The sequence below is a fragment of the Rutidosis leptorrhynchoides genome, chromosome 11, assembly GCF_046630445.1.
Source record: "Rutidosis leptorrhynchoides isolate AG116_Rl617_1_P2 chromosome 11, CSIRO_AGI_Rlap_v1, whole genome shotgun sequence".
Lineage (NCBI taxonomy): Eukaryota > Viridiplantae > Streptophyta > Magnoliopsida > Asterales > Asteraceae > Rutidosis > Rutidosis leptorrhynchoides.
In genome coordinates this window covers 319400394-319472482 of record NC_092343.1, presented here as the reverse complement: position 1 = coordinate 319472482, position 72089 = coordinate 319400394, and positions in this window count along the sequence as shown.

The window sequence follows — 72089 nt, the reverse complement described above, 5'->3', positions numbered from 1 at the left end:
CGCGCTTCTTGTTTAGACTCTTTACTCTTTATTATTATGTTATGTTCAGTATGATTGCCATATGTAGTTAGATGTTGCCATGCTAGTTAGGACGATTGCATGGCCGATTATCTGTGATCTTATGTGTGCACTGTTACTTGGACACCAACCGAGGCGGCAAGGTTGGGAACCCGCCGAGGCGGCAAGGTAGAGTTTGTGTGAGGTCGACCGTGGTAGCCTGGTCAGGTCATGATGTTACTGACTGTTCAATATAACATAGAAGGACGCATGTGTTGCGTCTGGACGGTTATACAGTGAATTCAGTAAAGCGGACTATCGGTTGACTGTAGCCTGATCAGCTAAGTCGTGTGCTCGTACAAGCCACTGATCCTCATATTGTCAGTTGTTGTTATATACTAGTTCAGAACGTTAGCATATCTGTTACCCTTACATGTTCTGTTGCTTATACTTGATCTGTTAGATAGTATCCATTCACTTAGCAGTTATGCTAATTCTCCCACATTTTCACCCTTGCAGGTTTAGGTACTGCTGATTAGAAGGGTGATGCGGATGGGTTGAAGACATGTTTGGCTATTAGCTGAACTCTGATGTTTTCTCTTTTTGTACTGTTTTCATGTCACGACCCGGAAAATTTCGACTAATTTTAAACCAAACTCTCGATACGATATTGTATTTTGACACGATAAGCAAAGTCTAAAGATTCAATATATTGAATAATTGGAAAATAGTAATAAATAGTAATATATTAAATCTAGATACAAGATAGAATATGATTATCATTACTTTCAATATTATTAGCAATAGTAATATTAATATTAAAATCAAATTATTAACAACATTCTTTTCAATATACAACATATAAAAATGAAATAGATATATATAAAATTGTCATAGTATGATTTTCAATATTAATATTATTATTATTTATTATTAATATTAGTATTATATTACTATAATTAGTATTATTATTTTTATTAATATTGTTGTTATAAATTCTGTAGTTATTATCATCATATTCATTAATAATATTCTTATGATTACTAGTATATTAATATAAATTGTTGTTATTATTATTATTAGAAAAGACACCACTTCATATCTTATTCTTTTGATATCGACACAAACATCTCACCATTTCATCAAAACTTTATAGTAATTACAATTCTTTGAACTTGGCAACGAAACTTATATTTCGAGTATTAATTTGGTCGTCTCCTTCAAACCACCCAATCGTCACTACCACAACAAACTACCATCACAACCATCCTACAACCAACCTTCAACCATGTTTACGATTTCTATCAAACCACCATCTATTTATGTTTCTTCCTATTCGACACCATGGTGATAATAATGACACAAGATGATAATGATCATAAAATAGGTACCATGATGATGAGAAAACTAGGATAGGGACGTGTATATATTTTCTTGGATCCTACAACTCCACTTGCAAACAAACCAAGATATCTTTTATAGATTGCAAACATTTCAAAAGGTGAATTGGACTTTGCCTTTTTATGTGCCAGCTGTTATAATGGCATTTTAATAATCAATCAAGTTGACAATGTAACACTTCATAGCCGATCAATAATGGGTCACAAAAGTTGACGTTCATTATATTTTTGGTAAATTACCTTATGAATATGATCATATGGAATGGATGGCGATATATGGATGATGTAATATACTGTACGAAAATTTATCCCTGCTTTTAATTTGGCAGACAATCGAAAACCCACTTCAAACCCACTTTAAAACCGCCATTTTCCAAACCATTAAACCCTTAACAAACTAAACCACAATCCAACTGCTGTACTTTATATTTTTTTTTTTTGTTGTTCCCATCATGAATTGCAGCTGTTACTGCATCTGTGTTGCTGCTCCTGTCCTAGTACAAGCCAAGAATCCACAAGACCCATTTAAACCATCACCATCGAATCACCATCATTACCAATACTCACTTCCTGAAATTTTCTTTCTGTTTTAACTCGAACACCCTTTAGTTAAACTGATAAGCTGCTGTTATACTTCCTACTATTGTTGAATCAAACCATATGCTCACACATCAATAATAAATGAGACCCACCCAATAAAACTACTAGCCACCACCTTTTCTTTTCTTATCTTCCTTTCTGTTCGAACTCGTCACCTTTATTACTGCTCCTGCCATAATTTCTTTTCTGTTTTGAAAAGACAAATAAATATTATGAACTAACTTGATCTATATATTTTGATGACCCATATGGTACTCATTAGAACTATGGTCATCATGTATATGGTCACATGTATTACGAGTATATCTATATATATAAAAAGAGATAAAAAGAGAAGCATCCACTAGTGGAGTTATTATATTCTAAATTTATTTGCTGAATTCCTATACTACCCAATCAGTCACGAAGGAAATAAAGGAGATGATGGATGCTTGGACGAGGCTGTTTATCTTCTGATTGGACTGGTATGCCTGATTGGGCCGTATGATTACTTATGAAATTAAAGAAGATACATGTGATTCGATGATGATTTTCATAATTGATATGATGATGCATGTGTTTCTGTTACTAGACAAACCTCACACTCACAAATTCATTGAAAGACTAATTAATCATGTTAGTGGGCCGTGTTCCCGTCTCTTTTATTGGGCCGAAATCAGTTAAATTTGCTGTTGGGCCATTTTTGTAGCTGGGCCGATGATACATAATAAATCGAATTGGATTATGAGGAGGAAACGGGTTTGTAAATCAAGAAGAAAAAGGAACATAAATATATCGAGTATATATTTTAAGTTGCGTATAAAATCAGAAAAGTAATAGCAGCACACATAGTTAAGGTGTTGTGTTGGTTAGCGAGAGGTCTCAAGTTCGAGCCCGGGCAAATTCTTTTTAGAAACTCACTTTTTAAGGTAGTATTACTTAAAGTTATTGTTACTATTATTACTAAGCCAATTATTATTATTGTTAATATCATTTATATTAGTAACATTATTATTATTAGTATCATTTTTAATAAAAACTCTCATTTATATTAAAAGTATCATTTTTATTATTATTATTATCATTATTAGAGAAATCATCATTTTCATCAAAATTATTGTTTTTACTATCATTATTATTGTTTTGACATTAATATTATAATATTATCAATAATATTATCATAATAACTATTATTATTATTGTTGTAAAATAAGACAACTATTATTATTATCAATATTATTTTATCAAATAACAATTAGTTATATAAAACTATATTTACTACATTTAATATAACTATATTAATACTTTTTAATAAATATTAATAAATATAATTAATAAGGTTATTAACGAAAAACATAATTAAAATAACAATTAAATCTCTAATAATATATAAACTTGTTCGATTACGATTATATGTATTAATAAATATACGAATGATATAGGTTTGTGAATCCGAGGTCAACCCTATACTTGTTCAGTGTCGTCCTATGTATTTTTACTACAAACTACAGTATGGTGAGTTTCATTTGCTCCTTTTTTAATTACTTTTGCAATATATATATATTTTGGGCTGAGAATACATGCGCTGCTTCTATAAATGTTTACGAAATAGACACAAGTACTTAAAAATATATTCTACGTTGAGTTGTACCACTGGCATACTTCCCTGTAGCTTGGTAACTACTATTTACATGTGGTATTGTAAACGCGAATCCTGTTGATAGATCTATCGGGCCTGACAACCCCAACCGGACTGGACGACCAGTATTCAACGGTTGCACAGTACTTCGTTTTGTAGGCTACACTTGGTACAGTGTAGTGAGATTTCATAATAAAGGGAATATGCGACGTTGATTAATAGTTAAGTATGGTTACCAAGTGCTCAACAACTTAGAATGCTTTACATACGCTTGCGAGTGTATTATGTTTATAAATATGAAATCTTGTAGTCTATTAAGATATTGATATGATTGTTATGATAAACCTATGAACTCACCAACCTTTTGGTTGACACTTTAAGCATGTTTATTCTCAGGTACAAATTAAGTCTTCCGCTGTGCATTTGCTCATTTTAAGGACATTACTTGGAGTCGATCATCGCAATGGGACCAAATGTTGATGACTTCGTCCAGGTGGATAAGGACGGGTCGTCACAGGTGGTATCAGAGCGTTGGTCCTAGCGAATCAGGCCTTGCATTAGTGTGTCTAACTGATAGTTGTTAGGATGCATTAGCAAGTCTGGACTTCGACCTTAGCTGCATATTATAAGTATTGTTTATCATTTCTAGTGGAAAATTACATGCTTATCATTCCTAAGTCTAGATACGACTTCGTGCACTTATTTGATAGATAGTGTACAGATAAATTCATATCTTAGCGTATCTGTTACTGTAGACTTTATCTGACACGTTTCCTTAATTTCCTCCGCAATTTACGGGATCTTCTGTAATATATACATGTATTCTATGTAATTAGAATATCAACCGATATCCAAAAATCATCTCATATCGAAAAATCCTTTATCTAACCGTACAAGACGGAACTCGCAACTAGTTCAAATTCCTTAGATTCCCACAGCTATTTCGATATGGACTTCGACTCAAGCTCCGAAGACAAGTGTAACCGGAATGGATCAACCAGTTAGTCATTACCAATTCTGGATGAATTGGGGATGGGTTCGTAGCCTACTTAATCATTGGAGGCATGAAGAAGGTGATCCCTTCCACCAACTGAATTCACCTCTGGGTGAAGAACCTGAAGCTCTTACCGGCGAACCTGTCCGAAACACCATTTTCTCTCTCATTTCCCGAGTATCTCGTCACGATCATATACTATACCAAATTCTAGATCTTATTTATCCACTCGTCCGAACCGACAGTCACCCAGGTATAATAGAAGAAGTCAACGAGCTTCGCGCTCGAGTAGTGGCTTTAGAGAATATGGTGCGAAGGTTACAAATACCAGCAGCAGCACCAGCAGCATAACAAGTACCACCATCACCAACATCAATATCTGCATCCCACATCTCAATATCAAAATCTTTACCACCAACATCAACGCCAACAGTACCCTTATTACTCCCAATCACAACCGCGTCGTAAACCTCAACATCACAATCTGTATCTCGGATATCAACATCACACGCCTTAATATCACCATCTCTACTTCGAGAATGATCTTCGTTCTACATATCGTTCTACATCGATTATCTTCACTTTACGTATCGTTCTACCTCATTTATCGTCGCTCGACATGGTGATTATGTAATTTCTAAAGTATTAGAGATTATGTAATCTAGTATTAACGATAAATCAAATGAGTTTAATATCTTATTGACTCATTAAATCCATGATTACATCTGAAAAAAAATATATATGTAAGTATATTTTCATAAAGATTGTAATTAAAAATTCTTTCGTACAAACTGTTAATGATGAAAATATTTTAACGGGTAGGTAGTACCCGAGGAATATTTAGATTTCACATTAATAAGTTACACTGTACATTTTTCGAATCTGATTCAACGGTCATTTACTATCCTACTTACAACTACCGATATACGTATCCGTTCACCATAGAACAACCATTTCCATTCAAATTACATATTTGGATTTTGACCTATCAGAATCCAACAAGTGGCATAACGAAGAAAACATTGGACAAAATAAAATTTGTTAGAAACAAACGAATTAACTAATTGAAATATTGTTAAGAATCCACGCTAACTGTTCCTAGCTAACTGTTCCTAGCTAACTGGTTACATTTAATTATCGCAATTTACATTCTCGCAATTTACATTCTCGCAATTTTATTTATCGTCATTTAATTTCTGTATTTATTTTACGCACTTTAAATAACGGGACACGTATACAAGGTTTCGACATATCATATTAACCCATCTAGATATTTATCTTGGAACAACCATAGACACTCTATATGCAAATGATGGAGTTAGCTATACAGGGTTGAGGTTGATTCCAAAATATATATATAGTTTGAGTTGTGATCAATACTGAGACCGGTACACGGGTCACGATACGTATTAATTAATTCGAGTATTATATATTAAACTATATATGAATTATTGAACTGCTAACTGTGGACTATCAACTGTGGATTACAAACATTGGACAATTAAAATGAATTAAAATATTGATTATAACATATGAAACTAAACAATTCTTCAAGTTTGCTACTTGATTTCATCTTAAACCTCATTCGAATCTTGATGATTCCAATCCATGTTCAAATCTTTCATGATTCTTGAAAACACCTCGATCGAGAATATGAACCAGCCGCACTTCATCTACGGAAGAAAAGATTGATGCATATAGTTATGCACCTGAAAAACCCTCGGAAACTGAGTAAACGTTTAACACGTAGCTGTGCTAATTCTTTTAGTGTTATTATTACCTAAAATAATTTGGGTAATCTCTTTCAAATTAGGAAATTTTGTCACAGCTCCAGCAGAGCAATTTCGACCTTTCATTCGAATAAGTCTTATTATAACTTTGATATATACGATTGGCTTTCCTCATCATTACCGGAGAACCTTTTATATTCCACCATATTACCATCAGCGTTTAATCATCTAAAAACACAATTCTCCTGAAACCACCTCGGTTTAATAACCGATGACCCAGATCCGTTAACTTTGAAAATGCCGACGAAGCAGCATGTTGTAGATGGTCTTAATGGCCAAGAGTTGATGATAAAGAAAGAAGTGTTAGGAACGCTCGATAGAAAATTTGGTACTGAAAAACAGATTGAGCTAACCATGAAGGAGACCAAGGACAAATACAAGGACCAAGTCTTATATTTAAAGAATTCAGGTAATTCTGGATCCGATGAAACCTTCAACGAATATCTTGCTCCGTACTCATGATTAAAATCTTGCGAAAAATCTTTTTCCATCAACCTTCAAACTTAGAAATTTCAAAATATCATCATAAATATCTTCGATATATTCATAAATATTTCTCTTCGAAAGTATATACCTCTTCGTGCTATCTGTATTCCATTATATTGGAAACTTCTGTAAAGTCTAAGTATAAATTATGAATGAATTGTGGAGAAGTGTTGGGAACTGAAGCATGAGTTAGTATAATATAATGCGCTTGGCCAACGTGATTATATTACAGTAGGTCATGCTGGAAGTTCTAATGGAACGTGATGATTCACAGACTTTACTCTCATCATGTGCCATGTTACACGACTCTTTCATTCTACTTAATCTCTAAGCATATCACGGAAATATTTCCTTGATATTTCTGTTCTTCCGTAATTCCAACAAATTGCTAATAAATTGGGCAATTACATTTTCTTTCTGATTAGGAGATTTCCTTAAATACCTTGAATTCCAGAAATCCACCGTGACTACGTCAAACAGTTAAATCTCTATCTCAATCTTTTGTGACAGCTTCATTCGTACACTTCACATAACTGAATCGTTTTATCTATATTAATCAATAATGATAAAACTCTAATTATCAACTCATATTCGTCATGAAAACATTTTTATTGTTAGCCATGACGACCTCACTCAAATTTCGGGACGAAATTTATTTAACGGGTAGGTACTGTCACGACCCGGAAAATTTCGACTAATTTTAAACCAAACTCTCGATACGATATTGTATTTTGACACGATAAGCAAAGTCTAAAGATTCAATATATTGAATAATTGGAAAATAGTAATAAATAGTAATATATTAAATCTAGATACAAGATAGAATATGATTATCATTACTTTCAATATTATTAGCAATAGTAATATTAATATTAAAATCAGTATTATTAACAACATTCTTTTCAATATACAACATATAAAAATGAAATAGATATATATAAAATTGTCATAGTATGATTTTCAATATTAATATTATTATTATTTATTATTAATATTAGTATTATATTACTATAATTAGTATTATTATTTTTATTAATATTGTTGTTATAAATTCTGTAGTTATTATCATCATATTCATTAATAATATTCTTATGATTACTAGTATATTAATATAAATTGTTGTTATTATTATTATTAGAAAAGACACCACTTCATATCTTATTCTTTTGATATCGACACAAACATCTCACCATTTCATCAAAACTTTATAGTAATTACAATTCTTTGAACTTGGCAACGAAACTTATATTTCGAGTATTAATTTGGTCGTCTCCTTCAAACCACCCAATCGTCACTACCACAACAAACTACCATCACAACCATCCTACAACCAACCTTCAACCATGTTTACGATTTCTATCAAACCACCATCTATTTATGTTTCTTCCTATTCGACACCATGGTGATAATAATGACACAAGATGATAATGATCATAAAATAGGTACCATGATGATGAGAAAACTAGGATAGGGACGTATATATATTTTCTTGGATCCTACAACTCCACTTGCAAACAAACCAAGATATCTTTTATAGATTGCAAACATTTCAAAAGGTGAATTGGACTTTGCCTTTTTATGTGCCAGCTGTTATAATGGCATTTTAATAATCAATCAAGTTGACAATGTAACACTTCATAGCCGATCAATAATGGGTCACAAAAGTTGACGTTCATTATCTTTTTGGTAAATTACCTTATGAATATGATCATATGGAATGGATGGCGATATATGGATGATGTAATATACTGTACGAAAATTTATCCCTGCTTTTAATTTGGCAGACAATCGAAAACCCACTTCAAACCCACTTTAAAACCGCCATTTTCCAAACCATTAAACCCTTAACAAACTAAACCACAATCCAACTGCTGTACTTTATATTTTTTTTTTTCGTTGTTCCCATCATGAATTGCAGCTGTTACTGCATCTGTGTTGCTGCTCCTGTCCTAGTACAAGCCAAGAATCCACAAGACCCATTTAAACCATCACCATCGAATCACCATCATTACCAATACTCACTTCCTGAAATTTTCTTTCTGTTTTAACTCGAACACCCTTTAGTTAAACTGATAAGCTACTGTTATACTTCCTACTATTGTTGAATCAAACCATATGCTCACACATCAATAATAAATGAGACCCACCCAATAAAACTACTAGCCACCACCTTTTCTTTTCTTATCTTCCTTTCTGTTCGAACTCGTCACCTTTATTACTGCTCCTGCCATAATTTCTTTTCTGTTTTGAAAAGACAAATAAATATTATGAACTAACTTGATCTGTATATTTTGATGACCCATATGGTACTCATTAGAACTATGGTCATCATGTATATGGTCACATGTATTACGAGTATATCTATATATATAAAAAGAGATAAAAGAGAAGCATCCACTAGTGGAGTTATTATATTCTAAATTTATTTGCTGAATTCCTATACTACCCAATCAGTCACGAAGGAAATAAAGGAGATGATGGATGCTTGGACGAGGCCGTTTATCTTCTGATTGGACTGGTATGCCTGATTGGGCCGTATGATTACTTATGAAATTGAAGAAGATACATGTGATTCGATGATGATTATCATAATTGATATGATGATGCATGTGTTTCTGTTACTAGACAAACCTCACACTCACAAATTCATTGAACGACTAATTAATCATGTTAGTGGGCCGTGTTCCCGTCTCTTTTATTGGGCCGAAATCAGTTAAATTTGCTGTTGGGCCATTTTTGTAGCTGGGCCGATGATACATAATAAATCGAATTGGATTATGAGGAGGAAACGGGTTTGTAAGTCAAGAAGAAAAAGGAACATAAATATATCGAGTATATATTTTAAGTTGCGTATAAAATCAGAAAAGTAATAGCAGCACACATAGTTAAGGTGTTGTGTTGGTTAGCGAGAGGTCTCAAGTTCGAGCCCGGGCAAATTCTTTTTAGAAACTCACTTTTTAAGGTAGTATTACTTAAAGTTATTGTTACTATTATTACTAAGCCAATTATTATTATTGTTAATATCATTTATATTAGTAACATTATTATTATTAGTATCATTTTTAATAAAAACTCTCATTTATATTAAAAGTATCATTTTTATTATTATTATTATCATTATTAGAGAAATCATCATTTTCATCAAAATTATTGTTTTTACTATCATTATTATTGTTTTGACATTAATATTATAATATTATCAATAATATTATCATAATAACTATTATTATTATTGTTGTAAAATAAGACAACTATTATTATTATCAATAGTATTTTATCAAATAACAATTAGTTATATAAAACTATATTTACTACATTTAATATAACTATATTAATACTTTTTAATAAATATTAATAAATATAATTAATAAGGTTATTAACGAAAAACATAATTAAAATAACAATTAAATCTCTAATAATATATAAACTTGTTCGATTACGATTATATGTATTAATAAATATACGAATGATATAGGTTTGTGAATCCGAGGTCAACCCTATACTTGTTCAGTGTCGTCCTATGTATTTTTACTACAAAATACAGTATGGTGAGTTTCATTTGCTCCCTTTTTAATTACTTTTGCAATATATATATTTTTTGGGCTGAGAATACATGCGCTGCTTCTATAAATGTTTACGAAATAGACACAAGTACTTAAAAATATATTCTACGTTGAGTTGTACCACTGGCATACTTCCCTGTAGCTTGGTAACTACTATTTACATGTGATATTGTAAACGCGAATCCTGTTGATAGATCTATCGGGCCTGACAACCCCAACCGGACTGGACGACCAGTATTCAACGGTTGCACAGTACTTCGTTTTGTAGGCTACACTTGGTACAGTGTAGTGAGATTTCATAATAAAGGGAATATGCGACGTTGATTAATAGTTAAGTATGGTTACCAAGTGCTCAACAACTTAGAATGCTTTACATACGCTTGCGAGTGTATTATGTTTATAAATATGAAATCTTGTGGTCTATTAAGATATTGATATGATTGTTATGATAAACCTATGAACTCACCAACCTTTTGGTTGACACTTTAAGCATGTTTATTCTCAGGTACAAATTAAGTCTTCCGCTGTGCATTTGCTCATTTTAAGGACATTACTTGGAGTCGATCATCGCAATGGGACCAAATGTTGATGACTTCGTCCAGGTGGATAAGGACGGGTCGTCACATTTCACGTAACACCGTTGTTGTTTAACATTGTAATGAATGTGGATTATAAACAATGTTTTGTAAACCGTAACTAATGTTAATTTGGTAATTACTTAATTACCTCCGCTGTGTTTTTAAAAAAATATATATATTTGTTGCATCTTCTGTAGTCAAACATAGCTCTATAAGAATCATGCTAGCTTTAACAACTCATTTTAATATGGAGTTGGAACAATTAGATGTTAAAACTTCTTTCTTACATGAAGATTCAGATGAAACCATCTATATGAGTCAACCTAAAGGTTTTTAGCTTAATGATGGTCAGAATGAGAAAGTATGTTTACTAAAGCGGTCACTCTATGGGCTGAAGCAGTCTCCTAGACAATGGTACAAGAGATTTGATTTATGTATGATAATCCAAGGGTTTTCTAGAAGTTAATATGACAATTGTGTGTACTTTAAGAAAGTCAACAATGGCCAACATATCTATTTACTGTTGTATATAAGTGATATGTTGATAGCCTGTCAAGATAAAGCTGAAACTGGAAGTATTAAGGTGATGTTAAAGTCTGAATTTTACATGATGGAATTGGGAGAAGCAAAGAAAATTCTTGGAATTGAAATTGAAAGAAAGATGGTAAATGGTACATTGAAATTGTCACAAAAGGGTTATATGAAAAAGATTCTTGAAAAGTTCAAGTTCAAGATTGTCAAAGAGTGACTGTGCAGTTAGGAATAATGATATGAGCTATATGAGTAGGGTTTCATATGCTGAAGTTTTGGGTAGTTTGATGTATCTAATGGTATGTACCAGGCCAGGCATAGCTTATGGTGTAATTGTTGTGAGCAAATACTTGGCAAGTCCTAGAAGAGCTCATTGGAGTGCAGCAAGATGGCTAATGAGGTACATTAAAGGTACTTCTGATGTTGGTTTGATTTATACTAAGTCAACAGAAAATGACTTGAGTATAGAAGGGTTTGTAGACTCTGATCATGCTGGTGACAGAGAAGTGTAGATCCCTAAGTGGTTATGTGTTTAAAGTTTTTGAATGTACTATTAGCTGGAAGGCATCTATGCAGAATATAGGGGCACTATCTTCAACTGAGGAAAAATATGTGGCCTTGACAGAAGCAGTCAAAGAAGCAATTTGTAAAAAGGGATTTACAGCAGAATTGGGTATGAATAACCCATGTGCAATAGTGAGTTGTGATAGTTAAAGTGTTATGCATTTATCAAAGAACCCTAAGTATCATGAAAGAACAAAACATATTGATGTGAGACTTCTCTTCGTTAGAGATGTTATAGAATCAGAAGTATTATCAGTGATAAATGTGCACACTGATGAAAATCCAGCAGATATGTTAACCAAATCTTTACATGGTCCTAAGTGTAACCTTTGTTTAAAGCTTTTATATGTTGGTTCAGAATTAGTAAATGGAGATGGAGATTGTTGAAGGTTCAGGGTTTAATTTGTAATTCTGTTAAAGTTCAAGTACAGGGGATGTTTCTGTCATTTCCTCGAAAAGAAGAACATGTTGTAATCTGTTATATGTCGGTGTGCTTTCTAACAGAATTGGGATGTATGGATGCTAATAGGGATTTGTATTTCATTAGTCAAGTAGTTTCTTTAATTCCTTTTTTCCTTACTTACAATTACCATATTAACTATTAAACAAAACTTATGAATAGTGTCAGGGGTATTTTCATTTTTTCACATTGTTTTTCCTTTTTTTCAAGTAACACCACAAAAGCCACATACACTTTGTTCAAAAATTAAAATTGGCCCTCAAAACAGGGGGTTAAAGCGTCAAATCAAAATTTTCATAAAATATCTTAAATAAACTCCACTCAAACATTCAACATGTCATATCTTCTCGCTCGCAACGAGTTAAATTTTTCCGATACCATCCTTAAACTCGAAATAATTTTATGAACACAATGTCACTAACTATACGCAAAACGGACACTTTTAAAAAAACGCTAAATATTTAGGGTACTTGTCATATATGTTGATTTTTCACTCGCAGGCTCCGTAACTAAACACAATAAAATACATTAAAAATCGAACCTCCGGCGCGAAGCGAGGGTTCGAAAACTAGTTGTAATCAATTACTCTGTACACCTGTTTTATGGTTTCAAATAAAGTTTGAGTAAATTTCAATTCATTTCAATTTTGCTGTTGATCTTATCAATTGCTTTAACAAATCTCTGTATCCATACAACACTGAGAGATATGACTTTCTCTACTCTTTGAGTGTTTCACTCTAGATGGAGATATGATTTCTCTTTATTCTAGGATAAGGAAAAGATTGTCTACATCTTACCTTCCTCATACCTCACTCATGTGGGATTGAGTTTTGTTGAGGTTGTTGTTGTGAATCGTACATCATCAAATAATGGCTTAAAGTATTGAACAATATATTCATTAAATGCATAGTTAGTGAAAATTCGGCGTGACAAAATTTATGGCATGGTGGTAAAACTGGATACCAAGAATCGTTAGGCTCTGTTGTTTGTTTGTTTTTTTTTTTCGCTACTTGTGCGTTTGTCTTTTGTTGCAGTCGTGTCTGTCTTTTTATAGTTTGTTGTTGTCGGTTTTTTGTCGTTAGTCTATATGGTTTGTTGATTGAGTTCTTTGGTTGTGGACGTGAATGTTATGTGCTTTATTCCGGTTTTGGCATGTAGGTAGTCAACAACTAGGTTTTCTTCGTGTTTCTGGTTTCAAGTTTAACTGTATTTCGGCTTTTTCATTTTTCAATAAACCTAAATTTGTTTTTATAGTATTCATTATTTTTTGAAAAAAAAACCATATTAGTAGTATGTGTCTAGAATTTTTACTGTACAAATCATTATCTATTTCCTAAAAATACAGGCTAGCCCTAATTATAAGGTAGGTCCGAGACACATTGGCAGTAACAAGGAACATAGATAAGTAGTTCCAACTCATATTCGATTACATAAAGAGCTATGGATGAGCAAGACTCATTGATGAGTCACTAAACCATAATGAAAAGTGTTTATAATAAGTGATTCGATTCTTCTTGTTTTGAGTTTATTATACTTTCTTTAACTTGTTCGGTGATGAAAAATATTTATATTCAGATAAACGCTATTTTTTTAAGAACGACAATTTTAACGTCGAATTCTCTCATCTGTCACTCACACTCGTTAGGAAGAAACTTCTCGCATCCATCGCGCAAAGCTTATCCAAAATGCTTTAGGTTAACTGTTTGACCCGCACAGAGTGAAGGATACCAGATGCGCAACTTTGGAAAAAAAACTCCTCTGGAATTTGAACCTGCACATATTTTTTCAAGGATACACGCCCAGAACCAACTCAGGTTTTTTACTACTCAACCAATAGCTCGTTGATCAGATATACGCTATTTAATGTGTTATTTTTTATTGTTCGTTTTCATTTTCAATCTTAAAATATTGCTAATGAGGTTTAAATTCGATATCGATAAGGATATCAAGACGTAAGAGATGGTTATAATAATGGATAATGAGTGTACAACATTAATAGTGATGATGACATGTTGTGGAACTAAACATTAGATAAGAACTCCTTTTCATTAAATTAACACAAAAACCGAACCCGACAACCAACTACGAGGTCTTTATCTCTTTAAAAGAATTCATATCTTTTTTAAATGATCAATTAATATCCATTATCCTGTAAGCATATTCTTTTTGAATAATTAGAACTCTCATTGTCTTGCCTTTTCTTATTCTATTTAACAAGATAAGGTCAATAATAATATAATAACACTACTCCGTATTATAATATGATTGATTGCCACATATTCCATTATTACAACTAATTTTATGATTTTTTAGAACAAATTACAAATCAATAAAACGTCCATGTCTTTCATAAGTCTCCGCGCCTCCTCTAATCAAATAAAATTGTAATAATAGTCTAGTCAAAGACTGAAGTATGTTGTACTTCAGCTGGACTCTGTTTTCTTTGACAACATATGAAAAGATTTTATTTTTCTTATCAGAGGGAGGGCCGCTATTTGTGGTTGTGAAAGGCTTGCCCTTAGCTTGTGATGAACTCGCCCTCCGGCAAACCAATGACATCACTTTTGCCGTGAGCTTGTACTGATTTATTCGTGATGTTGCTCGTGATGCAATGAAATTTTTGAAGAGGCGTGTGAAGTTATTATAACAACAATACTTAATCCTACATAAGCGAGATATGGGGGAGGTGAGATGTAGGCAATCCTTCCTCTACCCTAGAGTAGAAGAGAAGTCGTTTCTCTAACCACAAGTCGAGAAAAGACTCTCCACCCACAGGAAAAGAAAGTCATTCCTCTCTCTCCTCCGGGATAGAGAGATTGCTTCCGTTGGGACCTCCGGCCACAATAAATAAATAAAGAGTAAATAGAAAAAATAAATAAAGGATAATAAAGACAAGCAAAAACAGAAAAAGAAAAAACGAGAATGGGACCCATGAAAATGGTAGAATCAAATTTCCATGGGTCATATAGTCTGCATTGAATTCAATTTATGCTCTAAGCGGCTGCGAAGTCGCCAATAAATCGACGCTTAATGTTGTCTCAATTAATAGACACAATTATTATATATTGCACGTTTAGCTTTAATACATATAATTTGTATTAACTAGTTGATATAGTGGGTTAATGTGATGGTGAGGAAGATTGTGATGGTTGATCACGATTGTGTTCTTATAAGAAAATGAGAATGAAATATTGACGCGATATTATTGTGGCAGTCTGTTTTATGAGGAAGTGTATTATGGATATATAAGTGACCTTAGTAAGGCTAGAAATTTGGATTATATAATTTATCATCTTTGTATTATTATCCTCCTTATCATTTAATTGCTAAGACCACCCCTATGGTTAGTTATCCGTCCATTACTCGCCTATTACCCGTACATAATCATAGGCACCACTTAGTTACCCGCGTTAGTTACCCGCTTTCACCATAGATTTAACGGAAGAGTTATAGGAATTGCGGGTCCCAGTGATTTTTATTGTTGTACTTGATGCTTTATTGCTTGTACGTTGTATATTAAGAGGAGTATTGTTTTAGCCATGATAGGGAGTGTTTAGTTATGAGTTAGTTATAGGATATTGATGTTGATGTAGCGCTAATGTAGAAGGTTAAGAGGATGAATAGTTTAGTTACGATAGGGAGTGGCCTAATTATGACAATGATGGTATTTGTTTAAATGTTAATGGTGATGAGTTCTGTAACATCCCGCGTTTTTCCGTTAAATTTAATTTTAACACCGTCTTTTTTTTTAAAACATAATATTTCGTATTTAAATTAATAGTTTCCGTGAGTAACGTTCATTATATTCCCGCTATTTAATTTTGACATCACCCGTTTACTCGAGCGTTTTAAAAATATTCGTTTGGCTTATTCCCGCACCCGCTCTGAAACTTGAGGGACTAGTTCCGCCACTTGACCAAAGAGGTGGCTAGTAGTTGACTAGTCAACCACTCACCACCTCCACCCACTCATTCATCCATTTCTTTTTTTCTTTCTTTCTTTGTTTCTCTCAAGAACACAAACATAAATCATTATCTAAATCCGGATCGGGAAGCAAACTTCAAAACAAATTACATATTCGTGATCCTCTCATCATCCTCTTCGATTTGGTACCAATTTCATCCATTTTGGGTAACTTTCTAAAATCACTATTTTTTCTTTAAATTCGTGTTTTTGACTTGAAATTGTGTTAGTTAGTGTCTATGGCTCGTGTATAATATGAATATATGTTTTGTTTGCTCGATTCGTTGATTTAGAGTAACTAGTATGAACTTTGAAATGGGTGTGCTTAATCTTTGATTTTGGATGATTAAATGTTGTTTAATTGTTAAAGTGCATGTTTTAATTGTGTTACTAGTATCATTAGCCACATTTTGATGTGTAGGTTGATTAAGAAAACTTCAAAAACCCGATTAAGGATTTTGTGATGTTGACTAGGGTTTGATAGACTTTGAAATGAACTTTTGATGCGTTGAATGCTTGTTAATGTTGTTAGTAAGTGTTTAGATGCAATGTATGCTTAATTACCTTCGAAACGGCATATCGTATGTGTAAATTGGATTCCCGAATCATAAAATACGTTTTACGAACTTGAAACTTTGAAAATAAACCTTTCTTGATCAATTGACGAGTTTTCGGTTATTGTAAATGATGTTTTTGCTTGATGAAAAGTAGTTAGTTGTATTCCTTGTCAAAATACCTTTCCAACGATATAAGATACTTGTTTTGGATGTTTACGGTTTAGGATTTATGGGTATTTGAAGTTGGATTCGTGCATAAGTTGAAAACTGCAGAAAATAGCTGAACAGCATGGTGCGCGCCGCGCATTTACCCGCGCGCCGCGCAGAATCAGAGATCCCAGATGTTTGCCTTCTTGGTTGAGTTCTGACCAGAAATTGCACTTGGGTGCGCGCCGCGCAAAAGCCCCAGGCCACTCTCTTTTGTTTTTAAATGTCACAAAAATGTTTCCGCTTAACTAAAACTCCGTTTAACATGAAACTTGACTATTAGGCTCTTATATGACTTCTCGTCTTGGGAAAATTGTCGGATACCCGACCCGACCCCGTTGACTTTGACTTTGACCAAGTTTGACTTTTAGTCAAACTTAACCAAACTTTTATACAATCATTCTAACATGCTTTTATACTTGTTTCTTGTATGAAACTTGACAACGTGATTCACATGCTATATTTAATCGAGTCGTAACGAGCCATAGGACTAATTGAACACATTTCACCCGACCTTGTGTCGTAACCGGTTAATTGATACAACTTACTTGTTTAGGTCAAGGCTAAGCAACTTTCATGCACACGTTTACTTGTTGAAGTACCTTTATACTCGTGCACTCGAGGTGAGATCATAGTCCCACCTTTTCAACAACTTTTATTCTTTTAAATCGTGGGCTGAGAAACATATACATTACATACTTATATACATTTCACATGTATATATACTTTTCATACTTTTATACTTTGAACACAAATACGAATACAAAGATACAGACGAGTTAGAACAAAAGTCCTCAATCCAATTATCATTAGTTCCACTTGCAGGGTGTAAGTGTAAGCGAGTGATTATGTTGTGTGGCCATACGGGTTTAACGAACCCTCATTCAGACGGTTCGCTACCGTTAGTGGATGAAATATAATTTCAACGTGCATAGTGTATGTTCTAACACTATATTCAAAATTCAGAGGGAAGATTCAGTTAAGCTTTGGTAATTGGGTGCTCGCAATACAAACTACATTCTTCGGAATAAATACGATTTGGATAATCATCTATACAAACTATTGTGGTTCAAAATATACTTTTACAAATACATTTATGATCTCACCAACGTTTTTCGTTGACAGTTTTCTACATGTTTTCTCAGGTTCATACTTGACTACTTGATACATGCTTCCGCACTCTTTGATTACTTGATTGGAGTCAACCATGCATGCATACGCTAGGGATAGCACTTTTGGATTCAAACTTTTGTTTACATACTTACGCTATTTATAGCAACTGTGTTTTTAAACTAATTATGTCGCAAGTTATTTCATTCATACTTTATAACTTTGTACCTTTCAAATGAACGCGACATAATTTTGGTCAAACGAGTCTCATATAGGGACTACGACCACGCAACGGGACCTAAGTTAACGACGCCGTCAATAACGGTTTTGGTCGGGTCGTTACAAGTGGTATCAGAGCGTTGGTTGTAGGGAACTAGGATGTGCATTAGTGTGTCTAACAGAGTCGTTAGGACGCATTAGTGAGTCTAGACTACAACCGGATAGTTAGCATTTGCATTCTGACATACATTTGCTATAAATAGCACTTACTTGACTACTTGTGCATTATACTTGAATCATTCTTAGGAAAACTTTTAATGGTACCCAACCTTCATTATACGAACTCGTATCCTGCCACTTTAGTTCGGGAACTCTGACTCCTTGGTTGTTATTTCCCCCGTCTCATCTTACTATCCATGAATATTGTAAAGTCACTGTCACTACTCTAGATGAGTATCGTCATCACCATTTATCGCTACGGTTGCGTATTACTTGTTATCATGACTCGTTACTCTTTTCATACCTAAATACAATATTGTCTGACTCGAACCACATTGACGTGAACAATCAACTATACACTTCCCTCGGGGAACGCATCTTCAGAGTTGCACAAATTCTTTCGATTTAATACGAGTCACGTTTGAGACATCGTTACATTTTGTCCATTTTAGGTCTTCACGATGACAAGAACTTGAATCTATGGAGTGATGTGGGAATGGAGGTATGAGTTAGCGTAATATAACGACACTCGATCAACGTGGTTATATTACGGTAAGACATACCAAAGTTCTAGTGACGCGTGATGGTGGTTAGACTCGATCAACCTAAACACCACCATGTGCCATGTACATGACTTCATCTTTTCAGGTTTGGACATCCGAAAACTCCGAGAATATTTATAACAACCATACCGGGGACACACCTTCAATTATTGTCAAATTATATTTATGCTTCCGAATGAATTACCGATTCCATTCGACTTCAACCGTATGTCACACGGGTATACTAGCTCGTCCTCGCGCAGTCTTATTGACTAACTACAATTTACTCGTTATGCTCACATCGGGGCGGAAACTTCTCTTGCATCACCCTCGTACTTCCGGTTCAGGAGGTCCTTATTCTAAATTCTCAATGGAGAGCGACTCTTCACGTCATACAAGTATTCGCCGTGAGGGTGGATAGTCCTAACAATCGTTTTCAAAACCCGATAAGAACTTGCCCCGACGAACGTTTTTGGAAACCGATAAATCTTCCGCGACGCGAATTTTCTTGAGAAACTTGTCCTAGCTAACGTTTTCAATTCCTAGCAAACTTGTTCAATATGCCTTAGGGAAATGTACCCCGTTTCGGATCGAGATCCTCGTTTCACTTCTAGATTTTGGAGTGCCTTACAAAAAGCCTCGGGACCGCGTTTAGACATGAGTACCGCGTACCTTCCACAACCCGACGGACCGAACAAACATGCGATTTAAACCTTGGAAACCATAAAACAAGTTTGTATTACCAACTTCAAATTTACTTGAGAAAAGTATTTTCCTTTAACCGAATCCTCGTACTACAATGATTTTCATTCGAGTTTTAACGTCACTCCTTTTGAAACCACATGTGACCGGAAACGTCATTCTCCTCTGTCGAACCAAGTAAACGATGATCAATTCACCGGGGCCGAGGTTATTCATAAGCAACCGAGAAAATTTATTCATATTCAGGTAAAACCCTACGCGACTCGTAATCACCAAGAGCTACGCCGATGTTAGACGTAAGCATTTCAAATTCCACGTGGGAAACCGCGTCACGTTAAGAGTCGCACCTTGGAAAGGTGCAATCCGTTTCGGAAAAACGTAGGAAGCTAAATCCGCGATATTTTGATCCTTTAAATTCTTGGGGTGTTTTGGACCCGTCGCTAGCCGTTTAGACTTTTCCGACTCATTTTGGGTCTCCGTTTATCCTACATTCGATGTATCAACTCAAAGACGTGTTTTGCGAAACGAGAACTTGTTATCTCCTTTGATGAACTCACTACCGACGATAATCCTCACTTCCTAGGAGGACCGGTTGAAACCATAAATCGTGAAGCCAAACCTTAAAACAACATATGATGCCGACCGTCAAAATTCGTTGAAATACCCTAGGACGTACTTCTCCCTCACTCGTAGAATTGGCAACGCAAGATCTCGAGGAAGATTCAACAACTACTACTTTCAACTAAATTTCGGGACGAAATTTCTTTTGAGGCGTGGATAATGTAACATCCCGCGTTTTTCCGTTAAATTTAATTTTAACACCGTCTTTTTTTTTTAAAACATAATATTTCGTATTTAAATTAATAGTTTCCGTGAGTAACGTTCATTATATTCCCGCTATTTAATTTTGACATCACCCGTTTACTCGAGCATTTTAAAAATATTCGTTTGGCTTATTCCCGCACCCGCTCTGAAACTTGAGGGACTAGTTCCGCCACTTGACCAAAGAGGTGGCTAGTAGTTGACTAGTCAACCACTCACCACCTCCACCCACTCATTCATCCATTTCTTTTTTTCTTTCTTTCTTTTTTTCTCTCAAGAACACAAACATAAATCATCATCTAAATCCGGATCGGGAAGCAAACTTCAAAACAAATTACATATTCGTGATCCTCTCATCATCCTCTTCGATTTGGTACCAATTTCATCCATTTTGGGTAACTTTCTAAAATCACTAATTTTTCTTTAAATTCGTGTTTTTGACTTGAAATTGTGTTAGTTAGTGTCTATGGCTCGTGTATAATATGAATATATGTTTTGTTTGCTCGATTCGTTGATTTAGAGTAACTAGTATGAACTTTGAAATTGGTGTGCTTAATCTTTGATTTTGGATGATTAAATGTTGTTTAATTGTTAAAGTGCATGTTTTAATTGTGTTACTAGTATCATTAGCCACATTTTGATGTGTAGGTTGATTAAGAAAACTTCAAAAACCCGATTAAGGATTTTGTGATGTTGACTAGGGTTTGATAGACTTTGAAATGAACTTTTGATGCGTTGAATGCTTGTTAATGTTGTTAGTAAGTGTTTAGATGCAATGTATGCTTAATTACCTTCGAAACGGCATATCGTATGTGTAAATTGGATTCCCGAATCATAAAATACGTTTTACGAACTTGAAACTTTGAAAATAAACCTTTCTTGATCAATTGACGAGTTTTCGGTTATTGTAAATGATGTTTTTGTTTGATGAAAAGTGGTTAGTTGTATTCCTTGTCAAAATACCTTTCCAACGATATAAGATACTTGTTTTGGATGTTTACGGTTTAGGATTTATGGGTATTTGAAGTTGGATTCGTGCATAAGTTGAAAACTGCAGAAAATAGCTGAACAGCATGGTGCGCGCCGCGCATTTACCCGCGCGCCGCGCAGAATCAGAGATCCCAGATGTTTGCCTTCTTGGTTGAGTTCTGACCAGAAATTGCACTTGGGTGCGCGCCGCGCAAAAGCCCCAGGCCACTCTCTTTTGTTTTTAAATGTCACAAAAATGTTTCCGCTTAACTAAAACTCCGTTTAACATGAAACTTGACTATTAGGCTCTTATATGACTTCTCGTCTTGGGAAAATTGTCGGATACCCGACCCGACCCCATTGACTTTGACTTTGACCAAGTTTGACTTTTAGTCAAACTTAACCAAACTTTTATACAATCATTCTAACATGCTTTTATACTTGTTTCTTGTATGAAACTTGACAACGTGATTCACATGCTATATTTAATCGAGTCGTAACGAGCCATAGGACTAATTGAACACATTTCACCCGACCTTGTGTCGTAACCGGTTAATTGATACAACTTACTTGTTTAGGTCAAGGCTAAGCAACTTTCATGCACACGTTTACTTGTTGAAGTACCTTTATACTCGTGCACTCGAGGTGAGATCATAGTCCCACCTTTTCAACAACTTTTATTCTTTTAAATCGTGGGCTGAGAAACATATACATTACATACTTATATACATTTCACATGTATATATACTTTTCATACTTTTATACTTTGAACACAAATACGAATACAAAGATACAGACGAGTTAGAACAAAAGTCCTCAATCCAATTATCATTAGTTCCACTTGCAGGGTGTAAGTGTAAGCGAGTGATTATGTTGTGTGGCCATACGGCTTTAACGAACCCTCATTCAGACGGTTCGCTACCGTTAGTGGATGAAATATAATTTCAACGTGCATAGTGTATGTTCTAACACTATATTCAAAATTCAGAGGGAAGATTCAGTTAAGCTTTGGTAATTGGGTGCTCGCAATACAAACTACATTCTTCGGAATAAATACGATTTGGATAATCATCTATACAAACTATTGTGGTTCAAAATATACTTTTACAAATACATTTATGATCTCACCAACGTTTTTCGTTGACAGTTTTCTACATGTTTTCTCAGGTTCATACTTGGCTACTTGATACATGCTTCCGCACTCTTTGATTACTTGATTGGAGTCAACCATGCATGCATAAGCTAGGGATAGCACTTTTGGATTCAAACTTTTGTTTACATACTTACGCTATTTATAGCAACTGTGTTTTTAAACTAATTATGTCGCAAGTTATTTCATTCATACTTTATAACTTTGTACCTTTCAAATGAACGCGACATAATTTTGGTCAAACGAGTCTCATATAGGGACTACGACCACGCAACGGGACCTAAGTTAACGACGCCGTCAATAACGGTTTTGGTCGGGTCGTTACAAGTTCGATGACATAGGAGTGTGTGGTGTACATTGCACTTGATAATATTTTTAATTGGTAATTGTTTAATACAATTATATTATAAAATATTTCTTAATATCATAACAATGGACACGTGTTAGGTCGTCTAATTGCACACATTGATTTATTATCGTGTTATGTATTTATGTTAACCTTGCGGTGATGAACTTTAGAAGGGCACTACGTAGATCGAACATGTCTACTCGTTTTGCTAAAGTGAAAGAGTAGCATATGAATTCGGTACATAAGAACACGAAATTACCATAACTATTGAGAATTTTAGAGATTATATGGATGTGATCGAACATGTAGATGATTCTCCGAAGTTGTAGGGGACCGGTTGGGCAGGGGCAGAGTTACTAGGTTGTATCGGTGTCGAGTGAACCGTGGGCTAGGCAGGAGCTAGATGAGCCAGGTTAGGTTGGAAAATGGGTTGGACCGCGAAGTTTGTGATAGAAAACCGTGTGTACTTTTAACAATTCAGATTAACGCAGCGGATAGTTAAAATAATAATCTTTTATTATTTCATAAAAACATTTACAAGATTAAATATTCATATATTTAATGAAACATGCACACGATTAATTTATCCCAATGAGATCCAGTTACACCATAATAATTGTCATGAATATAAAAACAAAAGAGAAGTTAACGATATACCTTACTTGAAGAAACTTATGAACGGAGAGAAACTTACGATCAAAAGTATGACCGTCTCTTTGGATAGTCCACACTACACATCAAACGACTGTCAATGGATGCTAGTCCAGACCCAAGTAACGTATTAATATAATCGAATTATATTAATACAACCAATAATACACCTTGTTTCTTTTGAATATATATTACTCCGTATATGGTTTTCAATTTGCAAAAAGGGAATCAAGTAAATTTGAGATTGCTTTAGTTTTTCTCTTTCTTTCTTTTCAGTAACAAATTGAGTTTCTTTTTCTCTTATAGACTTGATCAAAAGTCTAAGAAAGTAGACTATTTTACATGTGACCAATAAAGAAATAAATGCAACAATAATTTAGTAGAATATATACTATTTTCATGTGACCAAGAAAGAATAAAAGCAACAATAATTTACTTGTTTTCTTTTGTGACTCACAGACATCAATCAAGATCATACATATCTTATATATATTTCTATTCTTTTGTAAATGGGAGTATATATGTTTGGTTTTGTTCACTTTAAGAAACCTTAACTTATTACGTTACTGGAGTAATATATATATATATATATATATATATATATATATATATATATATATATATATATATATATATACACTATATGGGAGTAATATATATATATATATATATATATATATATATATATATATATATATATATATATATATATATATATATATATATATATATATATATATATATATATATATATATATATATATATATATATATATATTTCATTTGACGTCTAGGTATATATGTGTGTGACCCCGAAGGCTGAAATGAATTTAGCCATATAGTTGTATGTTGTACCTTGCACATTAATCCTACAGACTCTCATTTGTGCATGGTACAACCCTCGGTAACTATACAAACAGTGGATAGCGTCTAACAACGCGCCACTGTCCCTAAATTCACTTGAAGGTAGTTTCTCGGAACTGCTCTTGGTAAGTGTTAAATGTCATGTGTCCCTTTATTTCAGATACTTTAGTTAAACTTGAGATATGGATCATCGGTCATTCTCATTTGTTTAACAATTTTATTTCTCGATCTTAGAACTGAATTAGATCACCAAATTAATTAAGTATCATCTTAATTACATCTGGGTGCGGCCACACAAATATCTTATTCATTCATCGAGGAGCTCAAAAGTATCTAACTCCAAACATTTTGGAGGAACAAATCCTATATTGCATACACGTGTCTGTCACGAGCTTTACATTATACTCAATAATGACCTTTATTACAACCTTATTCAGGATATCATTTAACCATATCAAAATACAATATTTCACACATCGAAACCGGCGTGCATCTCAAGTCTAAGGACATAAATACATAATCACTAAAAGATTCACTACTGACAACGATCCATGTAGTGATATCTCGGTTGGGTCATTCCAATATTCATCGTCAATGAATACATATGAATTTTGGTCTCTACAAGTTAACTATTTATCATCAATAAATATAACCAAAACTTCATATTAATCTTAATTCATGTTATTCCCATAACATGATCGATTATGGAGATTTTGAATAATCAACAATTATTCATGGATTAAAACATGCTAATATAAAACACAGTGATATAAATGAAAATGATCATACCAACTATATATCAATCCATTAAGATAAAACTGCTTAATGTTCCAAAAATATCCAAATACTAAATTACAAATTAAAAAGATCGGCAGCATAACGAAGTCCAATACAACTAGCATGATCATCATGCTTGTTATGTGTCATGGGCTTCGTGAACGGGTCAGCCACATTATCATCTGTATGAACCTTAAGAATACTAATATCATTCCTCTCAACGACTTCTTGAATGTAGTCAAACTTTCGAAGAATTTGTCTGCTACCTTTACGTACACGTGATTCTTTCGCAAGTATAATAGCACTTGAATTATCACGGTACATTTCCATAGGGGATTCAATGCTGGGAACTACTCCGAGTTCAGCAATAAACTTCCTAATCCAGACAGCTTCTTGAGCAGCTTCTGAGGCAGCAATGTATTCTGCTTCCGTTGTAGACTGTGCAACTGTGCTTTGCTTTGAGCTTCTCCAATCAACTATCCCGCCATTCATGACAAAGACATACCCTGACTGGGATCGAGAATCATCTCGATCAGTTTGGAAACTAGCATCTGTATAACATCTAATACTAAACTCTTCTTCCAAACCACCGTAAACCAAGAACATATCTTTAGTTCTCCACAAATATTTAAGAATACTCTTAACAGCAATCCAATGTTCTTCACCTGGATTCTGTTGATAACGACTCGTCAAACTCAAAGCTAACGAGACATCAGGTCTAGTACATAACATGGCATACATAATGGATCCTATAGCTGAAGCATACGGAACATATTTTATTCGTCTTATCTCATCAGGTGTGATAGGGCTTTGAGACTTGCTCAAGGTTATGCCCTTTTTCATGGGCAATTCTTCGCGCTTGGAGTTTTGCATATTAAATCTTCGCAAGATTTTGTCAATGTATGTACTTTGACTTAAACCAATAAGCCTTTTGGATCTATTTCAATAGATCCTGATTCCTAAAATATACTTAGCTTCTCCAAGATCTTTCATGACAAAACATTTTCCAAGCCAAGATTTGACATCTTGCAAAGTTGGAATGTCATTTCCAATAAGTAGTATGTCATCAACATACAAGATCAAGAAAATAACTTTGCTCCCACTAGCTCTAATGTAAACACAGAGCTCATCTTGGTTTTGAGAAAAACTAAACTCTTTGATTTTCTGATCAAACTTAAGATTCCAGCTCCTGGATGCTTGCTTTAATCCATAAATGGATTTTAGAAGCTTGCATACTTTAGTAGGATGCTCAGGATTCAAAAACCCTTCCGGCTGAACCATATATACGTCCTCGCTTAGGTCACCATTTAGGAAAGTGGTTTTGACATCCATTTGCCATATTTCATAATCATGAAAAGCAGCTATCGCAATAAGTATCCTAATTGATTTAATGCTCGCGACTGGTGAAAAATTTTCCTCATAATCAATTCTTTGAGTTTGAGTATAACCTTTTGCCACCAACCGAGCCTTAAAAGTGTTTACATTACCGTCCATGTCAGCCTTCTTTTTGAAGACCCATTTACTCCCCACTGTCTTGCAATTGGGTGGAAGATCAATCAAGTCCCATACTTGATTATCTTTCATGGACTGCATCTCTGTCTTCATAGCATCTCGCCATTTGTCAGATTCTAAATCTGATATAGCTTCACCGTAGCTAGAGGTTCATCATAATCCCCTAGATGAGATTCATCTGAATTAATCAGAAGATTTAACCTCTCAGGTTGATGAGGAGTTCTACTAGATCTACGAATTACAGGTGCAACACGTTCTGGCTCACCAACAGTATGTTCAGCTTCAACGTTCGGTTGGCTAGTGCCTTTAGAAGGTATGTTACTTTGTGATTCTTGAATTTCTTCAAGATCTACTTTACTCCCACTGACTTCTTGTAAGAGAAGATCTCTTTCAAAGAATTCAGCAAACTGAGCAGTAAACACTTTGTTTTCAGCTTGGTAGTAAAAGTAGTAACCCATTGTTTCTTTTGGGTATCCCACAAAGTGACATTTGATACCTCTGGGTTCTAACTTGTTTGAAGTGTCACGTTTCACATACGCTTCACAACCCCAGACTTTCAAATAAGACAACTTAGGACTCTTTTCATGTCATAACTCATATGGTGTCTTTTCTACCTTCTTGGTTGGAACCATATTGAGTATGCGTGCAGCAGACTCTAATTTATAACCCTAAAAAGACATTGGTAGAGTAGTTAGACTCATCATAGATCGAACCATATCAAGTAAAGTTCAATTCCTCCATTCCGACACACCATTGTGCTGTGGTGTATAAGGTGGAGTGAATTGTGAGACAATCTCACGATTCTTCAGGTGGTCTAAAAACTCTTGACTCATATATTTCCCTCCCCTATCAGAGCGAAGGGCTTTAATGGTCTTTCCAAGTTGATTCTCTACTTCATTTTGAAAGATTTTGAATGTTTCAAAAATTTCATGTGTATGTTTCAGCAAGTAAACATAACCATATCTACTATAATCATCAGCAAATGTAACGAAGTATGATTCACCATTTCTAGACATAGTTCTAAAAGGGCCACATACATCAGTATGTATTAGTCCTAAAAGATCTTTAGCTCTTTCACCTAAACCGGAGAAAGGAGCTGAAATGTCCCGTTCATATTGATTATAAACGTTCCATATTAATTGATTTCGTCGCGAGGTTTTGACCTCTATATGAGACGTTTTTCAAAGACTGCATTCATTTTTAAAACAACTATAACCTTTATTTTATCTATAAAGGTTTAAAAAGCATTACGTAGATTATAAAATAATGATAATCTAAAATATACCGTTTACACACGACCATTACATAATGGTTTACAATAAGAATATATTACATCAAAAATAAATTTCTTGAATGCAGTTTTTACATAATATCATACAAGCATGGACTCCAAATCTTGTCCTTATTTTAGTATGCAACAGCGGAAGCTCTTAATAATCACCTGAGAATAAACATGCTTAAAACGTCAACAAAAATGTTGGTGAGTTCTAGGTTTAACCTATATATTATCAAATCATAATAATATACCACAAGATTTCATATTTCAATATACATCCCATACATAGAGATAAAAATCATTCATATGGTGAACACCTGGTAACCGACATTAACAAGATGCATATAAGAATATCCCCTATCATTCCGGGAAATCCTTCGGACATGATAAAAATGAATTCGAAGTACTAAAGCATTCGGTACTTTGGATGAGGTTCGTTAGGCCCAATAGATCTATCTTTAGGATTCGCGTCAATTAGTAGAGAGGTTTACTAATTCTTAGGCTACCAAGCAAAAAGGGGCATATTCGGCTTCGATCATTCACTCATATTATGTAGTTTTATTTACTTTTGTCTATTTCGTAAAACATTTATAAAACTGCATGTATTCTCATCTCAAAATATTAGATTTTAAAAGTGGGACTATAACTCACTTTCACAGATTTTTACTTCGTCTGGAAGTAAGACTTGGCCACTGGTCAATTCACGAACCTATAACAAATATGTACATATATATCAAAGTATGTTCAAAATATATTTACAACATTTTTAATATGTTTTAATGTTTTAAGTTTATTAAGTCAGCTGTCCTCGTTAGTAACCTACAACTAGTTGTCCATAATTAGATGTACAGAAATAAATCGATATATATTATCTTGAATCAATCCACGACCCAGTGTATACACGTCTCATGCTAGATCACAACTTCAAGTATATATATTTTTGGAATCAACCTCAACCATGCATAGCTAACTCCAACATTACTGCATATAGAGTGTCTATAGTTGTTCCAAATAATATGTATACATGGGTCAATATGATATGTCAAAACATTTGCATACGTGTCTATGGTATCCCAAGATTACATAATATATTAGAATACATGTATAATACAATATAAGTTAGCTAGGATATGATTTGTATAGAATTGTTACAATAATTCCCGTAGCTACAACAATCAAAAAATATCCAATCTTGTTTTAACCATAACTTCTTCGTTTTAAATCCATTTTGAGTGAATCAAATTGCTATGGTTTCATATTGAACTCTATTTTATGAATATAAACAGAAAAAAGTATAGGTTTATAGTCGGAAATATAAGTTACAAGTCATTTTTTTAAGAGGTAGTCATTTCAGTCGAAAGAACGACGTCTTGATGACCATTTTGAAAAATATACTTCCACTTTGAGTTTAACCATGATTTTTGGATATAGTTTCATGTTCATAAGAAAAATCATTTTCTCAGAAGAACAACTTTTAAATCAAAGTTTATCATAGTTTTTAATTATCAAACCCACAACAGCTCGCGGTGTTACTACGACGGCGTATGTCCGGTTTTATGGTGTTTTTCGTGATTTCAGGTTTTAAATCATTAAGTTAGCATATCATATAGATATAGAACATGTGTTTAGTTGATTTTAAAAGTCAAGTTATAAGGATTAACTTTTGTTTGCGAACAAGTTTAGAATTAACTAAACTATGTTCTAGTGATTTCAAGTTTAAACCTTCGAATAAGATAGCTTTATATGTATGAATCGAATGATGTTATGAACATAATTACTACCTCAAGTTTTGTGGATAAACCTACTAGAAATGAGAAAAATAGATCTAGCTTCAAAGGATCCTTGGATGGCTTGAAAGTTCTTGAAGCAGAATCATGATACGAAAACAAGTTCAAGTAAGATTTCCACTCGAAATAAGATTGTTATAGTTATAGAAATTGAATCAAAGTTTGAATATGAGTATTACCTTGTATTAGAAAGATATCTTACTATAAATAAGAATGATTTCTTGGGGTTGGATGATCACTTTACAAGATTGGAAGTAAGCTAGCAAACTTGGAAGTATTCTTGATTTTATGAAACTAGAACTTATAGAATTTATGAAGAACACTTAGAACTTGAAGATATAACTTGAGAGATCAATTAGATGAAGAAAATTGAAGATTGAAAGTGTTTGTAGGTGTTTTTGGTCGTTGGCATATGGATTAGATATAAAGGATGTGTAATTTTGTTTACATGTAAATAAGTCATGAATGATTACTAATATTTTTGTAATTTTATGAGATATTTCATGCTAGTTGCCAAATGATGATTCCCATATGTGTTAGGTGACTCACATGAGCTGCTAAGAGCTGATCATTGGAGTGTATATACCAATAGTACATACATTTAAAAGCTGTGTATTGTACGAGTACGAATACGGGTGCATACGAGTAGAATTGGTGATGAAACTGAACGAGGATGTAATTGTAAGCATTTTTGTTAAGTAGAAGTATTTTGATAAGTGTTTTGAAGTCTTTCAAAAGTGTATGAATACATATTAAAACACTTCATGTATATATATTTTAACTGAGTCGTTAAGTCATCGTTAGTCGTTACATGTAAATGTTGATTTGAAACCTTTAAGTTAACGATCATGTTAAATGTTGTTAACCCAATGTTTATTATATCTAATGAGATGTTAAATTATTACATTATATGATATTATGATATATTAATATATCTTAGTATGATATATATACAGTTAAATGTTGTTACAACGATAATCGTTACATATATGTCTCGTTTCGAAATCATTAAGTTAGTAGTCTTGTTTTTACATATGTAGTTCATTGTTAATACACTTAATGACATGTTTACTTATCATTTATCATGATTAAACATAGTGTATCAATATCTTAATATGATTCATATGTATTTAGTAAGACGTTATAACGATAATCGTTATATATACCGTTTCGAGTTTCTTAATTCAATAAACCCAATTTTATGTATATAACTCATTGTTAAAATACCTAATGAGATACTTACTTATCATAATATCATGTTAACTATATATATAATCATATATATGTCATCATATAGTTTTTATAAGTTTTAACGTTCGTGAATCACCGGTCAACTTGGGTGGTCAATTGTCTATATGAAACCTATTTCAATTAATCAAGTCTTAACAAGTTTGATTGCTTAACATGTTGAAAACACTTAATCATGTAAATAACAATTTCATTTAATATATATAAACATGAAAAAGTTCGGGTCACTACAGGAGCCTTTGTCATCTTTCCACATAAACATGACTCGCATACATCAAATGACTCAGAGCCAGTTGATTCTAAAAGCCCATCAGATTGGAGTTTTGAAATATGTTGTTTGTTTATATGACTAAGATGACAATGCCATAGATAGGTATTATTCAAGTCATTCTTGACTCGTTTGGCAGTACAGGTATATACAGAATTATTATTTGAAATTACACCATGCATATCAATTTCAAAAATACCATCACGTGGAATAGCATTAAAATAAAATACCTTATTTTTAGAAACTGAAATACCAAGGTGCGTAAAAGTAAGTTCAAAACCAACATCTTTCAAAAGAGAAACTGAAATTACATTGCTCCTAATACTAGGAGCATAATGACATTGTTCCAATAAAACAATAAGACCACTAGGTAGAGTAAGCTCGTAGGTGCCAATAGCTTCAACAGTAGCTCGAGCCCCATTGCCCATTCTTAAGTCTAGTGTGTCTTTCTTCAGTCTCTTACTTCTTCTCATTCCCTGCATATTGTTACAGATGTGAGTACCACAACCAGTATCAAAAATCCAGGAATCACTAGAAAAAGTATATAACTGTATATGAAATATACCTGATTTGCTGGTCTGGCCAGCTTCGCCTTTTCTCAAATCAGATAGGTAGGAAGGACAATTCCTCCTCCAGTGGCTAACTTTTCCACAGTGGAAATATTCGGCGTCTTTCGCTGGGTTTTCTTTCTTGGGAGGTGGTGGAATTTTCTTCTTAGCAATTGACTTGCCTTTTCCTTTTCTCCAAGTTTTTGGCTTATTCTTTTTCACCTTACCATCCCTAATCATCAAGACACCTGGATTGGAAACCTTATATGGAATATCTTTTTCAGCAGTTTTGAGCATCGAGTGCACCTCTGCGAGAGATTTCTCCCAACCTTGCATATTATAATTCATCACAAATTGGTGATACGATTTTGGCAGTGAAACCAAAACTGTGTTCACAGCCAAGTTAGGCGGCAAGGTAGTTCCAAGTTTTTCCAATCGGTCAATGTAGCATTTCATTTTTAAGACATGAGAGCTCACTGATTGACCCTCCTCCATTTTGCATATTTGAAGAAGCTTATAAGTTTCATATAACTCTTGACTAGCCTGTTTCTGAAACATATTTTTCAGCTCAGTCATCATATCATATGCTGTACGATCTTCCATTTCCTTTTGGAGGTCAAAAGTCATACTAGCAAGCATGATTAAAGCTATCTTCTCTTGCTCATCAAACAACTTCTGATAAGCATTCTTTTGAGCAGCAGTAGCTGTCTCAGGAGGAGCTTTAGGTAAGGGTTCTTCAATTTTGTTCAACTTCCCTTCATATTTGAGAACAATTCTCATGTTGCGGTACCAATCCAGGAAGTTTGAACCATTGAGTTTCTCCTTCTCCAACAAAGAACGGAGGGTGTTTTGGTTTACGTTTTGATTGTTTGACATCTACAAAAGAACAAGGTTCAATTTTAGTATTTTTGATATAATACTTTATAAAATTAATTACCCAAGTTTTAATATATTTAAAAACAATTAATTTACGAAAGCCTAAGATCCATATAGAGGTTCCATAACTACATCTGTTGATCAGCTAGCAGTTATAGAGTATACTGGTAGGTAGTGAGTACCAATTGCATCACAGGTGCAACTCTTAGATCTTTATGGGACCTTGAGATATGTGTAGTCTAACAAACCACTATTATCTATTGGCATATTTGTCCCATCCTTGCCTCGAACTCAGGTCTCACTTTGAATACGATTAAGTCGTCCAATTTGGAAACAGTGGAAATTCAGCCTAGTCTCACTCGTAACTGAAAATCCACCTCGTGGGTATAATTCAATTAGGTCTCACCGTAATCAAAAAATAACAAGGAGTGTTTGCAAGCTTGATGTGGAAAACGTGATATATGAATTAATTTATGAAATAATATGGAAAAAATACCAATTAAAGATTGTTACACACTAACGGGCAGTGTACCCGATCGTGTAGTAGTATAAATAATGGTTTAGTTCCATGTATCGTTCCAAGGACAGTTGTATTAGTCAAACTAGAATTAGAAACTATATTATGATTAACTAAGTAAATGAAACTTAAAGGTACAAGATATTATGTTTTTGTGGCTATTTAACGATTTAGCCAAATCAGAGAAGATTAAAAGTAAAAACAATATTTTTGGTCTTTTAAGTTTATATAATGAAAACAAGTGCAAAGAAAACAAATAAGATAGTTTGATTAAGATCAAAGATACGAAATGTTCATCTAGATATTTTACCCTCGGTATTGGATGTAAATTATATTGTTAAGACCCGATTGAATGACTATGTGTGTAAGTTACCTAATAGATTTACCAAGAGTTCTCTTTAGTAAACACGCAAACTCGATTACAAGATCAAGGGTTCCCTTTTCTCTATAGTTCTCGTGTTTGTAACCAAATAACTATGATATATATGCTAATCACCCAAATCGACTGGCCAAGAGTTCTCTTTAGCAAGTACTCAAACTAGAATTACTAAGTGGAAGATTCCCTATCACCTAGACCTTTTTGTTTGTGACTAGTTGATTAGCTAGATCAAAGACTTGAATACCAATTGTCTTTTGCGTTCGCTCTACACAATTCATTCCTATATCGCCTAATCATTTTGATCTAATTTACCCTTTTGGTCCGGTTTAGTAAACAATCAATCTAAGACAAATTGATTGTAAATCAATATGATACATCAACAAGAGTTCTCTTTATCAACAACATATCAATTAACTAGATACAAATGATTTGACATTAATAAGCATGGTTCTTTGATTCAAGCTCTAATCTAATCACACATAATACATTCAATCCATAAGATTACATCCAATACCTTAGTTATTAATCTAGACAAACATTATAGAGTTTAGCCAACAATCATATTAACAAACAAAATAGCAATCAACTGATAAGTAGAATTCATTGTGAGAACAAGAAATCAACCTAGTAAAGAATGAATCTTGAATGGAGAAAGTGTTGAATCTTGAATCTTGGATGTTAAGCCTCTTCAAAGAGGTTGGAATTCTCCAATTTTGCTCCTAAAATCGTCTCAGAACTCCTCTAGTTCGTAACTGTTCGTATCTGATCATATCTTCCTCTTTTTAAAGTGGTGAAAGTTGGTCAAAAAGCAAAAGTAGGCTGAAACCTACTTCTGGACGGTGTCCAGTTGTAAAGGCCTGGACGGCGTCCAGATTTCTGGACGGTGTCCAGTTGTGAAGGGCTGGAGGTGTAATGACCCGGACTTTTTCGATCAATTTATACTTATAAGATTAATATTTACATAAATTAAACCTTACCAACATGATAAGCAATCCAAATTGTTGAGACTTATGTTTTTGAAAAGAGTTTTACACAACGTTTGACCGTCTAGTTGACCGATGATATCACGAACTATATAACATATGATAATTATACGTTTGTGTATATATATGTATATATACATATTTAACATGATCTATGGATGTTTTAATACCTCATTTTGTATTAATAACAATAAGTTATAAGTATATTTTGAAACTACTAACTTAAGTTTTCAAAACGATAACCATACGTAACGTTATTTGACATAAATACTTATGACCTATAATGTTTATACATATATCGTATAAGTAATGTATTTAATCACTTTTTAAGGATTTAAATACATAAAACAATATATGTATATTCACAAAAGATAGCTATATTTGAATCCTCGTTCCGTTTTCACAAGATTTCTATACGTATATCTAGAGTATATGTACCTGTATCATACCTAGCTTTTATACGTATTTACTATTGGTATATACACATCAAATCACCACCAACCAGCCCTTGTTCATGCCCTTAAGGCTAGGTAATTAGAATTTGGAGGATAGCTTGACTAATTGCATAAAATTACAACTTGGAAATTTGTTTTGTCTCCCCCCCTTTATCACGTTTTATAGCCATCACCATATCAAATTTTTGATCACCATTTTCACTTCTAAATCACTCTCTAACTCTCTTACTTGAAAGCCCTAAGAAACTCTCATCAATTCAGCAAGTTACCATGAAGATCTAGCTTCAAAAACATCACTTAATCACCATAAGAAAACCCTTACAAAAACACTTCAAGAATCCTTCCAAGAACACAAATTTACTTCCAATCTTTCATCCAACCCCATCACTCTTTTGGTTCTAGATTTTTACTCCTCTTTTAGAGCAATCTTGTCCAAGTAACTTGAGGTAGTAACTTTGTTCATAACCTTATTCGATTCATATATATATAGCTATCTTATTTTATGGTATAAAAGTTTAACAACAAGAACATAGTTTGAATGTTTTCAAAATTGTTTGCAAACTAAATAGATCCTTCTAACTTAACTTTTAAAATACTTCAAGACCAGTATTATATCATAAATATATGCTAACTTAACAAGGTAAAACTTGGTTTTTCAAAGAACACCTTAAAAACTGAATTTACGACGTCGGAGTGCAACCGGGGGCTGTTATGGGTTGGATAATTAAAAACTATCTTGAACTTTGAATTGGAGGTTTGTATTCTGGAAAAAAATGATATTTCTTATGAATATGTTAATACATAAAAATTTCATGATTTAACTCAAAGTATAAGTATTTTTAGAAAAATAATCATTTAAGGTTGTTTACATGATGGAAAATGATTAACTTCATAAGTTTCACCAAAGTTTGACCTATGACCTGTGATTTCGAATACAAACTAAGGTATTTATAGTTCATATTCTTAAAGAAGGACTCGATCCAAGGAAGTGGCAAGTTGAACCAACGAAAACGGAGTTGTAACGAAGAAACTATGACCAAAACGAGATCGGATATCCAAAACTAGTTTAGCCACGAAAATAATTGGAGAAAAATTAAATAAATCACATCTTTCTAAAATAACATGATATTTTATATATATGTACTCATAATTTAATTTTATATATTTCAGGATCACCCGTAAACAATACGAGAAGATTAATCATAAGATCCCATGATTGTACGCAACACATCATTTGACAACACCGGTACTTTATGTACGCAACACATCATTTGACAACACCGGTACCGTGGGTCAAGATTAATCCCGACCAATACGAATACGATGGGGTTTCATTTATTTCGATGGGGGTTTTATTTATTTATTAAACACCTAAATATGAACCATTAAAATTAAATTGCTAACTACGGACTAAGAAGACATTAAAAGTATTATAAGTATATATACGTGACCATTGTTTAAAATGAAAATATATTGATATATTATATATGGATAGGTTCGTGATATCAACCGGAGACCAAGTCAAAATATATATATCTTCAAGGCGAAAGTGAGTATATAGTCCCACTTTTAAACTCTAAGTATTTCGGGATGAGAATACATGTATTTTATGTTTTACGTTATGGACACAAGTAACTGAAAAATATATTCTACGTTGAGTTGTACCACTGGCATACTTCCCTGTAGCTTGGTAACTATTATTTACAGCGGTATTGTAAACGCGAATCCTGTTGATAGATCTATCGGGCCTGACAACCCCAACCGGACTGGACGACCAGTATTCAACGGTTGCACAGTACTTCGTTTCGTGACTACACTTGGTACAGTGTAGTAAGATTTCATAATAAAGGGAATATGCGACGTGATTAAATGTTAAGTATGGTTACCAAGTGCTCAACCACTTAGAATATTTTTATTAAAATGTTTATATATGAAATCTTGTGGTCTATATATATATATATATATATATTGCTGCCGGCATTAAACCTATATCTCACCAACTTTATGTTGACGTTTTAAACATGTCTATTCTCAGGTGATAACTAAAATCTTCCGCTGCAACATGTTGAATTTAAACAAGATCTTGAGTATGCATATTTGTGTCAAAAATAAAACTGCATATCGGAGGATTTGTAATGTAAAATATGCTAGAAATCGTATTGTTATCATCACATGTAAAGTTTGTAAGTCTAAGATTATCGCTAAACGATAATCATCTTTTTATTGTCTAAAGCTTGTATTAAAATAAGAGTTATGGTTTGTAATGTAAAATAAATGCAGTTGTTCTTTTAAAAATGTCGCATATAGAGGTCAATACCTCGCAATGAAATCATACGTTATCTAACTCGTTCTTATGGTTAAGGACGGGTTATGACATGTGGTATCAGAGCGGTGGTCTTAGCGAACCAGGTTTGCATTAGTGTGTCTAACTGATAAGTCGTTAGGATACATTAGTAAGTCTCGACTTTGACCGGGTCTGATTTAAAAACCATTGCTTATCATTGTTGGTTAAAATTTATATGTAAATATTATGTAGTACTAATGGGTTAGTTGTTGTGTGATAGATGTCGGGCTCAAAACTTGTTATCACATTCAGCGACTCTGAACCAGAATCTTCAGATGGTGTTCCAGTCATTAACCTATCCGATGACGAAAATAATATCTTTGGGGAAGACTCACAAATTCCGGATGAACCGACTATAGAGAACCCGGAAAGTGAACCCGAGGAGGAAAGTGAACCCGAGGAGGAAAGTGAACCCGAGGAAGAAATACAGGAAATTACAAAAGACAAGTTCGAACTAGGAAAGAAACGAAAGGCTAATGAATTAGAAAATTCAATTCCCGAGTTTAGTGAGGATGATGTGGCACCAACTCCACTAGACACTACCACCCCTATTCCCGCTATTCCTATTCGTTCTATCCCGGCATCCAGTTCTTCAGCCCCACAGCCAAAATATAGGGAGACACCGCCAAAATATAGGCAGACAGCCAGGATAAGCGTTAAGCGATTCTTTGAACCTAAACGTCCTAGAAAATAGACCAAACGATGCACTGCCGTATTAAACCATGGGATCATATAATGTTTTGTATAATATTATTAGTGTGGTTTGCTTAATGTTCGATGTAAGATAAGCATATGTAAAATAGTGAAGTATGAAATGCAATAATTTTTCATGGTTAAGTATTATTTAGATGGTAGTAATTGGTTCTGTACTAAGCTATTAAGTATGGACATTAAAGGGTAGGTACTACCCTAGATATAATTATAAAATGCTAATAAGAAGAAAAGGCTTTTATAATAATACCTGGTTCATATTATTAATAAGCTATAATGTACTGTAAATATACACTACATCTATAATATTCCATGTGAATAATTATTTTCTTTTCATTCTTATAGAAGAATATGGCACGATTGAATCGAATGACAGAACAAGAAGTCGAGGAATTCATTAACCAGCGAGTGAACGACAGAATGTTATGGGTCGAGGCTGCAAGAGCTGCTGCAGTTAACCCAAATCCTCGTGTAGGATGCACCTACAAAACTTTTCAAGCTTGCAAGCCCTCATCATTCAGTGGAACAGAAAGACCGATCGGTTTAACCCGGTGGATAGAAAAGATGGAGACTGTGTTTAAAATCAGTGGTTGTGTTGAAAAGGACATGACCAAGTATGCATCGTGCACTTTACAAGATAGTGCACTCACGTGGTGGAAAAATTTTGTGAAGGCTGTAGGAGGAGATGTAGCTTATGATACTCCATGGGAAGAATTCAAAACAATGTTAATCAACGAATATTGTCCAAGGAACGAGGTTAGGAAGTTGGAAGATGAATTACGAAGTCTGAAGGTTATTGGTACTGAAATCACCAACTACAATCAGCGATTCATGGAATTAGTTTTGCTATGTCCTGAATTGGTTCCAACCGAAGAACGGAAGATTGAAATGTACAAAGATGGTTTGTCCAAAAAGGTCAAGGCAAATGTTACAGCATCGAAACCTAAGACAATTCATGAAGCTATAACCATGGCAAATGAGCTAATGGATCAGGTCATCATGGATAAGAAAGTATCCAATACTGATGTGAAGGTATCAGGTAACAAAAGAAAGTGGAATGGAAATTATGATCGAGGTAACCAACAATAATCTTTTAAGAAACAAGAAATCACGCAAGGTGCGGGTAGTGGTTTAAGCTTTGGTTACAAAGGACAAAATCCTTTATGTAACCGATGCCACAAACATCACTCTGGCTACTGTAATGTGGTATGCAACAAATGTAATCGAAAGGGTCATCTTGCTGAAGATTGTAGGGCCCTCGTTACAAATACAAATGGTACCAAGACTCCTGCCACCAATGCAAATAGAACTGCTTTGGCTACCATTACTTGTTATGGGTGTGGAAAACAAGGTCACTATAAGAGCCAGTGTCCGAATCCAGAGAAGAATAATGGATTTGCACGTGGAAGAGCATTTGTTATTAATGCTAGAGAGGCGTGTGAAGACCCGGAGCTTGTTACGGGTACGTTTATTATTAATAACTTATCCGCATCTATTATATTTGATACTGGTGCCGATAGAAGTTACGTGAGTAGAGGCTTTTACGCTAAATTGAATTGTTCATCATTACCTCTAGATGCTAAGTACATGATTGAGTTAGCTAATGGTAAACTAATTAAAGCCGATAAAATTTGCCGTGATTGTAAAATAAATTTAGCCGGAGAAACATTTAAAATTGACTTAATACCCGTAGAATTAGAAAGTTTTGATGTAATAGTCGGCATGGACTGGATGTCCAAAGTAGGAATTGAAGTTGTGTGTGCCAAGAAGGCAATTCGCATTCCTTGTAAGGATAAAATGCCGGTGATGATTTATGGAGAGAAGGGTAATTCAAAGCTAAAACTCATTAGTTGTTTGAAAGCCAAGAAGTGTTTAGAAAAGGGATGTTATGCTATTCTTGCACATGTTAATAAAGTCGAAAAGAAAGAAAAAGAGAAGTGCATCAACGATGTGCCTGTGGCAAGAGATTTTCCTGAAGTTTTTTCGGAAGAGTTGCCGGGATTACCTCCATTTAGATCTGTAGAATTTCAAATAGATTTAGTACCAGGAGCTGCACCAGTTGCCCGTGCTCCATATAGACTTGCACTGTCCGAGTTAAAAGAACTTCAGAGTCAGTTAAAAGAATTACTGGATCGTGGATTCATACGACCAAGTACTTCACCGTGGGGAGCTCCGATTCTATTTGTTAAAAAGAAAGATGGATCTTTTAGGATGTGTATAGATTATCGTGAATTAAATAAGTTAACTATCAAAAATCGGTATCCATTATCGAGAATTGACGACTTATTTGATCAACTCCAAGGATCATGTATGTACTCGAAAATTGACCTAAGATCGGGCTATCATCAATTATGTGTCAAAGAAGAGGACATTCCGAAAACTGCTTTTCGGACACGTTATGGTCATTACGAATTTTTGGTCATGCCGTTTGGGTTGACAAATGCGCCAGCTGTATTCATGGACCTCATGAATCGAGTTTGTAGTCCGTATTTAGATAAGTTTGTTATTGTTTTCATTGATGATATTCTTATCTATTTCAAGAGTGAGCAAGAGCATGAGCAGCATTTAAGGTTGATATTAGAGTTGTTGAGAAAAGAACAGCTATATGCTAAATTTTCTAAGTGTGCTTTCTGGTCGAAAGAAGTGCAATTTCTTGGTCACGTTGTTAGTAGCAAAGGAATTCAGGTTGATCCAGCAAAAATTGAAGCCATTGAAAAATGGGAGACTCCTAAGACACCAATGCAGATACCTCAATTTTTGGGTTTAGCCGGTTATTATAGAAGGTTTATTCAAGATTTTTCCCGAATAGCTAAGCCGTTGACAGCATTAACGCAAAAAGGGAAGAAATACGAATGGACCTCGGAGCAGGAGAACGCATTTCAATTACTGAAGAAGAAGTTAACTACGGCGCCTATTTTATCGTTACCTGAAGGGAACGATGATTTTGAAATATATTGTGACGCTTCGCGACAAGGTTTTGGTTGTGTTCTTATGCAACAGAAGAAAGTTATTGCATACGCATCCCGACAATTGAAGATTCACGAGCGGAATTATACGATGCATGATCTAGAACTGGGAGCAGTCGTGTTTGCATTAAATATATGGAGACACTACTTGTATGGAGTTAAATGCACTGTGTTTACTGATCATAAAAGCCTTCAACATATTTTTGATCAGAAACAGCTGAACATGAGGCAACGTAGGTGGGTCGAGTTAATAAATGACTATGATTGTGAAATTCGTTATCATCCCGGGAAAGCGAATGTGGTGGCTGACGCACTAAGCAGAAAGGAACGAGAACCAATTCGAGTACGAGCGATGAACATAAAAGTTCGCATGAATCTCAACTCACAAATCAAAGAAGTTCAACGAGAAGCACTTACTAAAGAAAATATAGGAAATGAAATAATGAAGAAGTATGAGAAGCAACTCGTTATACGGGAAGATGGAATTCGATATTTTGCAAATCGTATTTGGGTACCGAAGTTGGGTGGATTAAGGAAGTTGATATTGAACGAGGCACATAAGACAAGATACTCGATACATCCTGGAGTGGGAAAGATGTACCAAGATCTTAAGACACATTATTGGTGGCCTAATTTAAAGACAGACGTTGCAATATATGTTGGGGAGTGTTTAACTTGTTCCAAAGTCAAAGCAGAACACCAGAAGCCGTCAGGGTTACTTCAACAACCAGAAATCCCAGAATGGAAATGGGATGGTATTACCATGGATTTCATCACGAAGTTACCAAAGACTGCCTGGGGATACGACACCATTTGGGTAATTGTTGATCGTCTTACCAAATCTGCACATTTCTTGCCTATAAAGGAAACGGATAGAATGGAGAAATTATTACGATTATATATAAAGGAAATAGTTTCAAGGCATGGAATACCTATTTCCATTATATCTGATCGTGATAGTAGATTTACCTCAAAGTTCTGGCAATCACTACAGGAGGCACTAGGAACTCGTTTGGATATGAGTACCGCATATCATCCGCAAACCGACGGGCAGAGTGAAAGAACAATTCAGACTTTTGAAGACATGCTCAGGGCATGTGTGATCGATTTTGGAAACGGATGGGATAAATATCTACCATTAGCAGAATTCTCGTATAATAATAGTTATCATGCGAGCATTAAAGCTGCGCCATTCGAAGCATTGTACAGAAGGAAGTGTAGATCTCCTATTTGTTGGAATGAAGTAGGAGATCGACAATTAACTGGTCCCGAGATCATACACGAAACGACTGAGAAGATAGTACAAATCAAGGAGAGATTGAAAACAGCCCGTAGTCGCCAAAAGAGCTACGCCGATGTCCGAAGGAAACCATTAGAGTTTCAGATCGGTGACATGGTTATGCTAAAGGTGTCACCTTGGAAAGGCGTAATACGTTTCGGTAAAAGAGGTAAACTGAACCCAAGATATGTAGGCCCGTTCAAGATCATCGAACGCATTGGACCGGTAGCTTATCGACTCGAGTTACCGCAACAACTCGCCGGAGTACATAATACATTTCACGTATCGAACCTTAAAAAGTGTCTTGCAAAGGAAGACCTCACCACTCCTCTTGAAGAAATCCAAGTTGACGAGAAATTACAATTCGTAGAAGAACCAGTCGAAATCATGGACCGTGAAGTTAAACAGCTCAAGCAGAGCAACATACCGATCGTTAAGGTTCGTTGGAATGCTCGAAGAGGTCCCAAGTTTACTTGGGAACGAGAGGATTAGATGAAACAAAAGTATCCACACTTGTTTCTCGATGACGCAAAATAGGTACAATTTTAAAATTTCGGGACGAAATTTATTTAACGGGTAGGTACTGTAATGACCCGGACTTTTTCGATCAATTTATACTTATAAGATTAATATTTACATAAATTAAACCTTACCAACATGATAAGCAATCCAAATTGTTGAGACTTATGTTTTTGAAAAGAGTTTTACACAACGTTTGACCGTCTAGTTGACCGATGATATCACGAACTATATAACATATGATAATTATATGTTTGTGTATATATATGTATATATACATATTTAACATGATCTATGGATGTTTTAATACCTCATTTTGTATTAATAACAATAAGTTATAAGTATATTTTGAAACTACTAACTTAAGTTTTCAAAACGATAACCATACGTAACGTTATTTGACATAAATACTTATGACCTATAATGTTTATACATATATCGTATAAGTAATGTATTTAATCACTTTTTAAGGATTTAAATACATAAAACAATATAAGTATATTCACAAAAGATATCTATATTTGAATCCTCGTTCCGTTTTCACAAGATTTCTATACGTATATCTAGAGTATATGTACCTGTATCATACCTAGATTTTATACGTATTTACTATTGGTATATACACATCAAATCACCACCAACCAGCCCTTTTTCATGCCCTTAAGGCTAGGTAATTAGAATTTGGAGGATAGCTTGACTAATTGCATAAAATTACAACTTGGAAATTTGTTTTGTCTCCCCCCCTTGATCACGTTTTATAGCCATCTCCATATCAAATTTTTGATCACCATTTTCACTTCTAAATCACTCTCTAACTCTCTTACTTGAAAGCCCTAAGAAACTCTCATCAATTCAGCAAGTTACCATGAAGATCTAGCTTCAAAAACATCACTTAATCACCATAAGAAAACCCTTATAAAAACACTTCAAGAATCCTTCCAAGAACACAAATTTACTTCCAATCTTTCATCCAACCCCATCACTCTTTTAGTTCTAGATTTTTACTCCTCTTTTACAGTAATCTTGTCCAAGTAACTTGAGGTAGTAACTTTGTTCATAACCTTATTCGATTCATATATATATAGCTATCTTATTTTATGGTATAAAATTTTAACAACAAGAACATAGTTTGAATGTTTTCAAACTTGTTTGCAAACTAAATAGATCCTTCTAACTTAACTTTTAAAATACTTCAAGACCTGTAATATATCATAAATATATGTTAACTTAACAAGGTAAAACTTGGTTTTTCAAAGAACACCTTAAAAACTGAATTTACAACGTCGGAGTGCAACCGGGGGCTGTTATGGGTTGGATAATTAAAAACTATCTTGAACTTTGAATTGGAGGTTTGTATTCTGGAAAAAAATGATATTTCTTATGAATATGTTAATACATAAAAATTTCATGATTTAACTCAAAGTATAAGTATTTTTAGAAAAATAATCATTTAAGGTTGTTTACATGATGGAAAATGATTAACTTCATAAGTTTCACCAAAGTTTGACCTATGACCTGTGATTTCGAATACAAACTAAGGTATTTACAGTTCATATTCTTAAAGAAGGACTCGATCCAAGGAAGTGGCAAGTTGAGCCAACGAAAACGGAGTTGTAACGAAGAAACTATGACCAAAACGAGATCGGATATCCAAAACTAGTTTAGCCACGAAAATAATTGGAGAAAAATTAAATAAATCACATCTTTCTAAAATAACATGATATTTTATATATATGTACTCATAATTTAATTTTATATATTTCAGGATCACCCGTAAACAATACGAGAAGATTAATCATAAGATCCCATGATTGTACGCAACACGTCATTTGACAACACCGGTACTTTATGTACGCAACACGTCATTTGACAACACCGGTACCATGGGTCAAGATTAATCCCGACCAATACAAATACGATGGGGTTTCATTTATTTCGATGGGGGTTTTATTTATTTATTAAACACCTAAATATGAACCATTAAAATTAAATTGCTAACTACGGACTAAGAAGACATTAAAAGTATTATAAGTATATATACGTGACCATTGTTTAAAATGAAAATATATTGATATATTATATATGGATAGGTTCGTGATATCAACCGGAGACCAAGTCAAAATATATATATCTTCAAGGCGAAAGTGAGTATATAGTCCCACTTTTAAACTCTAAGTATTTCGGGATGAGAATACATGTATTTTATGTTTTACGTTATGGACACAAGTAACTGAAAAATATATTCTACGTTGAGTTGTACCACTGGCATACTTCCCTGTAGCTTGGTAACTATTATTTACAGCGGTATTGTAAACGCGAATCCTGTTGATAGATCTATCGGGCCTGACAACCCCAACCGGACTGGACGACCAGTATTCAACGGTTGCACAGTACTTCGTTTCATGACTACACTTGGTACAGTGTAGTAAGATTTCATAATAAAGGGAATATGCGACGTGATTAAATGTTAAGTATGGTTACCAAGTGCTCAACCACTTAGAATATTTTTATTAAAATGTTTATATATGAAATCTTGTGGTCTATATATATATATTGTTGCCGGCATTAAACCTATATCTCACCAACTTTATGTTGACGTTTTAAACATGTCTATTCTCAGGTGATAACTAAAAGCTTCCGCTGCAACATGTTGAATTTAAACAAGATCTTGAGTATGCATATTTGTGTCAAAAATAAAACTGCATATCGGAGGATTTGTAATGTAAAATATGCTAGAAATCGTATTGTTATCATCACATGTAAAGTTTGTAAGTCTAAGATTATCGCTAAACGATAATCATCTTTTTATTGTCTAAAGCTTGTATTAAAATAAGAGTTATGGTTTGTAATGTAAAATAAATGCAGTTGTTCTTTTAAAAATGTCGCATATAGAGGTCAATACCTCGCAATGAAATCATACGTTATCTAACTCGTTCTTATGGTTAAGGACGGGTTATGACAGGAGGCGTCCAGATTTCTGGACGGCGTCCAGTTGTGCTGAATTGTACTGTCTCGTTTTTTTATAATCTCCCTTCATTTGGACGGAGTCCCACTCATTTTGGACGGCGTTCAACATACCTGAAGCCTTGTTTTTATCGTTTTAGAGCACTAATTTGACCATAACTTGTATCGGGATCAACTATGATGAAATCACAACTTATAGAATGGTCATAATTCACCAAAACTCTTTATAAACCACTTTTCGATACACTTTTCATACCTTTGTGTATTACTTGTAGAAACCGCCTTAACTATCCTTGATTCGAGAGTATTTCATACGATATTGCGAGATATATATATGATGTATTTGAGCAATATCAAAACACCCCACACTTAAACCTTGCTTGTCCTCAAGAAATTCATTCTTACAAAGTAGAAAACTATCAAACACACTTACACAATATAGAGTACACACATCACACAAGTAATGCAAAACACATGAAACACACACGTTTATTTGAAACGCAAACTCACGCTATATGTAACACACACTTTAAGTATAACACACACATTTATTGTAATCACACTCACTCTATATACACAATGAGAACACACGCACACATTTTTGGGAGTTTTAGAGCCAAGTATCTGAAAAATTTGATCCTACGGAAATCAGGACCTTGTGAAAAACGTTTTATGTTTTTGAAAATATAATGCTAGTTTTTACACTAGGCACGTTTTTCGATTTTTGTCGAATTTTCTGAATTTTTGGAAAATGAGTGCGGGTTTTCCGCTATTGGTCAAGCCAATCCCTCCCACAGTACCTAACATCGCTAAATGTTGGTAAGAAAATAATGTGCTTATGAGGATACACATTACGTCCGGATATCATTGATAATCATGAGGTAATCATCTAATCTGTTAAGTCAACCATAAAGGTGGAGGTTCATCAGGCTTAAAAGCTGATATCTTACCTTTCCGGAGGTTATCCACTGGGAATCTGATCAATCACTAACATTTTGTGTATCATGGTGCGCTTCCCATTTGGCCAGCAAATCTCCCTCATTGAGATAAGCTTTAACTACCAGTTTCCCTGTTTGACGTTGAGGCCTGGTAGATTTTCAGTCGATTTTAGCAATGACTTTTCAAGATTTTTCGTCACCCTACAACTGGTCTGGACTACAACTTCTGAAACAAATCAGCAAGTGTGTCATTCGAAAGACTTTACTTCCTTGAGGATGGAATGGATACATCCTATGGGTAATAATAAAGTGGTCGGACGCAACATTGTCCTTGTTAGTAGAAACAATGAGGATTGTCCTGTTTTAGTTTTCGATCTGGCGAGAGGTCCGGTTTCCGACCACGCAATGCAATCACCGCTCTCTCACGGTTTACACTCGTTTTGGTACAAGTGACCTACAAGTTAGCTTTACTAAAATAGTAGGATTTTCATTCAAATAATTGAATGATAGTACAACTTCAAAGACTATTAATAATTTAAAACATAACTCAATATTTCTTTGCTAGTTTTAAAACACAATGTATGTAAAATGGTTTTTGGACAATTTTCGTTTCTAAGGCTACCTAAAAATTTTAAAATTTTGATCATAAACGCCTTAATTTTTGTAAAACGAATTCCCGATAAATTTCTATCTCCTACCCCTCACTGTAGATCATGCAAGGTTCTCATTGCATGAAATCAGAAAAAGGATTAAATTTAGAGGGCAAAGTGATAGGGTGATTGTAGAAATTTTCAAATTTTTAACCTGTAAATCGTGGAACATGTAGACGAATGCCGTTGAACTTACTGCCAGCATAAGAGCATCGTCCATTCCTCGATTATCAACATACATACAACATAATATCAAATGTTGCTGAACTTAATGCCAGTCTTTGAAGTTCAACCACGCTACACAAATTAACAAACCACACAAATAAAAATAAAAATAACGGTGTTTTTACAATCACATCCATTATCAAACAACACACAATTAGTTTAAAAATACAAAACAATATTGTTTTAATACACACCATAACAAATAACTAGATTGTTTGAAGATGTAACAAAATGATCATTGGCTCGCAGGCCTTCAGTTATTGTAAGGCCAAAAGTAGTTTTCTGAGCCATCTCTGCTTCGGCGTCCCTGCGGGTATTCCTGCTCAAATCAGTTCCTGGCATCCTGCATCGCATCGTTAGTATTATAAATTGGGTAAGGCAGAGGTGGGTTTTGCGGATCAGTGTAGTATTGGGGTGTCAGACGTGTTGTTCCATAGTACTGATCGGGGTTGGAATAATATAACTCGGTGTTATGGTTATTCCAATCAATACCATAACTGTTCTATCCCTGATTATATACTTGAGCAATCTGGCATTGCTCCATTCCTTGCTGACTCACCCTCATGTTGTTCATACTACTGACCAAATCATCCCAACCAAATTGAGACGGATACCAAGGACCTTGATTTTGAACATTTGTCTGGGCTTCCATTTCTGCTTCCTCTTCCTCTTGCTGTTCCTGTTGAACATTCGCTCCACTACCACTCGCGCCACCTGTCACAAAAGGTACCAAACGCCTATTTCCGTCGTACATCAAAATCTCGGCGTTAACATAAGAAACCTTTTTCAGGGGTTTCATTGCATGGTCACATTCTATCAGGCGATTAAGATCAATATTATAGTGACGAGCAATCCGCGTAATGTAGTGGCCCCCTAGAAGCGGTTTGTCTCTTCGTGCATCCGTAGCGATACCTAGCAAATAGTTCTCAATTAACCCCGGTATATCGGTGTGACAATCCCTTTTTATTTGATCCATTATCCATAGATCCAGAGATTTAACCTTTTCATGTCCTTCGACTCTCGCATTAAAGGTACATGCGATAAGTCGATGGATGTAGTGACCCGAACTTTTCCATGTGTATATATATTAATTGAGATTGATATTTACATGATTAAATGTTTCCAACATGATTAAGCAATCAAACTTGTTAAGACTTGATTAATTGAAATAGGTTTCATATAGACAATTGACCACCCAAGTTGACCGGTGATTCACGAACGTTAAAACTTGTAAAAACTATATGATGACATATATATGGTTATATATATAGTTAACATGATATTATGATAAGTAATCATATCATTAAGTATATTAACAATGAACTACATATGTAAAAACAAGACTACTAACTTAATGATTTTGAAACGAGACATATATGTAACCATTATCGTTGTAACGACATTTAATGTATATATATCATATTAAGAGATATTCGTACATCATAATATCATGATAATATAATAATTTAAAATCTCTTTTGATATTATAAACATTGGGTTAACAACATTTAACAAGATCGTTAACCTAAAGGTTTCAAAACAACATTTACATGTAACGACTAACGATGACTTAACGACTCAGTTAAAATGTATATACATGTAGTGTTTTAATATGTATTCATACACTTTTGAAAGACTTCAAGACACTTATCAAAATACTTCTACTTAACAAAAATGCTTACAATTACATCCTCGTTCAGTTTCATCAACAATTCTACTCGTATGCACCCGTATTCGTACTCGTACAATACACAGCTTTTAGATGTATGTACTATTGGTATATACACTCCAATGATCAGCTCTTAGCAGCCCATGTGAGTCACCTAACACATGTGGGAACCATCATTTGGCAACTAGCATGAAATATCTCATAAAATTACAAAAATATGAGTAATCATTCATGACTTATTTACATGAAAACAAAATTACATATCCTTTATATCTAATCCATACACCAACGACCAAAAACACCTACAAACACTTTCATTCTTCAATTTTCTTCATCTAATTGATCTCTCTCAAGTTCTATTTTCAAGTTCTAAGTGTTCTTCATAAATTCCAAAAGTTCTAGTTTCATAAAATCAAGAATACTTTCAAGTTTGCTAGCTCACTTCCAATCTTGTAAGGTGATCATCCAACCTCAAGAAATCTTTGTTTCTTATAGTAGGTTATCATTCTAATACAAGGTAATAATCATATTCAAACTTTGGTTCAATTTCTATAACTATAACAATCTTATTTCAAGTGATGATCTTACTTGAACTTGTTTTCGTGTCATGATTTTGCTTCAAGAACTTCGAGCCATCCAAGGATCCATTGAAGCTAGATCCATTTTTCTCTTTTCCAGTAGGTTTATCCAAGGAACTTAAGTTAGTAATGATGTTCATAACATCATTCGATTCATACCTATAAAGCTATCTTATTCGAAGGTTTAAACTTGTAATCACTAGAACATAGTTTAGTTAATTCTAAACTTGTTCGCAAACAAAAGTTAATTCTTCTAACTTGACTTTTAAAATCAACTAAACACATGTTCTATATCTATATTATATGCTAACTTAATGATTTAAAACCTGAAAACACGAAAAACACCGTAAAACCGGATTTACGCCGTCGTAGTAACACCGCGGGCTGTTTTGGGTTAGTTAATTAAAAACTATGATAAACTTTGATTTAAAAGTTGTTGTTTTTCTGAGAAAATGATTTTTATTATGAACATGAAACTATATCCAAAAATTATGGTTAAACTCAAAGTGGAAGTATGTTTTCTAAAATGGTCATCTAGACGTCGTTCTTTCGACTGAAATGACTACCTTTACAAAAACGACTTGTAACTTATTTTTCCGACTATAAACCTATACTTTTCTGTTTATATTCATAAAATAGAGTTCAATATGAAACCATACCAATTTGATTCACTCAAAACGGATTTAAAATGAAGAAGTTATGGGTAAAACAAGATTGGATAATTTTTCTCATTTTAGCTACGTGAAAATTGGTAACAAATCTATTCCAACCATAACTTAATCAACTTGTATTGTATATTATGTAATCTTGAGATACCATAGACACGTATACAATGTTTCGACCTATCATGTCGACACATCTATATATATTTCGGAACAACCATAGACACTCTATATGTGAATGTTGGAGTTAGCTATACAGGGTTGAGGTTGATTCCAAAATATATATAGTTTGAGTTGTGATCAATACTGAGATACGTATACACTGGGTCGTGGATTGATTCAAGATAATATTTATCGATTTATTTCTGTACATCTAACTGTGGACAACTAGTTGTAGGTTACTAACGAGGACAGCTGACTTAATAAACTTAAAACATCAAAATATATTAAAAGTGTTGTAAATATATTTTGAACATACTTTGATATATATGTATATATTGTTATAGGTTCGTGAATCAACCAGTGGCCAAGTCTTACTTCCCGACGAAGTAAAAATCTGTGAAAGTGAGTTATAGTCCCACTTTTAAAATCTAATATTTTTGGGATGAGAATACATGCAGGTTTTATAAATGATTTACAAAATAGACACAAGTACGTGAAACTACAATCTATGGTTGAATTATCGAAATCGAATATGCCCCTTTTTATTAAGTCTGGTAATCTAAGAATTACGGAACAGACACCCTAATTGACGCGAATCCTAAAGATAGATCTATTGGGCCCAACAAGCCCCATCCAAAGTACCGGATGCTTTAGTACTTCGAAATTTATATCATATCCGAAGGGTGTCCCGGAATGATGGGGATATTCTTATATATGCATCTTGTTAATGTCGGTTACCAGGTGTTCACCATATGAATGACTTTTATCTCTATGTATGGGATGTGTATTGAAATATGAAATCTTGTGGTCTATTATTATGATTTGATATATATAGGTTAAACCTATAACTCACCAACATTTTTGTTGACGTTTTAAGCATGTTTATTCTCAGGTGATTATTAAGATCTTCCGCTGTCGCATACTTAAATAAGGACGAGATTTGGAGTCCATGTTTGTATGATATTGTGTAAAAACTGCATTTAAGAAACTTATTTTGTTGTAACATATTTGTATTGTAAACCATTATGTAATGGTCGTGTGTAAACAGGATATTTTAGATTATCATTATTTGATAATCTACGTAAAGCTTTTTAAACATTTATTGATGAAATAAAGGTTATGGTTTGTTTTAAAATGAATGCAGTCTTTGAAAAACGTCTCATATAGAGGTCAAAACCTCGCAACGAAATCAATTAATATGGAACATTTTTAATCAATAAGAACGGAACATTTCAGTTGGTATCAGAGCGTTGGTCTTAGAGAACCAGAATTTTGGATTAGTGTGTCTTATCGAGTTTGTTAGGGTGCATTAGTGAGTCTGGACTTCGACCGTGTTTACTTGAAAAATGATTGCTTAACAAATTTTGTTGGAAACTATATATTTTTAACATGTGAATATTATGTGATATATTAATCTCTTAACGCGTTTGATATTATGAGATAGATGTCTACCTCTAGAACAAGTCCCATTGACTCACCTAATAATAATGAAGAGTCAAATGTAAATTGGAATGATTCGTGGACTGATTCACAAGTTCCCGAAGAGGAACCGGAAGAAGAGTCGGAACCGGAAGAAGAATCGGAACCGGAAGAAGAATCGGAACCGGATGAAGAAGTAGAACCGGTGGGGGAAATAATAAAACGGTTAAGTAAAAGAAAATCCTCAACCAACCGACCAAGGCTAATTATGGTCAATGGTGTTTCCGCCAAGGAAGCAAAATATTGGGAGGATTACAAATTCTCCGATGAATCAGATTCCAACGAGAATTCCGATGATGTTATAGAAATTACCCTAACTGAATTTAAAAAGGCAAAAGAAAATAATAAGGGAAAGGGCATAAAAATAGAGAAATCTAATTCCAATCCCGATGAACTTTATATGTATCGTCAACCCCCGAAGTCCTTAAGTTGTAATAATGACCCGGGAACCTCTAAACCACCAGGTTTTTCTAAACCGTTGTGGAAAACGACAGTTAGTATTAGGGGAACATCATATATCCCTAGAAACTTGGCAAAACGAACCAAAACCGAAGAAGAAGAAACGATCGAGTCGGAATAAGATAGTTGTATTCGTGTGGTGTAATATATGTAATATAGTGTGCTTATGCTTTATGATATATGTAAAAATTGCTTGTATTAATAAGTATTTTTTTATGAATCTAACTCTTGTCTATTTTACAGTTTAAAAATACAAAATGGATAGACAACCCAATATTTTAAGAGACCTACCCGGAGACATGATTGATGAAATCTTGTCTAGAGTCGGTCAGAATTCCTCGGCACAACTATTTAAGGCGAGATCAGTTTGTAAGACATTCGAAGAACGTTCCAAGAATGTCTTGGTTTATAAGAGACTTTCGTTTGAAAGATGGGGGATATCACATTGGGAAACCCATAAGTTACGATGTGTTTACTTTGATGCATATATTGCGGGGAACCCAAATGCTATTTTACGCAACGGGTTAAGAAATTATTTTGACTCAATATATCCGAATATTGGACTTCATGATTTAGAAAAAGCGGCTAACATGCAACATAAAGAAGCATGTTATGCTTACGGATTAGTAATGTTCGCTTCTCACCAAAGTGAGAACAAGAACATCGGGCTACAACTATTAAACAAAACGTTTCCACAAGTGACGGAGTCGGTAATTGGGGTAAGAAATGAGGTTTTTAGATTGTTACGGGACTGTTGGACATTACGTAACCCTCGTCCCTTTGACGACGTTACAACACGTTGTCTTATCAACGGCCATAACGGTTATGTTCCACAAGACCAAGGATGGGAAGTAATCCTAGTAAAACCAGAATGCATGACTTGTTTCTGGACGTATGAATTACGTGTCTTTATTGCCTTTGCTGAATGACTTGTGTACTAGCTAGAATTATCTTCACAACTATCTTGTATCAAAGTTATTGTGTGCTATATTTCATGCTTTATGTAAAATAAGCGGTATTGTAAGTTTGTAAAATATTGTATAAAAGTTTGAACGCGAAATATTATTATAATCAGTTTTTCATATAGAATTGTAGTAGTTGAATTGTATATTAGCTACTAAGTATGAACTTAACGGGTAGGTACTACCTGAATTTAAACATATAAAACGCTAATATGAAGAAAAAGCTTTTATAAATGAGTTCATATTATGCTACGAAATACTATTAACTACTCTTAATATTCTGTATGATTAACTTGTTCCATTTGACTATTTTGAAGGAAATGGCACCGACTACTCGACACACCGTGAATATGAATAAAGAGGAATTCCGTACTTTTCTAGCTTCAAACATAGCCGCAGTACAGGCTGCGCTACATACCAACAATAACCTTGGATCTAGCAGTATAGGAAATCGTGTAGGATGCACCTACAAAGAATTCACTGCCTGCAAACCTTTGGAATTTGATGGAACCGAAGGACCGATCGGATTGAAACGGTGGACCGAGAAGGTCGAATCGGTGTTTGCCATAAGTAAGTGTACTGAAGAGGACAAAGTGAAGTACGCTACGCATACCTTCACAGGTTCTTCGTTAACATGGTGGAATACCTATCTAGAGCAAGTGGGACAAGACGATGCGTACACACTACCGTGGTCAGCATTCAAGCACTTGATGAACGAGAAGTACCGTCCCAGAACCGAGGTCAATAAGCTCAAGACAGAACTTAGAGGGTTACGAACCCAAGGATTTGATATTACCACGTACGAAAGACGATTCACAGAATTGTGCCTATTGTGTCTGGGAGCATTCGAAGATGAGGAAGAGAAGATCGACGCGTTTGTGAAAGGATTACCGGAAAGAATCCAAGAAGATATAAGTTCACACGAGCCCGCCTCTATACAACAGGCATGTAGAATGGCTCACAAACTAGTGAACCAGATTGAAGAAAGAATTAAAGAACAGACTGCTGAAGAGGCCAATGTGAAGCAAGTCAAAAGAAAGTGGGAGGAAAACGGTGATAAGAATCACCAATACAACAACAACAACAATTACAACAATAATCGCAACAATTATCCCAACAATCGCAACATCAATCGCAACTACAACAAACTGCCCAACAACAACAACAACAACAACAACAACAACAACAGCAACTACAACAATTATCCCAACAACAATAATAACCGCAACAACAACAACAATCAGAAGTAGCTATGCCAAAGGTGTGAAAAGTATCACTCGGGGTTCTGCACCAAATTTTGCAACAAGTGTAAAAGAAATGGTCATAGCGCGGCGAAGTGTGAGGTCTACGGACCAGGGGTTAATAGAACGAAAGGAACAAATGGTGTCGGAACGAGTAATGGCAGAGCAAGTAGTGTCGGAGCAAGTTATGCCAATGTAGTTTGTTATAAATGTGGAAAACCGGGCCACATTATTAGAAATTGCCCGAACCAGGAGAACACGAATGGACAAGGCCGCGGAAGAGTTTTCAATATTAATGCGGCAGAGGCACAGGAAGACCCGGAGCTTGTTACGGGTACGTTTCTTATTGACAATAAATCTGCTTACGTTTTATTTGATTCGGGTGCGGATAGAAGCTATATGAGTAGAGATTTTTGTGCTAAATTAAGTTGTCCATTGACGCCTTTGGATAGTAAATTTTTACTCGAATTAGCAAATGGTAAATTAATTTCAGCAGATAATATATGTCGGAATCGAGAAATTAAACTGGTTAGCGAAACATTTAAGATTGATTTGATACCAGTAGAGTTAGGGAGTTTTGATGTGATAATCGGTATGGACTGGTTGAAATAAGTGAAAGCAGAGATCGTCTGTTACAAAAATGCAATTCGTATTATACGAGAAAAAGGAAAACCCTTAATGGTGTACCGAGAAAAGGGCAACACGAAGCTACATCTTATTAGTAATTTGAAGGCACAAAAACTAATAAGAAAAGGTTGCTATGCTGTTCTAGCACACGTCGAGAAAGTACAAACTGAAGAAAATAGCATCAATGATGTTCCCATTGCAAAAGAATTTCCCGATGTATTTCCGAAAGAATTACCGGGATTACCCCCACATCGATCTGTTGAATTTCAAATAGATCTTGTACCAGGAGCTGCACCAATAGCTCGTGCTCCTTACAGACTCGCACCCAACGAGATGAAAGAACTGCAAAGCCAATTACAAGAACTTTTAGAGCGTGGTTTCATTCGACCAAGCACATCACCGTGGGGAGCTCCTGTTTTGTTTGTCAAGAAGAAAGATGGTACATTCAGGTTGTGTATCGACTACCGAGAGTTGAACAAACTTACCATCAAGAACCGCTACCCACTACCGAGAATCGACGACTTATTTGATCAACTACAAGGCTCGTCTGTTTATTCAAAGATTGACTTACGTTCCGGGTATCATCAAATGCGGGTGAAAGAAGATGATATTCCAAAGACTGCTTTCAGAACACGTTACGGTCATTACGAGTTTATGGTCATGCCGTTTGGTTTAACTAATGCACCAGCTATGTTCATGGATCTTATGAACCGAGTGTGTGGACCATACCTTGACAAGTTTGTCATTGTTTTCATTGATGACATACTTATTTACTCAAAGAATGACCAAGAACACGGTGAACATTTGAGAAAGGTGTTAGAAGTATTGAGGAAGGAAGAATTGTACGCTAAGTTTTCAAAGTGTGCATTTTGGTTGGAAGAAGTTCAATTCCTCGGTCACATAGTGAACAAAGAAGGTATTAAGGTGGATCCTGCAAAGATAGAAACTGTTGAAAAGTGGGAAACCCCGAAAACTCTGAAACACATACGCTAGTTTTTAGGACTAGCTGGTTACTACAGAAGGTTCATCCAAGACTTTTCCAGAATAGCAAAACCCTTGACTGCATTAACGCATAAAGGGAAGAAATTTGAATGGAATGATGAACAAGAGAAAGCGTTTCAGTTATTGAAGAAAAAGCTAACTACGGCACCTATATTGTCATTGCCTGAAGGGAATGATGATTTTGTGATTTATTGTGACGCATCAAAGCAAGGTCTCGGTTGTGTATTAATGCAACGAACGAAGGTGATTGCTTATGCGTCTAGACAATTGAAGATTCACGAACAAAATTATACGACGCATGATTTGGAATTAGGCGCGGTTGTTTTTGCATTAAAGACTTGGAGGCACTACTTATATGGGGTCAAAAGTATTATATATACCGACCACAAAAGTCTTCAACACATATTTAATCAGAAACAACTGAATATGAGGCAGCGTAGGTGGATTGAATTATTGAATGATTACGACTTTGAGATTTGTTACCACCCGGGGAAGGCAAATGTGGTAGCCGATGCCTTGAGCAGGAAGGACAGAGAACCCATTCGAGTAAAATCTATGAATATAATGATTCATAATAACCTTACTACTCAAATAAAGGAGGCGCAACAAGGAGTTTTAAAAGAGGGAAATTTAAAGGATGAAATACCCAAAGGATCGGAGAAACATCTTAATATTCGGGAAGACGGAACCCGGTATAGGGCTGAAAGGATTTGGGTACCAAAATTTGGAGATATGAGAGAAATGGTACTTAGAGAAGCTCATAAAACCAGATACTCAATACATCCTGGAACGGGGAAGATGTACAAGGATCTCAAGAAACATTTTTGGTGGCCGGGTATGAAAGCCAATGTTGCTAAATACGTAGGAGAATGTTTGACGTGTTCTAAGGTCAAAGCTGAGCATCAGAAACCATCAGGTCTACTTCAACAACCCGAAATCCCGGAATGGAAATGGGAAAACATTACCATGGATTTCATCACTAAATTGCCAAGGACTGCAAGTGGTTTTGATACTATTTGGGTAATAGTTGATCGTCTCACCAAATCAGCACACTTCTTGCCAATAAGAGAAGATGACAAGATGGAGAAGTTAGCACGACTGTATTTGAAGGAAGTCATCTCCAGACATGGAATACCAATCTCTATTATCTCTGATAGGGATGGCAGATTTATTTCAAGATTCTGGCAGACATTACAGCAAGCATTAGGAACTCGTCTAGACATGAGTACTGCCTATCATCCACAAACTGATGGGCAGAGCGAAAGGACGATACAAACGCTTGAAGACATGCTACGAGCATGTGTTATTGATTTCGGAAACAGTTGGGATCGACATCTACCATTAGCAGAATTTTCCTACAACAACAGCTACCATTCAAGCATTGAGATGGCGCCGTTTGAAGCACTTTATGGTAGAAAGTGCAGGTCTCCGATTTGTTGGAGTGAAGTGGGGGATAGACAGATTACAGGTCCGGAGATTATACAAGAAACTACCGAGAAGATCATCCAAATTCAACAACGGTTGAAAACCGCCCAAAGTCGACAAAAGAGCTACGCTGACATTAAAAGAAAAGATATAGAATTTGAAATTGGAGAGATGGTCATGATTAAAGTTGCACCTTGGAAAGGCGTTGTTCGATTTGGTAAATGAGGGAAATTAAATCCAAGGTATATTGGACCATTCAAGATTATTGATCGTGTCGGACCAGTAGCTTACTGATAATGCTAAAAACGAACATATATTTCATAGCATTATTCCTCAAGAAAGACAAGCTTTTAGTTGCAATTGTTCTATTTACAAGTGATATTCGTTTAAATAATAAAAGGTGAAGACGAAAGACAGATTCGACGAATTGAAGACGCAAACGACCAAAAAGCTCAAAAGAACAAAAGACAATCAAAGAGGTTCCAATTATTGATAAGAAACGTCTCGAAATTACAAGAGTACAAGATTAAAAACGTAAAGTACAAGATATTAAATTGTACGCAAGGACGTTCGAAAATCCGAAACCGGGACCAGAGTCAACTCTCAACGCTCGACGCAACGGACTAAAAATTACAAGTTAACTAGGTATATAAATATAATATAATATATAATTAATTATATTAATTATATATATATATTATATTTATAAATAAAAACCGTCGGCAGAGAAAGACTCCAAGGACTGAGCTGTAAATTCATTCTCCGTGACTCGCGGAGTTTGAAGAGGATTTTACCGCGAGTCGCGGAGCCCCAAAAATCGAAAATCCCTATAAAGCCAACCGAATTCTGATCACAATTCATAATCTTTTTCTCTGTTCTCTCATATGTAAACGATATATATATATATATATATATATAATTTATATTTTAATTTTAATTTTAATTATAATTCTAATAATAAGGGTATGTTAGCGAATATTGTAAGGGTGTAAGTCGAAATTCTGTCCGTGTAACGCTACGCTATTTTTAATCATTGTAAGTTATGTTCAACCTTTTTACATTAATGTCTCGTAGCTAAGTTATTATTATGCTTATTTAAAACGAAGTAATCATGATGTTGGGCTAATTACTAAAATTGGGTAATTGGGCTTTGTACCATAATTGGGGTTTGGACAAAAGAACGATTCTTGTGGAAATTAGACTATGGGCTATTAATGGGCTTTATATTTGTTTAACTAAATGATAGTTTGTTAATGTTAATATAAAGATTTACAATTGGGCGTCCCTATAAATTACCATATACACTCGATCGGACACGATGGGCGGGGTATTTATATGTACGAATAATCGTTCATTTAACCGGACACGGGAATGGATTAATAGCCACTAGAATAATTAAAACAGGGGTGAAATTACATTCAAGGGTAATTGGTGTAATTGTTAACAAAGTAGTAAAACCTTGGTTTACACGCAGTTGATAACCTGGTGTATTCATTAAACAAAGTATTAAAACCTTGTTACAATTCGAATCCCCAATTAGTTGGAATATTTAACTTCGGGTATAATAATAATTTGACGAGGACACTCGCACTTTATATTTATGACTGATGGACTGTTATGGACGAAAACCAGACGGACATATTAAATAATCCAGGACAAAGGACAATTAACCCATGGGGCATAAAACTAAAATCAACACGTCAAACATCATGATTACGAAAGTTTAAATAAGCATAATTCTTTTATTTCATATTTAATTTCCTTTATTTTATATTTAATTGCACTTCTAATTATCGCACTTTTATTTATTGTTATTTAATCGCACTTTTAATTATCGTACTTTTTAATTATCGCAATTTTATTTTATCGCACTTTTATTATTCGCAATTTCATTATCGTTATTTACTTTACGCTTTAATTTAAGTCTTGTATTTATTTTATATTTTACATTAGGTTTTAACTGCGACTAAAGTCTTAAAATCGACAAACCGGTCATTAAACGGTAAAAACCCCCCTTTATAATAATAATATTACTTATATATATATTTGTATTTTTATAAAAGTAAACTAATATAGCGTTGAGCTTTGTTTAAAGATTTCCCTGTGGAACGAACCGGACTTACTAAAAACTACACTACTTTACGATTAGGTACACTGCCTATAAGTGTTGTAGCAAGGTTTAAGTATATCCATTCTATAAATAAATAAATATCTTGTGTAAAATTGTATCGTATTTAATAGTTTTTCCTAGTAAAATATAAACTATTTCGTATACACCTTAGCTTTAATATCAAGTATTTTTGGCGCCGCTGCCGGGGAGATTTCTAAACGCCGGAAGCGCAACGCTAATAATAATAAATAAAAAAAAAGATTTTTAGCTTACTTCTATTAAAAATTCGTTTTTGTAAAAATACGTGTTAATTATTCAAAAATATAAAAAGAAAAACAAAAATATAAGTATTTTTTTTAAATATTTAAGTTTTATAAGTTTCTTTATTCTTATTTTAATTTATAAAAATATAAGTTTTATTAAATATCTTTTATATATAGAAAAAACAGAAAACAGAAAATAAAAAAAAATTAAATAAAGAAAAAACGCGTCGATTCAAACTGTGCCAGAATTGAATTTCTGAACCCCGCGACTCGCGGGGTTTTCTTCATTAATTACCGCGACTCGCGGAGACTTTCTGACACGCCGACAGAAGCCCTAATTCAGCATTTATTACGGATTATTATTAATTATTATTAATATAAACCCTAATTATGTATTATTATTATAATTAAGTTTTATTTTAAAATTTCTTTTTATTTAATTTGTTTTATTTTGTTTAAATTAGTTTTATTAAATTGTAAAATTAGTAGTTTTATTAAAAAAATAATATAAAAATAATATTTTTATAAAAATTGTACTTTTTACAACTTTTTATATATTTTTATATTTTGTCCCTTTTTAATCATTGTAGCGTAATATTTGTATTTTTAGCTCATATTTAATTTTAAACTTAGTTTTTGCTATAGTTATTTTTACTCCTAGATTTTTAGGCTTTGCCGTAGAATTCCTTAAGTGCTTTTTCTTTAGACTAAGATTTAGGTGCTTTAGAATTTTGCGACGCCTTTTTAAGTTTTAGTTTTTTTTTTTTTAAGTTATTTCCATTTGGGATTCAGTTTTTCCTGTAAGCTTTAATATTTTTAGACACCTTTTACTATGTATCAATTATCATTCCAATTAGTAATTTTAATTTGCGATTATAATTTTAAGTTAGTTGTAGTAATAAGGTTAGGTTAGTTAAGTATTTTTAAGTTTTGATAAGTTTCTTTTATTTTTCCGTCACCTTTTATTTTTCAACCATTTTTCGTTTTTCGACCTTTTTCGACGAACTCTTTTTCTCTCTTATTTCTCGCTATTCTAGTTTTTAGGACATAGATTTTTATTCTACTTCTTATCTAAATATCTTAAAATTACGAAAATTTATTTTAAGTGGTTAAATTGATAGACATCAAAATTTTCTGGTTCGTAGTAATAGTTGGATTTGTACGTGGACCGGGTTATTGGAGCCAAACAGTCCTCAATTATATTGAGACCAAACGAATCCTGCCCCTCTGCTGCATCTTTTGGCTATTCGAAACGTGGGCAAAATCAGAAAAGTCTATTAATTGGATAACTTATTATAATTTTTCCTTTTTAAAACTAATAGGATATTCAGTGAATGCACCGAGCAAGACGTTCACCACCTTTTATACGTTCACCACCTGTAACTAGATCAAGACATTTAGCAAATATAACCGCCGTTGATTTTTCTTTAGAATCGTCATCCAGTCGACCAAGTACTTCAGTTCAAATTTCCGATAATCCATTTTTTGAACCCGACCTCACAATTGAGAATCCGGAGAATATTCAGGAACGGTTCGTAGATCCTGAACCATTAAACTTTCCTCCGGAGCCACCAATCATTCAAACAGAGATTGTTGAGGAACGAACCATTAAATCAGAATCATCTAGTGATACCGATTCAACAAATTCAATTATGGAGAATCTGGAACCTTTAAGTATGGAAGACCGAATGAGAGCTAAACGCACTGGCCAAGGTCACGCAATTACTCATCCAGACATTAATGCGCCAGATTATGAAATCAAAGGACAAATTTTACACATGGTGACTAATCAATGCCAATTTAGTGGTGCGCCGAAGGAAGATCCAAATGAACATCTACGTACCTTTAATAGGATCTGCACACTATTTAAAATCCGAGAAGTGGAGGATGAACAGATATATCTCATGTTATTTCCCTGGACTTTAAAGGGAGAAGCCAAAGATTGGTTGGAATCGTTACCTGAAGGGGCGATTGATACATGGGATGTTTTAGTTGACAAATTTCTTAAACAATTCTTTCCTGCATCTAAAGCCGTAAGACTTCAAGCAGAAATTGTTACGTTCACACAGAAACCAAATGAAACTCTATATGAGGCGTGGACAAGATATGGAAAGTTGTTAAGAGGATGTCCGCAACATGGTTTAGACACCTGTCAAATAGTACAAATATTCTACCAAGGATGCGACATCACTACAAGGAAAGACATAGATATAGCAGCTGGTGGTTCTATTATGAAGAAAACCGAAACTGATGCTTATAAAATTATTGATAACACTGCTTCCCACTCACATGAGTGGCACCAAGAAAAAGATATCATTAGATCATCTAAAGCAGCTAGAGCCGATTCTAGTCATGACTTAGATTCCATTTCCGCAAAGATAGATGCTGTGGAGAGACGAATGGAAAAGATGACTAAGGATATTCACTCAATACGAATTAGTTGTGAGCAGTGTGGAGGACCACATTTGACAAAAGATTGTCTCAGTATTGAATTAACAATGGAACAAAGAGAGAATATTTCATACATAAACCAAAGGCCTGGAAATAATTATCAGAATAATTATCAACCGCCAAGACCGATTTACAATCAAAACCAGAATTATAACCGAAATATTCCATACAACAACCAACAAGGTTCTAGCAATCAACAAGTATCCAATAATACTTACAATCAGCAAAGACCTAATTTTCAAAACAAACCACCACAACAGACCGATGATAAAAAGCCGAATTTAGAAGATACGATGACGAAGCTAGTTGAAACTCAAACGCAGTTTTTCACATCTCAAAAACAAACTAATGAACAAAATGCTCAAGCATTTAGAAATCAACAAGCTTCTATTCAAAATCTGGAACAAGAAGTAAGTAACCTAACAAGATTAATAGGTGAAAGAAAACCGGGAAGTTTACCAAGCGATACAAATGCTAACCCCCGGAATGAAACAGCTAAAGCTATTACCACAAGAAGTGGTATAACACTTAAACCACCTGAAATACCTGTAACTTGTGATGAAACTATTCCTACTCCACAAGAACCACAACCTGATCAAGATAAGGAAAAAGAACCGGTAGTTGAAAAAGTTAATGAAGATAACACAGTTAAGGATAAACCTTATGTTAAACCATACCAACCACCACTTCCTTACCCGAGTAAAATGAAGAAAGAGAAACTTGAAGCCGAGCAATCCAAATTCTTGGATATGTTTAAACAGATAAATGTAAATCTTCCTTTCATTGATGTGATTTCAGGAATGCCAAGATATGCTAAATTCTTGAAAGATCTAATCTCAAATAGAAAGAAAATGGAAGAACTCTCGGCTGTTACTATGAATGCTAATTATTCAGCAGTGCTGTTGAATAAGATACCAGAAAAACTATCTGATCCAGGAAGTTTCACAATTCCATGTTTTCTGGGTAGTCTTAGTTCAATAGAAGCATTGGCAGACTTAGGTGCTAGTATAAATCTAATGCCGTATTCACTATACGCTAAACTAGACCTTGGAGAATTGAAACCAACCAGAATAAGCATACAACTAGCCGATAGATCAATAAAATATCCTAGAGGGATAATGGAGAACATGCTAGTTAAAGTTGGTACTTTAGTATTTCCAGTAGATTTTGTTGTTCTGGACATGGAAGAAGATTCTCAAGTTCCTCTCATATTAGGAAGACCATTCTTAAACACGGCTAAAGCAATGATAGACGTGTTCGGTAAGAAACTGACCCTAAGTATAGAGGATGAGAGTGTTACCTTTTTAGTTAATAGAGCAATGCAACAACCACAATCTGCAGATGATACATGTTATTATATTCAAACTATAGATGCACATGCAGAATTATTAGAAGAATTTCCAGAATTACAAGGAACAGGAGAATGTTCTTTAGGAGAAGGTAATGAACCAATTGATGAAGCTGAAATGTTAGCTACACTTATAGCTAATGGATATGAACCAACAACAGAAGAAATTCAAATGCTAAAAGAAGAAGACAGATATCGATATAAATCATCGATAGAAGAACCTCCGAAATTAGAGTTAAAACCACTTCCAAACCATTTGGAATACGCTTATTTACATGGTGAATCTGAATTACCTGTAATAATATCGTCTTCTCTTACTGAAAATGAGAAATCACAACTCATTTCTGTGTTGAAAGCTCATAAACCAGCCATTGCATGGAAGATTCATGATATTAAAGGAATAAGTCCTTCGTATTGCACACATAAAATCCTTATGGAAGAAGGTCATAAAACGTATGTGCAACGCCAACGAAGACTAAATCCTAATATGCAAGATGTAGTTAAGAAAGAGATTATTAAACTGTTAGATGCAGGTTTGATATATCCAATTTCTGATAGTCCATGGGTAAGCCCAGTTCAATGCGTGCCTAAGAAGGGTGGCATGACTGTCATTACAAATGAGAAAAATGAGCTTATTCCTACTAGGACTGTAACAGGATGGCGTGTATGTATTGATTATAGAAAATTAAATGACGCCACCAGAAAAGATCACTTTCCCTTACCTTTCATAGATCAAATGTTGGAAAGATTAGCCGGAAATAGTTACTATTGTTTTCTAGATGGATTTTCCGGATATTTTCAAATTCCAATAGCACCCGAAGATCAAGAGAAAACCACATTCACGTGCCCTTATGGTACTTTTGCTTACAAACGCATGCCATTTGGACTTTGTAACGCCCCTGCAACCTTTCAAAGGTGTATGATGGCGATTTTTCACGACATGATAGAAGAATGCATGGAAGTATTCATGGATGACTTTTCAGTCTTCGGTGATACATTTAAATCATGTCTAGTTAATCTGGAACGAATGCTAATTAGATGCGAACAATCAAATCTAGTACTTAATTGGGAGAAATGCCATTTCATGGTTAAAGAAGGCATCGTTCTTGGACATAAAATTTCAAAAGAAGGAATTGAAGTGGATAGAGCTAAAGTAGATGTAATTGCTAAACTTCCACATCCCACCAATGTTAGAGGAGTTAGGAGTTTTCTAGGGCAAGCCGGTTTTTACCGACGTTTCATAAAAGATTTTTCTAAAATTGCCACTCCTATGAATAAACTCCTAGAAAAGGATGCGCCATTCATCTTTTCAGATGAGTGTATCAAATCTTTTAATATTCTTAAAGAGAAACTCACTAATGCGCCGATCATGATAACACCAAATTGGAATCTACCATTTGAACTAATGTGCGATGCAAGTGATTTTGCAATGGGAGCCGTTTTAGGACAAAGGATTGAAAAACGATTTCAACCTATATATTATGCTAGTAAGACATTACAAGGAGCACAAACGAACTATACAACTACTGAAAAAGAACTCCTTGCTATTGTCTTTGCTTTTGACAAATTTCGATCATATCTCGTTATAGCAAAAACGGTGGTCTATACCGACCATTCTGCTCTTAGATACCTATTTTCAAAACAAGATGCTAAACCAAGATTAATCCGTTGGATCTTACTCTTACAAGAGTTTGATATTGAAATCCGAGATAAAAGAGGAGCAGAAAATCTTGCCGCTGATCATCTTTCTCGTCTTGAAAATCCCGAATTAGAAGTTCTAAATGAATCAGCCATACAAGACAACTTTCCTGATGAATATCTATTGAAGATAGATTATAAAGAAATCCCATGGTTTGCAGACTATGCAAACTACTTAGTTTGTGGATTCCTTGAAAAAGGATTATCGTACCAAAGACGAAAGAAATTCTTCAGTGATATAAAACACTATTTCTGGGAAGATCCACACCTGTTTAAAAGTTGTCCCGATAGAATAATACGCCGATGTGTATTTGGAGATGAAGCTAGTAAAATTTTAAACCATTGTCACACATGACCAACAGGAGGGCATTATGGGCCTCAACTAACAGCAAGAAAAGTTTATGAAGCTGGATTCTATTGGCCTACAATTTACAAAGACGCACACCTTCTTTGCAAATCCTGTGATGCATGTCAAAGGGCCGGAAAAATAAGTCAACGTGATGAAATGCCACAAAATGTCATCCAAGTATGTGAAGTATTTGACATTTGGGGTATTGACTTTATGGGTCCATTTCCAAAATCTCATAATAATCTATATATACTCGTAGCCATTGATTATGTATCTAAATGGGCGGAAGCACAAGCTCTCTCAACTAATGATGCACGAGTTGTAGTCAACTTTTTAAAACGTCTTTTTGCAAGGTTTGGAACACCGAAAGCTTTAATAAGTGATCGGGGTACTCATTTCTGTAATAATCAACTTGAGAAAGTTCTTAAAAGATATGGAGTAACTCATAAAATCTCCACCGCATATCATCCACAAACAAGTGGACAAGTTGAAAATACCAACCGAGCTTTAAAACGTATTTTAGAGAAAACCGTAGGATCAAATCCGAAGGAATGGTCCATTAAATTGGAGGATGCACTCTGGGCTTTTAGAACAGCCTACAAAACTCCAATTGGAACCACACCTTTTAGACTTGTTTATGGAAAAGCATGTCATCTTCCAGTAGAAATTGAACACAAAGCATTTTGGGCTTTGAAAACATGTAATCTTGATTTACATGAAGCCGGACGTCTACGATTAAGTCAACTAAACGAATTAGAAGAATTAAGACATGAAGCATACGAAAATTCGTTAATCTATAAAGAAAGAACGAAGAAATGGCATGATAAAAGAATCAGAAGTTCAAAAGAATTTAAAGAAGGAGACAGAGTTCTTCTTTTCAATTCACGATTCAAGCTATTTCCTGGAAAATTGAAATCAAGATGGTCTGGACCATTTATAGTCAAAAGAGTTTTCCCATACGGAACGATAGAATTAATAAATTCAAATGGGATTGAATTTAAAGTTAATGGTCACAGAGTTAAACATTACATACATGGTCCGATGGAAGTCGACAACGAAGTTAATCACAATTTCGACACCACAGCTAACTAAGTGTGGGGAGAACCAAGTCTTTAAAGGATAATATGTATTTCTGTTAGAGTTAGATTGTCTGTTTTCGTGTAGTTCTTGAAAATTGAAGCCGAATGGTCTTTCCCTAGCAGACCCTAAAGAACTAGTCTTCTCCCCCCATTCTGAATTTTTATTTTTTTTAGGTTTTTACAAAATGAAGACTGCCTGTGAGCTAAACCATGGTCTAATGCTACACGCTTTGATCACTAAACGTAATAATGACATACTCCCGAGTGAAATAGTATCAGTAATCAGAGAAAGAATGGACGGAGTTAGAAAAGAATCCAGATGCGAAGATAATAAGTTACAATTTGGTAAAGGAAAATCAAAATTCGCAGCGAAAAGAAGAGCACGACACCTAGAACGATGTCACAAATGCGGAAAATGGTCACATGGAGGTAAATGTTCAAATAATCAAACCTATTCAAATACCGAATTTGTTACTTTATGCAGAGACGGACCGTTCATATGTTTAGAAGAAAAGACACTGAATGCTCGAGGTTACGCCTATGTAGCCATGGAAAATCAATTAAACCGACTATCTTATGAATGGGATAGATCATATAACTAAGAAATCTATTTCACAGGTATGTCTGTACAGTTTTTATTTTTATTTTTATTTTTAACCTTTTGATAATAAACGCTAATTTGTTCGCTAAAAAGTATTAAATTGGTATTGAATAAAATTAGGTTTGGCGATCGAAATTATTGATATCATTCAAAAATTTATTACATCACTGCGAAATTTAACGTTTATTCTTAAGGTATAAATATCTTTAATCAATCAACCCAAAATATTTCAAAAATTCGTCATGAGTTAAATTAGGTCTTGGAACCGAAATTACTTTACCGAAAAGAGGGGCGCATATTTTTGATAATATTTGATTGATTAAAGTGGGATAAAAAGACAAAAAGATTTTTAATTTTATTTTTACCATATTTTTAAAATTAATATTTAAATCTTAAATTAATATTGTAAACTTTGTAAAAACAATATATTTAAAATTGTAAATATTTGAAAAATTAATATAAGTTTGATATGAATTTATAAATTTTTAAATTAAGTTTGGTGTGAATTTTTAATTTTTAAAATATAAATTTTTAATTTTATGCATTTCAAATTTTAAGTTTGGTGTGAATTTTTAATATTAATTTTGAATTTCATATTTAAGTTGTGTGAATTTAAAAACAAAAATTTACTTTATCTCATTAAGTTAAGAATATGATTTTTAAAATTCGTCGTAAGTTGAAGACTAGGTCTTTGAACCGAAATTGCTTTACCCAAGGGAGGGACGAGAACTTTTATTATCATTATTTTTAATCTTATTGATTTAAAGTATGCCAAAAACATTAAAAACCCAAAAATCTTAGCTTTTAAAACAATCGCTACAAAAAGACAAATTTTAAAATTTTGTCGAGAGACGGACTAGGACATCGATCCGAAACGACCTCGTCCTAAATAATAAGGGAAACAAAATTTTAAAATTAATTACTTAATTGTTTTAATAAGTTAATGATAAGTTAATGATTATATAAAAAAAAAAAAATATACCAAACTCCGCGAGTCGCGGAGTTTGGAGGGTAAATCCCCGCGACTCGCGGAGGGGCTGGATTACAGAAAAAAAAAATAAAGAGCTGAACGATCAGTTTCAGTCCCCAACCCAAAACTCAAAAAACTGCTGCGAAAATAGCTCCGAAAATACACCCAAAAACACCACAAAAATCCCAATTTTTAACCGTTAATCACCAAATTTTTTGCTAAAATCATGTTGAGAAGGATGCTATCTAAGAATTACTCAAGAAAAACGGTAAATTTCTACACCTAAACACCATTTAATCCGAAATTTGGTGTTCTTGAGCTATTTTTTCCCCAAATTGATTTTGATGCTTTTTAGTGTAATTAGACTTAAATTGTTTATGTATTATGCTTGTATAACCTAGATTGATGCTGTTTAACATGATTAGAAGCCTTAAACTTCAAATTTTGAATAATCTAGGGTTTGTGTTCTTGAGCAAATTTGGGGCTTTTTGATATAAACAGGTTATGGCCGATTTTTGTCATGAATTGTTGCTAAATTAAGTAGTGTAACATGTTTAGGTAGTTAAATGATCCAAACTTTGAGCCTAAACATGATTTTGAGAATTAAAGTGGACTTTTTCAAGTCTAAAATTCATGAACTAGATTTTTGAAAGATAATGCCATTTGAGACTTGTTTAATTGCTAGTAATGATTATTTTGACATGTTATTTGAGTTGAATGCTTATGAACTTGGCGAACATTTTCGTATATGCTTATTTGAAAAAGTGTAGATTTGATAAAAATGTGAAAATGAGCTTAAGTTTGATATAAATTGATAATGTCATTGTAATTATTTTGATTGATGATTTTGCTGACACTAATGCATATTTGGATGCACAAAAATTGTGTTTGATGTGTTTTGCAGAATGAAAGGGGTGAATCTTCATCCCAAGCCCGCAATGCTCCTGCTGAGAATTTGGAACAACAGGAGGTGGATAACTACTACAAGCAGGATATACCTCATCCAGTCATGACCTTTTCTGATATGCACTTGGAAGAGTTGCACCCGAACCTGAGATTTGACAGACTTTGGATAGATTATCCAAAATATCAACGGGGTTTGCATACTCTTCATTCCAAGGTTGTTGAGGTACCGAGGGTCATAGAATGGGGACCCTTAGAAGCTGTAGAATTGGCCGGGCCAATTAGGGAATTACTTGTACAGAGGTATGGTAATTCTTCTTTTAATGACTGGGTATGTTTATTCACCATACGTAGACCTGTATATAAAGTATGGTGTGAAGAATTGTTATGTAGTATAGAGTTGAATGATCGGGTAGCTAGTTTAACCGATCGTTCTTTTATTAGATTTTTGTTAGGCGGTTCGATGCGCCACATGTCTTTACTGGACATGGCTCAAGCTTTACGTATATATACGCCTGAGGAGTTAGCGTCTGCCGATTGTAGAGGATTGATACTAAACGGTAGAAAGATAGATGAAAATTTTGATACACACGGTGTGTGGAGTCAAATGACAAGCCATCACCGTTTCAAAGGGGGAAATTACTCTTATTTGGATATAGATAGAGCCGAATTAAGAGTGATACATAGATTTTTAGCTAATTCGATTACACAAAGGGGTAAGAACAAAGAAAAAGTAAATGAACAGGATTTGTTTTACCATATGTGTATTCGAGACCCACAAAGCGCTGTAAGTATACCATATTGTGTGGATTATTATTTATCAGCTATGGTTCGGGGGATGCGACCACATAGCATAATAGGAGGTGGTATTTTTATTACTTTGATTGGTGAATATCTCGGTGTGGATATAAGTCGGGGGGGATTATTAGTAGAAGAACCGGAACCCCGCGATACTATAGGTTTAAATGTATACCATGGTGCGAAAGTTTTGAAGAGGCGAAATAACGCCGCAGTACGATACCATGGTAGACATCCACAGGTGGAGAGAAACCAGCAGCAAGGTAATGTAGGAGGGGGGAATGAGATGCAAGAAATGCATAGGTTTATAGCTTCTCAGGAATACGAAAATGCTAGACAGAGAGCATTTGAAGATTGGCAAGTTCATCAGAACCAAATCATAGCTCATTGCCAACATATAGGTAGAAACTATATTCCTACACCGAAACCCATCTTCCCTCCTTGGTCTATAGAGATGCAGCCACCGTATCCTACGTATGACCCTGCCGAAGCATTCTATAGCACTTATGGTTATGCCTGGAACCCCTATTGGTACCAATATCATCCTTAGTTTACTTATTATTTTTTTTTTATTTTGTAATTTGTAATTATTGATACGTTTAATACTTTTGTTAATATTGTAATCATTTTTATAATTATCTAACTTTTATTCTTAGATTTTAATAATTTTTGAATGTGGGGTAATATACCAAACTTCAAAAATATGTATATATGTTTGCAGTTTATCTTATGTACACAACAGGGTAAAACAACGCATTTTCAAAGACTGGCATTAAGTTCAGCAAAAGCAACTAATTTTGACGACAAGATGCAAAATATATGTGAAATAACAACAAGACGGAATGAACAAATGATGTGCACCATTTATCATTCAGCAAACAAACGCCAATATATTTGGAAACTTTGGTAAAAATTTAATCATTTTCACACAAATCACCCTCAATAATTTAAATTGTTACTAATTTCTTGCAGATGAGGGCATTGCAAGATCTTAAGTGTGGGAAGGGGTTAAATTCTTTCGGATTTTAAAAATTTTTACTTTATACACTTGGTTACCATTAAAAATACTAGTAAAGCAGTAGTTGTATTAGAATCTAGTGCTCTCTGATAAAAAAAGAACAGCCCT